This window comes from Rhopilema esculentum, chromosome 13, assembly GCF_057945365.1.
Source record: "Rhopilema esculentum isolate cy_ngs chromosome 13, ASM5794536v1, whole genome shotgun sequence".
NCBI lineage: Eukaryota > Metazoa > Cnidaria > Scyphozoa > Rhizostomeae > Rhizostomatidae > Rhopilema > Rhopilema esculentum.
The window spans coordinates 3,417,429-3,468,421 of record NC_142827.1 but is presented as its reverse complement, the minus strand read 5'-3'; the positions used below and the strand labels follow the sequence as shown (position 1 = coordinate 3,468,421).

The 50,993-nt window shown below is 35.8% G+C and overlaps 1 protein-coding gene and 1 long non-coding RNA gene across 3 annotated transcripts; one reads left to right on the top strand and one right to left on the bottom strand.

Moving 5' to 3' along the window:
• The first annotated feature begins 280 nt into the window (after positions 1-280).
• On the top strand, positions 281-2,614 carry LOC135691756 (uncharacterized). Its single transcript, XM_065209719.2, has one exon. It carries the CDS (start codon positions 1,040-1,042, stop codon positions 1,964-1,966), a length of 927 nt encoding a protein of 308 aa, XP_065065791.2. The 5' UTR covers positions 281-1,039; the 3' UTR covers positions 1,967-2,614.
• Positions 2,615-3,841: 1,227 nt separating this feature from the next.
• LOC135691761 (uncharacterized) lies at positions 3,842-32,370 on the bottom strand. 2 transcript variants are annotated; one of them, XR_016144493.1, is made up of 4 exons: positions 31,921-32,370; positions 24,240-24,322; positions 7,312-7,383; positions 3,842-6,499 (listed from the first exon to the last, which is right to left on the bottom strand). It is a non-coding gene; the product is annotated as an uncharacterized LOC135691761 (long non-coding RNA). The 2 variants fall into 2 exon arrangements; XR_016144492.1 differs by lacking the exons at positions 24,240-24,322; positions 31,921-32,370 and adding an exon at positions 19,654-22,698.
• Positions 32,371-50,993: the final 18,623 nt, after the last annotated feature.

The following is a 50,993-nucleotide window of genomic DNA, read 5'->3' as shown; positions in this document are numbered from 1 at the left end:
GCCAAGAACATTTCAAAGATGAAGATTCAAAGCGAAACCCTCAGCGATGGAAGTTACATCATGGCGCAGTTCCTTCGTTGAAGCTTTATAACAGTGATGCGAGGACCAGCAAAATCTCCCGTAAGGCACCAAAGGATCGCAGCCACTATTATGAAATCCCACAACCGCAGCCTTCTTCTTCCGCTACATCTGAACTTGATGATTGTTCTGATTCCATTCAAGAAGATGTTTCTAATTACCGAAACAGTTCTACGCAAACAAGTTTTTCTTTTGTCCCTTAGGATAAGGTCTGCCTTCACACCAGATGTCTTCTCCTTGTAGCACACCAAGATCTTTTTCAACTGCTCAACGTTCAACTTCTTTAAATCTTCAAGGGAATCGACAGTTTTTCCGCCAGGCAACAAGGTCTTGAATTGTTCCATAATTATTATAGAGTAATACACGTAATACGAATAGCCGGCTAACAAGTTGTTTTGGTGTGTCGGCAAGGAGCTAGCGTTGTGCGGAACAACGTTAGCCTCTTTTCCGAATCATGTCTCGCAATGACAATCGAATGTGAAAGGGGTCTATTGATTTTCAGCAAATAGAGATATATCATGTTGGATCTTGAAGCAAACTGGCCTGATCGGTTGCCACCTGCCAGCGGCCACATCCGGTTTAAGTGCGCTCATGCCAAATCGATTGTCACACAGTATAAATCGAGGAAAGTACGGAGAATCCTTTCAATCAAACTTATTGTCGTACCGATAGTCAGTGTTATGTAAGGTGGGATATCTTTATCGGCAATATTACACAAACTAGAAATTTAATTGAAATGATAAAAAAGAGATTAGAAGTAAAGATATCTCGAACGAAGTAGTAGTATTGTGCAAAAGTGCAAAAGCTTTGTTTAACAACAAAATATACTTTGAGTTGCCTATTGCGGTGTTTTCGTTTTTCGCATCGTAGTCTCGGACGGGTGCAACTAAAAGGTGAAGAAAATCATCAGAACAAGATAGGCACATACTTATCGGAAAGAGGAAGGATATCAAAGACAAGGATGGTAGGAGAAAATGGAACAGCACACCTTTGTCTGTCGCTGGCCCCAAACAACTTGGGGGGACAGAGCGCAATAATTACAGGAGCCATTATTATTTTATTTGCCTTTTTCAATATCCTGTCAAACTCCCTTTTGATTTTTGCATTGTACAAATCGAAGCAGCTACGGACATTTTCAAATAAATTCATTCTCATAATGACAGTGTCGGATTTGTGCTTGGGAGTTTTTACACAGCCTGTTACGGCGGCAATCTGGATATCAAGTAGACAAAGAAACTGCCTTGAGCTCAAATCTGTTGAATTTATGGTGATTTTTTTGGGATATATTTCGGCCTTAATGATACTTTTGATCTCGGTTGATCGGTACCTTCATGTTACAAAACCAGCCCGCTATCGGATGTTGGTGAATGCATTTCGAATGAAATTGTCTGTAGTTCTTTCAGCAGTGCTTGCATTTTGCTTTGCCTTAATCTTTGTAATCAATACCTCTTTCTACCAACACACTTTTCTTACTATTGTTAACAATTTTATGATGCTTTGTTTTGCAATATTAAATACCAAGACCCTTAAAAGCCTGGAAAGGCACGAGAAAAACACAGTCTTACGGTTAAAGCAGGATAAAAGCGGTCAAGAAGCCTCATGCCATCATAAAACAGCTCAGCTAACTGCAATTAAGACAATTCGATGGGTTATGGCAGCATTTTTCATCTTTTATCTTCCATATAACATTGTTTCAATCGTTTGGACTTACTTCAGATTCCAATTGAAAGTCGAACCTGGGATGACATTAAACGCCTTGTACCAATGGACATACTTAATCTTGTTTAGCGGGACTTTCATCAACTCTTGGATCATAATACGGGGTAATACAAAGTGCAGGAGAGTCATTTTATCGATCCTCCAAAATAAAAGCGTTGGTTTTGAATGAAAGGGAGAGTGCGAAAAGATTGGCATTTCCAAAATATCATCAAATCCCCAGTGGAACTGAATCAGACAAGCAGGATATGTGGTATCAAAAAAGGAGACAGAGATGATTTAAAACAATGCATTATTTAAAATATTGTTGATATTATTCGTTGCTTAATGTATATTGAGTAGTTATACCTTCTTGCAACTTACTATCGTTTTGAAAGCATCATCTAGTGTTGTATTGTCTTAATTGGCCTAAGAAGTGTTGAAATTTTGAGAAACTTTGTATGGAATTATTTAAAGATCTCCTACCTCCGTGTGCAACAGAAAAAACTTCAGCACTCGAAGGAAAATACATGGAAAACAATTTAAAAGATGCTATGATTTATTCCACATTATGCAGTGCTAGAACCGTTTTGTGCAGTGATATGATAACAAGTAACAGTGTGCATCGATAAAACTATTTGCACCCGTTATACGGCAAACGTTATGCATTTTCACAAATTTCAAAATTTAATTTCTTAACCAGTTCTCAATAACCGATTAACCAGTAGGTGATGAAATCAAAACTGCTTGCTGATTATATATTCGATTTCGTTTGTTTATAAACCAGCAGAATTTTCTGTCAAATTCTACTAAGCAAGAGTGATTTCCAAATTTTATCTCACCGAAGAAAACAAAGATACTATATTGCAAAACGATCACAGGAAAATAGATATAATAAACAGAACATTCAACAATTAGTTTATTGTTTTTGCTATTTAGTTACGAAGTTACGAATATGTTGATATTTAGAATGAACTTTTAAAAGTTTAATGACTTCTTGTATAACAAGTTGCTCTAGTTGAGACGTTATTTGCAATAACAAGAAAAATGAAATTGCCTTCTAGTACGTTTGTGGGAAAATGGCATCGCTCAAAAAGTAGGCAAAACAAAGGGAGTGGTCGGCAAGTTAGTTATGTCGTGATAAATAAACTCTTAAGAAACGTTGTGTATTAAAACTTCCTAAAGCGGCGTGGCGTGGTTGGCAAGTTAGGTATTGTTGGCAAACAAAGGGCGTGGTCGGCGAATTAGTTATGTCGTGATAAATAAACTCTTAAGAAACGTTGTGTATTAAAACTTTCTAAAGCGGCGTGGCGTGGTTGGCAAGTTAGGTATGGTTGGCAAACAAAGGGCGTGGTTAGCAAGTTAGGTATGTCGTGATAAGACTCCTATGTAACATTGTGTATTGAAACTTCCCAAAGCTTTTATAATCTGGAGTACAGTATTCTGTCAAATAAACAAACACTCTAAAAGGCGGCCACCTCTGACTAGCGGACAAATTTTTTTCCCCCATCGTCTTCTTTTCAAAGTCTCATAAAAAACTTTCTAATAAGTGGACACGTTATTAGCGAACACTCTAATTAACGGACACTCTAATTATTGTTTGCACATAATAGTCAATTTGGCTTTTTTTCCAATTAGCGGACAGTACACAAAATTTAGGCGCCAGCGAACAGAAAAATGAGACTTATGAATATTTTTTCAAATATTTATTATGAACACTTTGACACTTGACAATCTAGTTGGCTTTTTACAGTTTCAAGCCTCATTACAGCCCAGTTTACTAACTTTTCTTGTCCATAAAAGTGTTGTGTTACGCTCAATTTGGATATTTTTCTCTTGTTTTAGTGTCTATGTTCGACCCGGTAGTCACTAAATACCCAGGCTACACCCTGAGGTGGAGCCAGAAATCTTCCGACTGAGGGGTTGAAGCTTACGACAGGGGGGCTAAAATGACTAAAATATGCAATTTTTGTGGGTTATTTTGTCAAATTTGTTCCTAAAATAACCTAAAATTTCCTCCGATTGGGGGAAGGGGATTTATATGTTTTCGACTGAGGGGCTGTGGCCCCGTAGCCATCCCCTAGCACCACCACTGATTAAACTTTTCAAATACAAAACTGGGTCCATTTTCAACTTCGGGACTTGTATCGCAAGAATTTCCAAAAGGCGGATACTTTCAATTAGCGGACACCTGGTTCTGGCCCCGACGGTGTCCCCCAATTGGAGAGAATACTGTACTAAACGTTGATCAACGAAATTGATTGCAACATCAATAAGAAATCTGACAGTTTTCACCAAAATGAAATAATAGCTGCGGTTAGCCTTGTCATGAATTACTTGAAGAGAATACACAGTCTAAAGATATGCTAACTTGAGTTTCATTTATTTACAGTAACGGAGACTTTAATTTTTTGCGAAGAAGGAGTTTTCGATATTTCTAACATCACAGTGTGGAGTTGAAGAATCGCACTGACTTGAATTGAGAAAAATTGAAAACGGTTGCGTGAATGTGCAATACTTAAAAGGAATGCATGGTTGTATGTTGAAACGATTAATTGGCGGTGTCTGCTTATTAAACAGCAAATGTTTTGCCACCAAATCCCGTAAAATGGTTTTTGTTGATTCAAATATGGAAATTTGCTAATTGTCATAAAAATGATAAAATACGGTTTGCAATGTCCAAAGATTTCTAAACAGATTCTTCTTATTGCTGCATGTTGAGTGCAAACAAAGAGAGTTGAATTTAGCCCTTTGGTCTCAACAATATGATATCTTTGTATCAAGAAAAGACACTGTTTGCAAAAAGCTTCTAAAAAACAAGAGAAAGCACAACATTTCACGTGTTGATATAGGACATAAGGAAATGGAAAAAATAATAATCTGGCAATTTTAATTGAAATCGGACAAAATTTGTTTACTCTGGGCAAAGGTAAACGTAAAAAGGACTAATTGGGCAATTGCAGCAAAGAAATTGAAAAATATAGTATTGATTTGTTCAATACGTACAAGGGAAGTGCTTTGACGAACATGGTTGGTGAAAATGGTACTGCGTCCTTATGTATGTCATTAATCACCAACAATCATGGAAATCTAAACAAAACTCTTGTTGGATGCTTTGCGATTCTATTTGCACTTGTGAACATAATTTCGAACGGTCTTTTGATATTCGCACTGTGCAAATCAAAACAGCTTCGAACATTCTCGAACCAACTCGTCTTCGTAATGACCGTATGCGATTTGTGCACTGGAATTTTCGTACTTCCTGCATTGGGAACACATTGGATCATTGAAAAACAGAGAAGTTGCTTTGAGTTAAAATGTATGCAATTTGCAACGATATTTCTTGGATACACATCGTTTTTAATGGTTATTTGCATTTCTGTCGACCGATATTTTCACGTAAAAATAGGAATAAGGTATATTTCTTTCGCGAATGCTTACAAAAAGGCAGTGTTAGCATCAGTTTTTATAATACTTGGTTTTTTCATTGGAATATTACACGCAACATTCCTCTCGTTCTACTTTCTTGTTGTAATGGTAGTTTTAAACGTGCTTTTAACTTCATGGTTGCTTATATTGAATACAAAGACACTCAAAATCGTTGAACTTCATCAGAGAACAACAGTACTACGACTGCAAATTGGTAATCAAACAAAAAGTGGCAGGAATAGTGTCCCGAATGAAAAGCTCAGTGCTGCTAGAACGATTCGTTTGGTAATAGCAGCAATTTTAGCCTGTTATCTTCCACCCAACATGACAACTATTGCTTGGACGTACTTTAAGTTCCAGCTACAATCAGAGCCAGGAGTGACTTTAAACATACTTTATGAATGGCTAACTTTGATTGTTTTCGCTCAGACATTCCTGAACTCGTTTATAATAATACAAGGTAACAGAAAATGTCGGAGAGCAATATTATCAATTTTCAGAACGGACAGAGTTGATCATGAATGAAGGAAGGATTGATATTATCAGTAATGTTTTATGTTTTACATATGATTATTCTTTTCAATTTTCAATAATTTCTTTGAATCGGAATTTTAAAATGGGAAGCTGAATTGAACAGAAAGATAATTGTGTCAATAAACACTGCAAGGATGTGTCAAAAATCGACGAAAAACACCGGAAAGCGCTTCACTCCATCTTGAGCTAATGTTACATGATGGCGATTTGCTGTGCCTAAGGGGTAACCCACTATTGCAAAGAGCGTACGAGATTACTTCAAAAAAAGATTTCCAAGGATTTTCAGACAAAACGATAGGATTTCCAGCTAAGGTGTATGAGAAATTAATTGCATGACCCATGGCTGTGATATGGAAAGACAGAGATCTGTTTTCCTATTTTGGTGGTTTACTTTCTTCTATTGGTTTCCGCAAATTTTTAGTCTTAAAGTAGCTTGTAATTTACGTACATCAGCATGCAGAACGGCATGTCCTCGGCTTCAAGTCTATGGCTAGGCCTTAAGACTCTTCATCCCAGTTTTGCATCCTCCTGTACGCACGTCTCCTCCTGACGACTCAAGCCAATAGATCTCCTGCAAGGATTCTGTTTCGCTCCATTTGGGAATTTCGTCCCACGCAACGCCGCCCCACACAAAAAAGTGCAAAAAGCAGTTATAATTAAAACTGACTAGATATTTTGTTTGAGTGCACCACTTACCAGGTCTCCTGAGACTGGATAACTCCTCTGATACGTTCTGCCTGTGCACCCAAACACTGCTCTCAATCTAAAATTTTGCTGAATACTAAAATTGACGAATTCGGACCAATGTTGATGGCATGTAAGATTTTCATAGCCAGACTCTCAAATGGATCTAATTGCAAGAAAAAAGTTAAAAATGTGGATACTAAATGGGAGAACATATAGATAATTTGATGATCAAAAAATAGAAAAGAAATGGAATAAAAGCCAGGCATAAATAGCCCTATTATCGTACTTTATCAAGCAACCTGTCGATTTCAAAACTTTTCGTTCGTAAACATCACCAACAAATATTATTCAGACAAATATTTTTGATAATGAACATTTGATGTCAATTATGTTATATTTAGAGACACACAATTTTTAGAGACACTAATGGCTAGCATGGATATTATCCTGACCCGCAGTTTAAGGGCAAACTAACAATCGTCAGACTTAATAAAATGGGCAGTTGAAACTCAAACTATTCCGAATGAATGACACATAATTAGCAATTGACGTCAGCTGATTATAAGCTGACATTTTTTAATTATTGTTGCTGCGAACGGGAAATGTCATTTTTAGCAAACGAAAAGGCGTACCTCTCTAGAAAACACCCGGGATAACGTTTTCCTAAACAAACCATCCAAAGACAAATGATACTTTATTATCAGAACAGCAGACACAACTGATGGCAGAAGGCTTTTCACTTAAGAAGCCGTTTGGTTATGTGAATTGGTGATCATTCTTTCGCATTAAGTATGGGCTTGCCAAAGGATTTAAAATATCGATATAATCAAATTAAATGTAGAATCTATTTTGTTATTTGCTTAAGCATTTCGTACTATTGTTACTTACTATGGTGAATATTGACTGGCATTTTCATTGCTTTAAATCTTTTTCTACCTGCAGATTTGTTCTCGTTTCTATCTAAAAGAAATAGACAGTAATAAAATTCAACAAAATGTTCTTATGCATAAAAAGCAGATTATTATAGTTGTACCTTGTAAACGGTGGTTTTTGGAAGACAAACATCCTCCTCTCAAAGCTCTCTTCGAAATGTAGATTTAAATACTTTGTGTTTTTTATGAAGTAGCTCTATTAAAAGGTAGTCCGATCAAACGATTTCAGAATGGTTTTCTACTTGCACGAAATTCTTGTGACAGACTCTCTTTAATAAATTCTTCATTGAACAGGCGCAGACCTGGCACACCTCTGTGAACAGTTATTGCGTCTGCCTTAGTACACAGTTGAATAAAAAATCATTTGGAAAAATCACCCCAACACTGGCAAAATAATATCAAATTTTTGGATGTCATTCCATATCTTGAATTAATTGAAAGTTTGTGATAATGCTGATAGTTATGTCAAACCAAGATTTTATGCCAAATGCCAAATGCCAAATGATATCCTTTTATATCAAGTGTTTTCAATACCAACGCATTTATACTTAACCAAAGAATCCATCACCTCTGGTAAAAAACCTACTTAGTTCATACTTTTAAAACGAGGCTATAAAGTTTAAAAACATTCATGGCTCAGTAGCTGTAAGCTCAACTGGTAATGCAAGAAGCCGAGTATCCGAGTGGCTAAGGCACTTGACCGCCATGCCACAAAATGCCATCACACAATGCCACCACAAAATGCCATCACACAATACCACCACGCAATGCCACCACACAATGCCACCACACAATGCCACCACACAATGCCACCACACAATGCCACCACACGATGCCACCACACAATGCCACCACACAATGCCACCACACAATGCCATCACACAATGCCACCACACAATGCCATCACACAATGCCACCACACAGTGCCACCACACAATGCTACGACACTGCCACCACACAGTGCCGCCGCTCAGGACGATGCGCCCCACAGCGCATTTCCCAACGTTCGATATCGAATACGCGACTAACCTTTTCCTTTTAAGGAAAGAAGCAGGCCTCAAAATGCTAAAGTTCGGGGTAGAAATTTATGAAAACGATTATTGATCAGCATATTCACAAACAAATAGATTATCCTTGTTATTACATTCAAGTAAAAAACATTTATTTCCGATTATTATAGAACAAACAATCAATGAAGAAAATGAGATTAAGAATATTGTTCTCAAAATTTTAGAAGAGTCGTTTGAATTAAAAATTATCTGTAAATGAGCTGAAAAATTCCTTTCATTAATTATCGAAGGAGACCGGTTCCGTTTAGAATGTAATTAAAAGCTGCGATTTTACGAGCTATATCGACGAAAACCAAGCATAAAATTGATTTCCACTGAATGATTTCAAAAAACAGCTTCTTGCTGTATAAAATCATTAAGGGAGAGCACTCAGTTCTTCTCAAAACTTTGCTCTTAATGATATGTTTTTCAGATTGGACATCATTAAGTGAAGCAATGGCAAGTGACAATTTCTGAAGAACTAAAGAATCCGCAAGCAGCTTGATCGATAACTGCCTTACAGGCAACCAGTGGCGAAGCTGGCCTTAAGTCAATGGTCATGCTTTGTATGGGAGAGAAAGGGGATGGGGGTCTGGGGGCATAGCCCCCAGGAAAATTACACACAACCACACCCTATAGATGCTCGGAAAAGGGGGGTAACGCCCTTTTTAGTATATTGAATCAAATAGCTCTTGTTTAGATCGCAATCAATGATGTCAAGGACTTCAACATCTAAATGTTCTTTCCACCCCATTCTCCAATGTTGTGTTTTGGAAATACCTTTGGGACAATGTTTTTGAAAAATTGTGCATTTGAAAAACCCCAACAAACACTACTGATCATACTGGAAAACATTGCAGATGAGAGAATATTATATCTACAAATATTTTTCAAAATCTAAACTTTTGATAAATCAGCTTATTTAAATCAGCAAGGGCTAAGAAATATCCATTCTCTTACTATTGATTATTGACACTTTTGATGATGTTTCTGAATTAAGATGAATTAGGCAAGATAAGCCCTCAGTGATAGGTAGGCCCTCCCTTGTTTATGATACAGGGAATTGTGGGATGCTTGTTTCTTGGTTCAGAATTTTATACTTAGCTTCAATTTTATAAGCTTAATTTTTACATATCTAAAACAAATGTATCAAGGATAGTACTGTTTAGCATATACAAAAAGTTTTGACCCCTGTATTTAAGGTGTAACATGCCATAAACATCAACAAGTTAAGTCCAAGCCCAACATCAAGGGCTTTCCTATAACTTTGGTCTTCCATGTTTAAGAAACCCCATAGTTTTCCTGGCAACCGAAAGCCCTGGGGAAATCAAACTGCATTGAGAAGGTTGGCTGTGTGGAAGCTACATATATAGTGTGATTAAAAATCATTTCTAAATTCTATCCATCAGCAAATTATAGTCAAATATCCAATAACAGGCAAGTTCCAGAGTGCAATTTCATTATCATCATCAAGTCATGGTGTAATATTGAATAACAGGCAAATTACAGGGATACAATACATTTGCATTGCATAGGGTACAATGCAAATTACATACATGTATTAACAAAAGTTATAGAGTAATATTGAATAAACAAGCAAATTTAAGGGTACAATTTCATTTATCAACAAAAGTTATGGTGTAATATTGAATAAACAAGGAAATATAAGAGTACAATTTCATTTATCAAAAAAAGAGTTGGTGTAATATTGAATGCAGGCAAATTTCAGGGTACCATTTCATTTATCAGCAACAAGTTATGGTGTAATATTGAATAACAAGCAAATTGCAAGATGCAATTTGAATTTTATTTTATACACAACAAGTTATGTTGTAATATTGACTAAACAAGAAATTTTTAAGAGCACAATTCTTTCTATTAACAACAGGTCTTGGTGAAACATTGAATAAACAGGCAAGTTTTCAAAGTACAAGTTCGTCCCTCTCAGCAACAAGTAAGGTTGTAATATTGAATAAACCAGATAGAATGGACAGGCAATTTCCATCCATCATGTAAAATTCCATCCATCAGCAACAGGTTATTGTGTGATTTTGACAAAACAGGAAATTTTCAAGAGTACAATTCCATGAGCAAGAGGTTTTGGTGAAATACTGAATACACAGGCAAGTTTCAGGGTACAAGTTCGTCCATCAGCAACAAGTTATGGTATGATCAGCAACGTAGTGGTAGGATTCTTCATCGATAAGGGTCGGCCTTTGGTTTTCAATTACAATTTTGGTTTACAATTACCTTGCTCAGCCACACGCAAGTGATCCCTGTAGCAGTTAATAAACAATATATCTCTCGGAAATAGCTTCGATTGAATTTCCCCACTCCCTTGCAGCAATGTTTCTCAGCTCACAAGTAGACCTTAGATACTTCATGTATGGGAGATTTAGGTCGGTCATGCTGAAAAAAATGAGCATGACTTGGGGTCCAAAATGGGCCAAGATAGCATGCGCAAGATAGAATTCAGCCAATCAAATCAGTGCTAGGTTTATGATTATAATGACGAGGTCATGCTATTCCAAATGAGCATGACTTACCGCAGGGATACCAACTGAAAAGTCATTGAAACTCAGCCGACTCACAGGAGCGGTTGGGCTCTCTGAGGAAAGAAACCCTATGGCAGGTCATGCTCTCCAGAATGAGCATGACTAACCACAAGGGACCAAGGTAGGGAAGGGCAGTGAAATAATAAGAATCAACTGGACGAATGGAGTTTTGAGGGTACTTTTTCAATAAAGAAAAGTTTTAATCATTATAATAAATGTCTTTAGCTCTGAAAATTTTTAGTCATGCTCAGCATGACCAGCATGACCGCTAGCTTCGCCACTGCAGGCAACCTTCGAATACCAACACTAGTAGCAAAATTGACAATATCCTAAAAATATTAAGAACTGCTGCTTATGTTCTGATTTCCCCTCTGAACATCATATCAAACTCGTTGTTAATCTACGGTTTTTATCGATCAAAGCAGCTTCAAAACTTTTCTAACAGACTAATACTAGCAATGGGCGTCTTTGACTTATGCTTAGGAGTCCTGGTGCTGCCTGTCCAAGCTGTACATTGGAAACCAAGAACAACACCGCAAACTTTGGTCATGAAATTAACCGATTTCATGTTCTTAATCTTCAACTATACTTCATTTCAGCTACTTAACTGCATAGCAGTTGATCGTTACATTCGTATCACTAAACAAAGGATTAAAGATCGCATTTAAACGGATCTCGTTTGGTTTTCCTGGTCATATGCTGTGTTTTAATTGCCTCTGGAATAGCAACATCGTACATGCTTTTAGCATCCTTTTGGCAGCACCTTTGTATTATAAGCTGCAATACGTTTATTGTATTCGGATTGACTGTTATTTACACGAGAATGTACAAAAATCTAAAAAACCACCAACTAAACATAGGTATGCGGCTGCAGCAAATCAGCAACAACAACAACAATAGCAACAACAACAGCAACAACAATAACAGAGGAGTGCATGATGGTGATTCCCCTGCAGGACAGCTTTCTGCCGTTAGAACAATACGTTTGGTATTGGTGGCTATATTCTTGTGTAACATGCCTTATAACACCATTTCAGCTGTTTGGGCCTTTTATCAGTTCCAATTGAAGCGAAAACCTGGAGAAATTTTGCAAATACTTGTTACTTCAATACTTTTTTTGGCAATTTGTTCAACTGCCATACACTTTTGCAAGGCGGTGGTGGATAATGCTTAGAAAAAGATTCAAAGCAACTTTAAGAAAATATCCAGAGCTTCGTTAAAATTAGATAACGTTTCAAAATTCGTGACAAAGTATTATGACCAATCATACAGGCATAAACAGTAAAACAGCAAAATTCCATGCCTCTTTGATTTTACACCCAAGCATAAGATATTTCACACTGAAAGGCGTGCTTCAAATTTTAGCCTGCATTTTTTCGGGTTAAATCCGAAAGTTTGAGCGATAAAAGTGGTGTCTTTGAATTTTGCCCTTATAATCCCATGTCAAGTCAATATCCGACATTTATGCTATGGGGTAAACTCGACAGATTTTAAACTGGCTAGCTCTGCATGTATAAAATGCAGGCAATCATGTTCTCTCTTGTGAGACATTCCATAGGAAAAATATTCAATGGTACAAAATTCCAAAATGCTTTTGAAGATGCTAATATTTCTAGATACACTTAGGCTGCTCATCTGACCTGACATTCTCAGAGTAAACGTCAGAATAATGAAAGAATGAGCTAAGCTTGGAGTTCTGTGTGTATGAATTATTTATTCATGTCTAGTTGTTGATCGAATTGGGCTAATCAGGAATGCAACAACATCGCTGTTAAGTTTGTCTTAATCAGTGATGCATGCCTGTGGGAAATGTCAGCAACGCTGTCCAGCAATGTCAGTGGATACTATTTGAAACAATTTTGATACCAGTTCAAATTGAAGCTCAAATTACTTTTACAGTAACATAATTTACGACAGTGCCGTCAATTTTCTGCAAGATTTTTTCTTGGTATATCTCCCTCTTCCGTTACAATCTTCAAACTCAAATATGACGAGAACACTTGTTTTATGAAAGCTGAATTTAAGCCATTGAATGTGGTATGTATTTCAATAAAAATAATGTTGAAGAATTTCATGATGAAAATAATTGATTTACTTATTTTCAGACTTGTTCAGGCATTAGCACTTAGTCATTACAATGGTCTTTCTTGCATATGTTTGAATTTATAGATTTTATTTCTAGCTGCAAATTTTGATCCATCGTTTGCTAGAGAATTGACCTTCTCTTTAGCATCTTTGAAGGTGTTCTTCAGATCCTCGTTTTATTCTAATTGCTGATCATTTTAAAGGGCTCGTTTGACAGTACAGTTGTACTTTTAGCAATTGCAATTTCATTAACTTTTATTTTATTTCTTGTTGATTAAGATTATTTAACTTGAAATGTTATAGTGAGATGTAATTGGGAATAAATTACGTATCCAGTATAGCAACTACTCGCAATAAATCTTTAGTCAATGTTACTGTAAGAAAGCCAGCAAAAATCATCTACATATATATTATCTTAGATGTATAGACAAGAAGTATAATTGCAACTGCACCATTTCAAATGCAGCCTTTCCTTGAAGATCATATAGCATTTATGAACACATTGAATGCAAGAGGCCAAAACTCAAACTTGAGACTTTCTAATTAAAGGCATCTAATAGCTAGTCTTGAAAATAATTGGCTTTGATAACATGAGCATTAAAAATTGTTAGTTTGCTCCCTACTATAGTTTGATGCATGGATATCAAGAAAACGCTTTTGGCCTATCGACTTGCATTTCAAAATTGACACGTTTGAATGTTAATTTAAATGTTGATGACGCAAATGTTAAGACAACATGAAATGCTATTACCAACAAAGACAACTATGTAAAGCAGACGAGTAGTTACAGTTAACTCGTCAAGATTTTAGCATTTAATTTGTTTATGTTGCAATCAAATGGACGTTCAATCAACATCTCTTTTATTATAATCAAAGGAAAGTGCCCTTGTTTTCAGTCTAAATACAGCTTTATTATTATTTAAGCTTCTAGAAAGAGTCACAGATTCGAGGATCATTTGTCTTTTATCCAGGAATGAACCATTGACTACACATTTCTGGAGATGAATACTTGGCCTATGGCTTTTGCAGCGCTCTTTGAAAAATATTAAAACGAGCCAACAGTTGATTTAGCACTGCTTCCAAACGTATTATGCACAGTTTATATTATTCAGTCAGAAATTTAAGCGCTTAAAACCATAAAATTTCTGGCCCTTCGATGCAACCTTTTAGTTAGGAGAGAAAGCGCGATGCTTTTATCTATTGCCAAACATTTCAAAGTAAAAACTATAATGAATAAGGCAGAAATTAAAAAAAGCTAATTAACTTGCTTTGTCGAAGAAGAAAAGCAGAGCTAGTAAAAAGAGGTTTCACAAACCTTTCAACAAATTGACCAAACAGGGATTTTTAAATCTTTATAAAACAGAGCTAACACAGCAAACATTAAATGCAAATTTCAAAACATTTTGGCGACAAACAAACAATAATTTCCGTATTTCTGCTTCTTGTAATTAAGAAAAAGTCGAAAAGTTTAATTGCACGGTTATAAACATTTTTCGCATGATTTTTGAATTGAAATGAATTAGTTAGAGTTGAACAAAACCCAGAGCTGGAGATAAACAAGTCCTGATTTCTTCAAATCTGATCTTTTCAATTCTGATCTATAAAGACATACTGAAGAAAAAGGTAGCTATTAGAAGTATACCAAAAGACAAGTGTTATTTTCACTAAATCTGTTGCGGGAAGTGAAATTTTCTGGCTTCCGACTGTCAAAGAGCGATTCATTTTTCATTATCATTTGAATATTATGAACTTATAAACAATTGCAGAAAGACAATATTATCAGATTGAAGAAACTCGAAAGAGCTTGATCAAAGAGAATTGCAGCATAAACTCAGCACTGGTACAAAAATGCAAAATTGGTACGTAGCTATATTTATCTCTGCTGCTTTTATAATCCTCTCTCTTCTAAACATCACATCAAACTCTTTGCTGATCTATGGACTACATAAATCCAACCAGCTCAAAAATGTTTCTAACAAGCTTATAATGTCAATGAGCATCTCTGATTTATGCATTGGAGCTCTTGTTCTACCTGTCCAGGCATTACGTGTTTTGCCAGAAATTACACTGGATGCATGGATTATGAAAGCAATCTACTTACTGGCACATTGCGTGACTTTAAATTCAGGTCTTTTACTGGTCTGCATAGCTGTTGATCGGTATGTTCATGTCACTAAACCAAGGCTTTATCAATCGGGTTTAGACGGACGTCGACTCGCTGTCCTTGTCATGGGCTGTTTTGTGACTTCCTCTGCTTTTACAATCACGCATATACTTCTAGAGTCCTTCTGGCAGTATGTAGTAATTGCTATTTTGAACATTTCTCTAATGTCCGGACTGACCATTCTATACACAAAAATGTATAGAAAACTCCAACAGCACCAAATCAACTCCCAGACGCGATTGCAACAAATTAAACACAACGGCCTTAACAACAATAACAGAAGAGTGGTTAATGGTGATTCCCAGATATGGCAACTTTCTGCCGTGAGAACCATCCGTTTAGTGTTGGTGGCCATTTTCATTTGCTATTTGCCCTATACTGTCATTGCAACTATTGGCAAATTCTATACGTTCGAATTGAAATCACAACCAGGTGAAATTTTTCGAATTCTCTATGCTACATGTACCTTGTTAATAGAAGGATCAACTGTCATCAATTCTGTGATCATAATTTACGGCAACACAAGATGCAAGCGAGCCATTTTGTTGCTGTTTCGCTGCACAGCAGTGCCCAGTGTTTGAAAGAGAATTTGGGTCAACATCAGTGCTGATGGGAGAGAATCCTAACAATCCATTTAAATATATAATGTAAATGGAGCATATATAGACACGGTTGATAACTTCATGCCTCAAATATCATTTGATTAAGCTGTTCTTACTCTGGAAGAAATGAAAAGTGCGAATCACCGGATGACGTTAGAATATCGTTATTTTGTCACAGCTGTAACGTCACCATACAATAGCATAGTATTATGCCTTAAGTATTCAACCAATAAATATATACACATATACACACATATTAGGCCTTTAGTATATAGAAAAATTTGAAATACATCAATATTGCTAGCCAAAGACATCAAAATTACGCAGTCATGGCTCAAAAGCCATTTGTAGGCATTTCAATTGAAAGAAAAGAATTTAGATCTCAAAAGGTATGTTCTGGGTAGAAATTCGGAATTGTTGAGCCACAGTGCTCAGAACTTCCTCCAATCGATTTCTCAAACAGAGAATCTTGACATCTTCACATAACAGAGGTAGCTCTTGATTCTTTTAAACTTTAAACAAGAATACGGTCTAATAATTTATATTGTTGATGCATTCAATTATGATTTGCGCACAATCAACGACTCAAATGCAAACAAAGAAAAAGAGAAGATCATTTTAGAATATTACGCTGTGCAATGAGGGAAAAGTAATTCGGATTATTGATTACGAGTAAACAAGCTCAAAAAACTTTTAAAGCAATGTTTGAGAAGTTCCAATCCATTTACAAAATAACAAGTAAACAAGTTATATAAAAGAAACCCGAAAATAAAGGTGCGTTCTACTTAATGTCTTCAAGTGACAGTTTTCGCCGTTGACAATGATTGAGGTAGGACGTTAAATCTCTCACGAGACCATAACTTCCAACTAGCAAAGAGACGTTTTCATTTCTGAAGATCTGAAGAAACTGGAAGCAACGAATCGATCGATAGCTGATTTATAGACAACCGTCAATTGCTCACACTGGTAGCGAAATGGAAAACATGTACGTAATAATCTTAAAAACTGCTGGATATGTTCTGATTTCCCTTCTGAACATCATATCAAACTCACTATTAATATACGGTTTACATCGATCAAAGCAGCTCAACAATTTTTCAAACAAGCTGATACTGGCAATGAGTGGCTCTGATTTATGCTTGGGAGTTGTTGTGTTTCCAGTCTTTGCTGTGGACTCAGTACAAAGAATAGAATATCAAGCCTTGAAAACAGTACTTTTCATGGCCAATGTCTTCACCTACACATCAGGTGCGTTACTGATTTGTATAGCAGCAGATCGTTATATGCATATCACTAGGCCAAGGCTATACCGATCGGATGTAAGCGGATCTCGTTTGGCTTTATTGGTCGTGTGCTGTGTTTTATTTGCCGCAGCTATAGCAGCATCGTACATGCTTCTAGCATCTTTTTGGCAGCATCTAGCTGTTGCCATTTGCAATACGATTGCCATTTGCGGGTCTACAATTGCATACTTCGTCATTTATAGAAATCTAAAAAAGCACCAACTTAACGTAGGTATGCGACAGCAGCAAACAAACAACAATAACAATAACAACAGCAACAACAATGGAGTTCGTGATGGTGATTCCCCTACAGGACAGCTTTCTGCTGTAAGAACAATTCGTTTGGTATTGGTGGCTATTCTTGTGTTACGTTCCTCAAAATATCATTTTAACTGTTTGGTTATTTTACCAGTACCAATTAAAAGAAAAACCAGGAGAAATTTTGCAATTGCTGATAACTTTAAGTACTTTTCTGGCATTCTCTGCAAGTGCAATAAATTCTGTGATAATAATATTCGGCAATTTAAGATGTCGCCGAGCAATTACGTCACTGTGTCGTAAAATGGTGGTGGTAAGTGCTTAAAAAAGAATGCAAAACGGCTACTTTATTTTTTTTGGGTTGAAGCAAAATGAAGATGGACCATTCTAGATCAATATGAGAATTATTCGGCTTTTCAACGCAAATCGTTTGTTTGGTTTAAAAAAAAATGCACCATCATCGCAACTAACTTGTACATATGTGTAGATTACATTTATTGATTGTGGATCAAAAATTACTTATCCAGATCATTTCAAGGATTTCAACCAGGACGCTTATCTGAAGCAGCTATGGTTAAGATATATTTGACGAAGAAATTTTCTTTGCTGTTTCTAAAAGAAATATGTATTCGGTCTCAGTGTCCGTTAAAATCAGTGCAGGCAGTTGCAAAAGATTTTTATCAATCATTTATTCATCATAGATTATGTCAGTAAAAGTAAACTGAGTTCAATAATTTCAGATTCTTAAATACTGTTTAGAATACATTTGCAATACATTTGCATGATGTTTTGGTAATGCAGGTTTTAGTGTTTTGTGCACCGAATATCATGTGATAATGTTTTGATTACCAAAATTACTAACCAATTGTTTCTTTTTTATTTCTTCTATTCTTTTTCTTCAATCATCCACAAATTATACTTGAAATTTTTTTCGACATTTTAAACGTTCAGTATTAGAATGTCAATAGTTGATCGCTTTTTACATTGGTTCGCGAGAAATACAAATTTCAGTTTTCGCAAAAATATTCATTTATAATTAAACAAAGTTGTTCTAGGAAACGAAATTGGAAAAAAATTGAAAGATTATTAAGTAACTTCATTATTCAAAGCAAAAATCCAAACAGTTAACTTTTGAAAAAGCTAGAACTTGGATTCCATTTTTTTAACCTCCATTAGCGGGTTGGCATGAAAATGTACATGCAGCAATATGAATGTCCTTCCCTGATCCTTTTGAAGCATTCAAACGAAAAAAAAATCACTTGACAAAACTATCACGAATATTTAAAGGATTAGATACATGCATAAGTCTCACTGTTTGCAGCTGCGGAATAACTCCTCAACAAGTTTCTGCTGGGTAACATACCTGCTGGAATTTTTGTATTTGTTTAAATGAAGTTTTAACTTTTGTATTAAAAAATCTTTTTTTGCAGTCGTTGTTGTTATTTTTGTTGCTGTTGTTGTGGATGATGCATTTATCTTTGTTATGTTCTACGTACATTTTGCTGGTTTTTTCTTTGTTCAAGATTAAAAAAATTGAGAGTCGTCTATACATTATTTTAAATGTTTTCGGAAATATATTCTCTAGATTAAAAGATTGAATACATATGACTCCAAATTTAGAAATAAATGCCATTAAAATTAAGAAATTCTCAAGAAAGAAGCAACTATTTGATTTTTCAAAGCTTTTAGAATCTTGAATACTCAGTGTCATGACTAATTTTGATAACAAGAATAAAAAAATTTGATGAAGAACTTTGACTCAAAAACAAAAACGTTTTCAATTCTCAGTGAAAATATACAAGTGACATCCTCATTTTGTTGTTTAGAAAAATAGAAGAAATATGCATAAGCGTTTGGAATCTTTTATTGCTTTACATGTTCAATGATCAAAAATTATTGGAATCATTTGGTGAATTCCAACTTTTGGCACAATCAGAACATCTACATATTTGTTTCTCATACTCAAGCATATTGCGTAGGCCACGTGGTTTAGCGCAAGCTGTCGGCCAGTCAAGTTTGGAGCCCTTTCATCAGAACTCAGTAGTAACCTACATACATACATACATACATTCATGCAAACAGACTAGTAGATGGATCAAGTTTCACAAGATATGTATCGAAAACTTTCACAAAAACTCAAACCAGTATTGTCGTTAATTGATGGGCCTCGAGAATCAACCTGTAAAATATTTCCTCAACATATGGAGATAGTAACGCCCTTTTGCAATATTACTATGAAAATATGCTTCTCTCTTTGAAGTCGCAAGTCTAAAAGAAAGTTGAAAGTATCAAATAAACTCACCATCAGCTTCAAAAGCCTAATCCAGTTTATTCCGTGGTACTTCACCTATTTCTGTTATTTTTCCATCAAACGAAGAGAAATGTGTACCTTTTCTCAATACGCAAATACACAGCAAAAGTGCAAGCATATCTTTCTTGCATTTAGGCCGTATTATTATCAGGCCAGCATTGCATTGTAATGTTCGCGCCTTTTTGGTGGCAGCTCAAGTCCACGCATTCAGTCCTTTTATAGCCCTCATGGGGATCCGGCATTGCCTCATTTAGGTGTTTTCCAGTACGAGAAAATTTCTTTTTTTGTAATCATACCAGAGAATAAAACAGGCCGCATTGAATTTATGCAATGCTCCAAAAACACTCTTTCCTATTTATGTATTCGCAAATGCCCACGTGCCTCAGATTCATTCCTTTTGTCTTGAATGTATCGTTTCGTATGCCAATTGGTCTTTCAATGAACAAAAGAAGAGTAACTTTTGACTACTGTAAGTTTTGTCGTAGAAAAATATGAAGTATTTTCTTTAAAGCATAAACGTAGGGACAAGATCTTAAATTCAAATACTACTTCCAAAAAAAAACAAAATATAAGCTGCTAACCCCAAAATACCAGCTTTTAGATTGCTTGACAAACAGCTGAATTATTTCTATTTCAAGTTAAGCATTAAAACAGGGGTTACCGTTTCACACGAAGTTGGGTGCTATTAATGGATAAGAACAAGAATAGTAAGAGATAGGAAATGGAAGGAGCAGGCACCAACACGATTCTCCCAAAGCATTCAATTCCATGACACTAGCTAAAAGAAGACATCAGTATAAGCTAAAACCAAACGTAATTTGCACAGTTCTTATTATTCAGTCAAAAATTTAAGCGCTTAAAACCATAAACTTTCTGGCCCTTCGATGCTACAATGCCCGCCAAAAGTGTTGGAACAGTTCAATCATCTTTCCTACTAAACGTCTCCCCTCCCCCCATATACAATGTGGGATTGCGACTGGGAAATGACAACAAATGTATACTAGCGCGCAAATTTTGTAACACATGTTTAGCGACATGTTCATCCTTCTTCACAACATTGTATAAGGGGGGGAGGGGGTTCCGTCTGCTTGAAAAAGGGAAATGAACTGAAAAATATACATTTATTACGAGTACAATCTCGGTGTTTCAACTACTTTTGGCGGGCATTGTACCTCGCAGTTAGTCGTGAAGGAAAGCAAGAAAACGCGATGTTTTGGTCTATTGCTAAGCATTTCCAAGAAAATACTATAACGAATGAGACAAAAATAAACAAAACCTAATTAACTTGTTTTGACATAGAAGTAAGGCTGAGCTAATTAAAAGGTTTCAGGGGCTCTTCAAAATGAATTGGCCAAGCTGAGATTTTCAAATCTTTCTAAAACAGCGGTAGCAGGGTAAACATTAAATGCTGGTTTTAAAAAAATTACAAATTGTTGGTGACAAACAAATTAGAATTTCCGTATTTCTGCTTCTTGTAATTAAAAAAAAGTCGAAAAACTTATTTTCCGCGTGAATTAAAAATTCAAATTAATTAGTTAAACAAACCCAATGCTAGAGATAATCAACCCTGATCTCTTAAAATCTAATCTCTTCAAATCCGATCTTTTCAAATCTGATCTTTAGAGGCATGTTAAGGAAAAAGGAATCTAAAAGACGTTTAATTTAAAAGGAACGTTATTTTCACTCAAAGCGTTGCAGGGCAGTAGAGTTTTCTCATTTCCGACTCTCAGAGAGAGAATTATTGTTCTTAATAATTTTGAAATTGTGAACTTATAGACATATCCAGCAAGATAATTTCATTCGATTAAAGAAACACGAAACAGCTTGATCAAAGAGAATTGCTGCATCAACTCAGCACTGGTACAAAAATGCAAAATTGGTACGTAGCTATATTTTTCTCCGCTGCTTTTATAATCCTCTCTCTTCTAAACATCACATCAAACTCTTTGCTGATCTATGGACTACATAAATCCAACCAGCTCAAAAATGTTTCCAACAAGCTTATAATGTCAATGAGCATCTCTGATTTATGCATTGGAGTTCTTGTTCTACCTGTCCAGGCTTTACATTCGCTGCCAGAAATTACACTGGATGCATGGATTATAAGAACAATTTACTTACTCACACATTTTTTGACCGTAAATTCAGGTCTGTTACTGATGTGTATAGCTGTTGACCGTTATATTCATATCACTAAACCAAGGCTATACCAATCTCATTTAAACGGACGTCGGGTCGTTGTCCTGGTCATGGGCTGCTTCGTGATTTCCTCTGGATTAACAATAACTCTAATACTTCTAGAGTCCTTCTGGCAGTATGTAGCAGTTGCTAGTTTGAACATTTCCCTGATGCTCGGACTGACCATTCTATACACAAAAATGTATAGAAATCTCCAACAGCACCAAATCAACGTCCAGACGCGACTGCAACAAGTTAACAACAACAGCCTAAGCAACAGCAACAGAAGAGTTGTGAATGGTGATTCCCAGACAGGGCAACTTTCTTCTGTGAGAACCATCCGTTTAGTGTTGGTGGCCATTTTCATTTGCTATTTGCCCTATACTGTCATTGCAACTATTGGCAAATTCTATACGTTCGAATTAAAATCACAACCAGGTGAAATTTTTATAATACTCTATTCTACATGTATTTTTCTAGTAGAAGGATCAACTGTCATCAATTCTGTGATAATTATTTACGGCAACACAAGATGCAAGCGAGCCGTTTTGTCGCTATTTCGTGGCGCAGTGGTGCCCCGTGATTGAGAAAGAATTTTTATCAGCATTAGTGCCAATGGAGGAGAACCCTAACCAATCACTTAATTGAACTCTCATCAAAACTGTTTCATATTCTTCAGAACCAAGATGGCTAATTCTTTATTTCCACACTGCACAAATCAAAGAAACTACGAAAAACTTATTCTTATCACGACAGTGACAGATGTAAATGTATCTATTTAAGAACATCTTAAATCAAGCTTAATCTTCGAGTTTTTTTTTTGACAATCACTTTGAAAATAGCTTTCAAGAAAGCAAACATTTGAGTATGCTGAATGAAGCTTTTCGTCTGACACTCTTCAGAGTATAAAACATCCGAACATAGACTGATAACTGTACGCTAGGAAATATATATACCCAGTTGTGGATCGAAATAGGCCAGTCAGAAACACGAGCCCATGACTGTTTAGGTTACCCAATTGGCTTCCCAATAGCGGAATCGCATTTTTTACTAGTTTTTTTTATCTGCAAGACCGAGGAGGCTGCTCTATTTGGGGAAAAGCTTTGTTACTAATGCTGAAAGAGACATGCTGTTTTATTCTATCCCCCAATCTTTGGGTGGTCCGTCCTAGGTAGCCAAAATCACGCTGGCACGTAAACTCATGGATAGCGGAACACTTTTGGACGGATGGAAGTATTAGAAACAGAATAGGAAACAGTCTATATCTACATAAACATGAAAAATCCACTCTTGTGTTAACAGAAGGAGACCGTGTTCCCCTTAGGACTCCATTGGTAACATTTTCAATAGTCAAGCCGCATTGATTGGGCAACCTCAACAGACATGTGGTCGCGTTTCTGGTTGGCCTATTTCGATCCACAACTGGGTCGATATTTTTCCTAGCATAAAGTTCTTGATCTATGTTCTGACGTTTTATACTCTGAAAAGTGTCAGAAGGAAAATTCTTATGATCCTTTGCATCTCAGTTGATTGTTGCAAAATCAAGTTTAGTGTAATTATATAGTGTAAATGTAGCATAAATAAACACGATCGATTATTTCATGCCAAAAATATCATAAAATTAAGCTGGTATTACTCTGGAAGAAATGAATAGTGCAAATCTTTGGACTGACAGTTGTTTTAAAATCTTCCTATTGGACCTATGATCAACTGAATGCGTTTGATAAAGCCATTTGATGGTTATTGGGAGGTCAGTGGAATATTGGGAGTTTGTTACAGCAGTAACATCACCACACAATATCATAGCATAAGGACTACGAGAGTCTTGAAATCAATGAAAATTGGTAGCCAAAGACATCAACATAATGCAGTCATGACTCAAAAACTCTGGAAGCTAATCGTAGGCATTTCAAATGAAAGAGAAGGACGCACATCTAAAAAGGCACATTCTGGGTAGAAATTTAGAGTTGTTGAGCAAGAGGGCTCAGAAATTCCCCCAATTGATTTCTCAGACAACGAATTATTGCATCCTCATGTAATAGAGGTAGCTCTTGCTTCCTTAAAACATTTTTTCTAGCGTAGAGTTTTCGATCAATGTTCTCACGTTTTAAACTCTGAAGAGTGTCAGACGAAAAGCTTTAGTTTACTAAATGTTTGCTTTTTTCAAAGCCATTTACAAGTTTTGTACCACCAAAAGATTGTTTGCATATTTAGACGATACCAGAAAACGAGCAAACAGACTAGTATAGGAATCAAATTCCAAAAGATGCATCAACAATATTCACAGAACCTCAGCATATGAAGATAGAAAAGCCCTTTTTTAACATTTATTATTGAATATGCTTGTCTCATTAAACTCGCAAGTCTCACAAAACTTTGAAAGTATCAAATGAACTCACCATCAGGTGAAAAAAGTGAATCCAGTTAATTCCGTGGTTCTTCATCTCATGTGGATCCGGCATTGCCTCATTTTCGAGTTCTCCTGTACGAGGAAATGTCTTTTAATGTAATCATACAAGAGACTAAAACAGGCCGCATGGAATTTATGCAACGCTCTTTCCTAAACATAAGCCCTTTCCTATCTATGTATTTGTAAATGGCCACGTGCCTCGACTTGATCCCTTTGGTCTTGAACGTGTCATTTTGTTGAATTGGCGATATTTCCTGCCAAATGACGATAGTTTTAGCCGCTTATAGGACATTAGGGATCCCTTGCAGTAATTTACCCATTAGTTCATTGCCGAAGTCCACAGGTTTCTGTGCTGCAACCTTGAACACTGTGGAAGATTGCTGGGGGCAACAGCGCAAAGGTTGTTCTGGGTTACAAACGAGTTAAGTAATATTCTGTCCGTTTCAAGTCAGTCAAATGGCACCATGACAACTGTGAGCCAATCAAATTGATAAATGGTAGTACTAAGTGGTAACAGGTGCTCAAAATAACAACATTTTAAAAAGAGCCATTTTGTAATATATTGTCCAAAAATTGAAAAAAAAGTTGATGAAAATGCTGCTTCATTTTTGTTCTTTATTTTGGACTCCATTACAGCTACTGTTGAAAGAAAGTCAATTTAGCATTCGCTTCGATCTGGAAATAACATGAAAGCACGGCTTCAGTTGATTATATTAAAAGGGCTCAGTGCAACATTGTTTTCTTCTTCTTAAAGGCTCTTGCTCAACTGGCACTCTTAGCGGCAGCTGTCTTGAGAAATCAATTGTTGTTTTTGTATTTTCATGCAGTATGATATTAGGTCGGTTTTAAAAATATGGTCGCAAAGCATGCCGGTTGCGGAAGAGCCTTTGAAGCAGACAAGAGCAAGGGCGGATTAAACCCAAGATTATATCTGGGCACAAAATTCATCTCACAGACGAGTTACCTTCACACAGCCTTCAGTAAGCAGGTCAAAATATAACACAAAACCCGGAACAATAATTATGTCTGCCTTAGAACAGCTGAATGAAGTTTCTACACAAGTTTATTATATCATACTTTACAAAAATTGTAAGAATCATCTCAATTCTGAAAATTACAAATCAATTTAGTGGCTATCATTCCATATTTCGAATTGTTATACAGCTTGATGCTTTTTCGTTACAGGCATCGTAAAGTAATATTGAAGAAAGTTGGCTCCAATGACGTGAATATAGATTAATGTTGCTTACAAATCAAGAAAACATTTTCGGCCTATCGAAGGCTGTTACCAACAAAAACAACTGAAACTGTGAAAAGCAGATGAGTAGTTGAACTTAACTTCTCAAGATTTTAGCGTTCAAGTTGATTCTGTTGGTATTAGATGGACGTAAAATCAACGTGTCTTTTATTGTAAAAAAATGAAAGTGCTCTTGTTGTAAACCTGAATACAGCATTTTTAATATTTAAGTTTCTAGAAAGAGTCTTAACCTTAATTGTGATCATCCCAGATTCGAAGATAAATTGTCTGCTATCCGGGAATGAAGCATTGACTAAACATTTCTGGCAAGGAAAAAACCTTCAAATTTCTGGTCCTTCGATGCTACCTCGCAGTTAGTCATAAAGGAAAGCAAGAAAACGCGATGTTTTGGTCTATTGCTAAGCATTTCCAAGAAAAAAACTATAATGAATGAGACAAAAATAAACAAAACCTAATTAACTTGCTTGGACAAAGAAGTAAAGCTGAGCTAATTAAAAGGTTTCAGGGGCGCTTCAAAATGAATTGACCAAACTGAGATTTTTAAATCTTTCTAAAACAGCGGTAGCAGGGTAAACATTAAATTCTGGTTTTAAATGAATTACAGATTGATGACAAACAAATTAGGATTTCCGAATTTCTGCTTCTTGTAATTAAGAAAAAGTCGAAAAATTTATTGTTCACGGGAATTAAACATTCAAATGAATTAGTTAAACAAACCTGATGCTATATATAAACATCTAATCTCTTCAAATCTGATCTTTCCAAAGCTGATCTCTAGAGGCATGTTGAGGAAAAAGGAATCTAAAAGAAGTTTATCTCATCACGAACGTTATTTTTACTCAAAGCGTTGCAGGGAAGGAGAGTTTTCTCATTTCCGACTGTCAAAGAGAGAATTATTGTTCTTAATAATTTTATAATTGTGAACTTATAGACATATCCAGCAAGACAATTTCATTCGATTAAAGAAACTCGAAACAGCTTGATCAAAGAGAATTGCAGCATCAACTCAGCACTGGTACAAAAATGCAAAATTGGTACGTAGCTATATTTATCTCCGCTGCTTTTATAATCCTCTCTCTTCTAAACATCACATCAAACTCTTTGCTGATCTATGGACTACATAAGTCCAAACAGCTCAAAAATGTTTCCAACAAGCTTATAATGTCAATGAGCATCTCTGATTTATGCATTGGAGTTCTTGTTCTACCAGTCCAGGCTTTACATGCGCTAAATGAGATTACACTGGATGCATGGATTATGAAAGCAATCTACATACTGGCACATTTTGTGACCTTAAATTCAGGTCTGTTATTGATCTGTATAGCTATCGATCGTTATATTCACATCACCAAACCAAGGCTATACCAATCGGATTTAAACGGACGTCGACTCGTTGTTCTAGTCATGGGCTGCTTCGTGATTTCCTCTGTTTTTACAATAACGCATATACTTCTAGATTCCTTCTGGCAGTATGTAGCAATTGCTTTTTTGAACATTTCTCTAATGTCCGGACTGACCATTCTATACACAAAAATGTATAGAAAACTCCAACAGCACCAAATCAATGCACAGACGCGATTGCAACAAATTAACAACAATGGTCTTAGCAACAATAACAGAAGAGTGGTGAATGGTGATTCCCAGGCAGGGCAACTTTCTGCTGTGAGAACCATCCGTTTAGTGTTGGTGGCCATTTTCATTTGCTATTTGCCCTTTACTGCCATTGCACTTGTTGACAAATTTTATGAATTTGAATTAAGAGCTAAACCTGGTGAAACTTTTGGAACTCTCTATGCTACATGTACGTTTCTAATAGAAGGATCAACTGTTGTCAATTCTGTGATCATAATTTACGGCAACACAAGATGCAAGCAAGCCATTTTGTCGCTGTTTCGTAGTACAGTGGTGCCCCGTGATTGAAAAAGAATTTTTATCACCAAACAATAGCATAGTATAATGCCTCAAGTTTTCAAACAATGGAAAGTATTGAAATAAATGAACATTGCTAGCCAAAGACATCAACAGAATGCAGTCATGGTTCAAAAACTTTGGAAGCTAATCGTAGGCATTTCAAATGAAAGAGAAAGATGCAGATCTCAAAAGGCATGTTCCGGGTAGGAATGCAGAATCATTGAGCAACAGAACATACTCCAATCTTGACATCTTCATGTAATAGAGGTAGCTCTTGATTCATTGAAAGAAGAATACAGTCTAATAATTTATCTTGTTTTTGCATTCAATTATAAAATTCTCACTTCCACTGATTCTGGTGCAAACCAAGAAAAAGAGAAGGCCATTTTCAGATTATTGCTCTGTGCAATGAGGGAAAAGTAATTATGTTTATTACAAGTAAATAGGTTCAAGAATCTCTTAATGCAATGTTTGACAATTTGCAATCAATTCTAGAATAATATTATTGAGCTGTGACGGAACAAGTAAACAAGTTATGTGAAAGAAAGCAAAACATCAAAGTGCTTTATATTGAATGCTTTCAAGTGACAGTTTTACGTAGTTATTAAAAATTACATAAGGAACGCGATCATAACGTTGGCTTTTAACGTCCGCTAGACTGATTCAAGGCATTAGATGAAGCAGTAATGGAAAGAGTAATGAGCGGCGGGGAAAGAGCGGGGGGGGGGACATTTCTGTGTGATTTTCTTGCTTTTTTTCTAAAAAAATTCAAAATTCCTTCTAAGCTAAATGATGAAATTGCTGTACTAGCCAAAATCAAAAGCCAGTCATTTTGTAAATTCTACATACTTTTGGTTGACATTACCATATGAAAATGAAATTTTTTTCCGGAGAGTTCTTTGACCATCGCTAACGGCTGGTTGCTCACAAATTGAACTGAATTTGTTGGAAAATTGTTCCAATGCCCTTGTTCCACCATGAATAATCTCTGGAAATTGTTCCACGATGAATAAATTTTTACAAATTAGAAGTTTGGACGTGGGCAAAAAGGGCCTGACCGTCCAGCCAAACCTGACTTCGCCACTGAATGCAAGTTTGGTATTTTGGGCACCGAAAGTCGTGTAATAATATTTTGATTATCGAAATCACTAATCAGCTGTTTCTTTTTTAGTTTTTTATTCTTCTGAATGATCCATAATCTATTTCTGAAAATTCCTTCGGCATTTTCAACGTTCAGTTTTAGAATGACTATAGTTGATCGCTTTTTTACATTGGTTCACGACAAAAACGAATTTCAGTTTTTGCAAGTATACCCACTTATAATTAGACAAAATTGTTTTAAGAAACAAAATAGGAAAAATATGAGATTTAGTTAAATACCTTCATTACTCGAAACGAAAATTCCAAACACTTAACTTTTGAAAAAGCTAGAATTTGGATCCCAGATTTGTTTAAATTCTATTGGCGACTTGGCATGAAAATGTACATGGAGCATTGCAAAAAATCTTTATTTGTAACGCATAGAGGCGCCGTTAGGTTGGAAGTGACCTTTGACTCGATCACGTTCTAATCATTTCATTTTTATGTATTCGCTTGATGCTTGCTTTGCTGCTTATTTGATAATTTTAAACAGTTCTGTTGATATTTGATCCGTGTCTTAATGTTCATTGGTTAATTTTATGTGTATCATAATTTTAGGACACTAAACTGGACATTAGCTTAGGCTATGTTCACATTGCTCCGTATTCATTTTTATCCGTTTTCGTATCGATCCGTTTTAACTGTTCACACTGCTCCGGATACATTTGAAAACGGTATGAAAACGATGAAGCGCTCATATTGATCCGCTCTGGATAAAAAGGAAAACGCCACGAGCTGGTTTACAGCACTTGAACTGCCAATAAACTTTTCAAACAGCTCACTGCCACTTATATTCCTCCGAGTAGTATGCTAACTTCGAGTGAATCAGCCATGTTAAGAAAAGTTGTTCAAATTGGCGCGGTCAAAGTATCTTGCTGTGTTGTTGCTGTTGTTAGCGTTTTCAAATATATCCGTTTTTGGTGTTCACACTGTGTTTTTTCAAAAGTCTCCGTTTTCAAGGTGGAGCAATGTGAACGCAAGGCACAAACGGATACTTTTTTATCCGTTTTCATATGAATACGGAGCAGTGTGAACGGGGTCTTAATCCGTCCTGTATCTAGCGTGTCAGCTTTAAGGTGGTGTCAGTCTTGAGGGGCCAGCCGCTACGAGAGCAACTTTGATGGTGAAAGAGATTTGACGTTTTCGTCGAAGTAGACGTCCAGAAACACTTGCCGTGCACAAGATTTAGACTTACGTCCAAGGTCCTTCAAGCATCTGCTCTAAAGCTCGCAAAGATAATCACAAGGCCATGAGTTATGTTACTTGTTATAATTTAGTGATTTAGTGATTTAATCTCTTGATGTTACTGGTTTTTACCGAAAAACTCGCAATTCTTTAATCTTTTTCTCTAGATTAAGCAAAAAGGTTAAACTTTGCCTGTCGATAGCGATTTTGCTGTCACTGTTTGAAAAAAAAGAGATTTGACAATATATTCAAAAACAGAAAGCGGACTCAATTTTTTAAGTAAACATACCAACTAATGAACTTTCCTGTTGCTGCATTCAAACAAAATACCTTCAATTTCTGATTATTATATAGAAAATTGGAAAAATGAAGAAAGTGACTGTCAGTTTATTGCTCAAGAAAATTAGAGAAGACTTAATTGAAATTGGAATTGTCAGTAAATATGCTGAAAAGATCCTTTGATTAATTATCGAAGGAGCCCGGCAATATTCGGTGCAAATAGAAGCAATGATTTCACAAAAAAACAGGAACGAAAAACAAACATCAAGGTAATTTCTTTGTAATGCTCTCGAGCGACAGTTTTATCCGGATGATAATCACAGAGAGTGGACGCTCAATTCTTCTCGAGGCATTGACCATTGAGAAAAGTTTCTAAGATTTGATAACTTTGGCTTTTACCAGAGCAAGTGACCACAAGCAGTGACCAAAAGAATTGAAGAAACTAGAAGCAATTTGATCGTTATTTTTTACCGTCAAATGCTCACACTGGTAAGAAAATGGATGAAATATACAGCAAAACAATGTATTGTATTGCATGAATAGATCTCGTTTAGTTGTCCTGATCATGTGCTCTGTTGCAATTGCTTCTGGACTAGCGACAGCGAATATGCTGATAGCATCCTTCTGGCTGTTTCTAGCTATTGCTATTTGCAACACTTTTGCTGTATCTGGGTCAATTGTTCTATACACGATAATTTATAAAAAGTTGAGAAAATACCAAATCAACACAACCATGCGACTACAGCAAACCAATAATAATCACAATAACAACAGCAACAACGGAGGAGTGCGTTATGGTGATTCCCCCACAGGACAGCTTTCTGCTGTAAGAACAATTCGTTGGGTATTAGTGGCGTTTTTCTTGTGTTACGGGCCCCACAACATGATTTCAACCGTTTGGTCATTTGATAAGTTCCAATTAAAACTTCAACAAAGAGAAATTTTGCAAATGCTGTTTACATCAAGTACTTTGCTGGCATTCTCTGCAAGCGGAATAAATTCCGTTATAATAATATTCGGCAATTCAAGATGCCGACTAGCAATTACGTCAATGTTTCGTAAAATGGTGGTAGCAACTGAATAAAGGAAGATGCCAAACAGCTTTTTGTTGAAAAGTCGATTCACATTTTTGATCAAGCTAAAATAATCTTAAACATTCTAAATCAGTATTAGATTTGTTTTATCCATTCGCCGCCACACTGCGTGAAATATTGTTGAGATACACGTCTTTTGTCTGAATTTAACAAAAACCAGTGGTTTTGAACCCGAAAGAATTGCCCTGGAGGCCGAGTGTTTTACCTCACTTTATTTTAGCAAATTTTCTTCGCTAAGTTTAAGTTAGAAAAAATTCAAATTTGCTTACTTTTGGTAAGGTCTGTTAATTAAACTTAGTTAAAATTGATGGCATTAGCTAAATTAAGAGAAAGTTTGCTCGAGATAAGAATAAATAATACTATTAACATTGAATTTTTGCTGAAGTGCTTCCATTTTTTAGATTGATGGATAGGCCTTTAAGGTTGGTAACTTGCCTGGCTGCTTGCCTGGTTAATGCAGTTCTAATGATTGGATCAACTGTCATCAATTCTGTGATAAAAGTTTACGGCAACAAAAGAAAAAATCCTTGGCCCAAAAAGCCAGTGAACGAAGCGTTTATTGAATCAATGAGTTAATTCCCACTTGTTTCTTGTCAGGACATAACCAAATTATATAACATGTCTCACGAGCGACTCGTAGACCAAAAAGCCTGGAGGTTCATCCCTGAAACATCACCAAAACATATCAGAAAGTATCACGAATTCCCAATTGTTGTTATGGCGTATGTTTGTGTGTAGCCAACAGACACAATCCAAAGTCGCAAATTTACTAAAGAATAAAAATATCAAAAGAATGCACTCACCATCAAGTAAAGCAAAGATCGATTACAGTTCACTCCGTGTTCTTTAATTTTTTTGGTTATTTTGTCGACCAAGCAAGAAGAAAAATGTATCTTTAACAACATGCGAAACAAAACAGTGTTAGAACATCTTTCCTTCGACTAGGCTCTGGCACTATCATGCCAGCATCGTATTCTCATGTACGGTCCTTTTCACGTCCGTACAATCCATCTTTAGTTTTGGGAATTAAGCATGCTCCAATATTCCCTTGTGAGAATTGAGCATGCCCAAATAATCTTGTGGGAATTAAGCATTGCCCAAATATTCAATGACCAAGGAGCATATTTCAGATTGAGGGAACTAAAACGCTTTCTTCGAGAGGGTAAACATTTTAAAAACAAGAGTCGGTTGATTTTGTGTATTGTTTTAAGTGCATTTTAGATACAGCCCCCACCCAGTGAGAGGTTCTTTTAATTACATTGTTTCGATGATAGAACAAAGAAAACACACTCTTTACATTTTCATATCTTGAATTATAATTGAACGAGGTTACAAATATAACTGACTAGGGAATTAGAGAACTGCGGATTATAAAGTGTCTGTCACGTGATTACAACGAGTCATGTGACATGGGGAGCGTCCTACAACACCAAGACCCTCCATCGCCAAACCTAAACCTCCCCGCCTCGGCGGTCTCTGCCAATATTGGAATTTTTTCTTAAAAGGGAATTCAGTCTTTTTAGGAGTGCAAAAGAATATAACAAGAAAAAATTCAAGACTTCACTCTCTCCCAACTATTCACCAACAATCTCGTCGTACGCCTTTGCCGAAGGCAGAGTTCTAATGAAGAGTATGCATAAACAAGATCCTTGGTCCCACTTATGATATTTTACAATAAAAAGGAATGTAGTTTCATTAAAATAAGTCAGGTTGTTAAGAGATACCCATTTCACTATCCAAGAACCGAGTACCTTTTCTTCACCAGATAGATAATAGAGGCTCTTTCCATTCCCTTTCAGGGTTTGTATCGTTGTAAAGCCTGCTACGTTTCAAAGAGATGTAGATAATGTATCATAAACGCTATCTTATGGCAATGGCTTGTGGTATCTTGATTATACAGAGAAAACTAATCATTTCTCCAGTGGCATTTATTAGCATCGTGGGCAGTTTAACACTGTTAATTCTAGATTTGTCTCCGGAGATAAAAGTAGAAATTCTCACCTTCTAAAGCTTTTATTTTTAAAAAAGCAAAAATTTTATTGCCTAAAACGTATTGGCTAAAAGGATTTGCGTCTGACGCTCCTTAGAGCATAAAAGGTCAGAATAAGGGTTCGAAAGAACACGACGGAAACATATACCCAGTTGTGGATCAAAATAGGCCAATCCAAAAACGCAAGTACAAGACCGGTAAAGTTGTCCAATCAGTGCCACGTGCCCAAAGAAAAATTACCACTGGAGTCCAAGATAGAAACCAAACTCCACAAAGAGAACAGCCTCCTCGATCTTGTAGGAACATTGTTAAAACAAGTGATTCTGCCATTGGTCAACATCTTTTAGATAAAACAGATTGTGCAAATCTCTATAATCACGACATGTTTCAGATAATTGGCAGAGCCCGGTCGTCTTTCCATCTAGCAGTATTGGAATCGATCTTCATACAGCCGAAAAGGCCGCTTGCGTTTTTCTGATTGGCATTTCGACCCATTTTTTCCATTGTGTTCTTTCGGATCCTTATTCTGACCTTTTTTGCTCTGCGGAGTGTCAGACAAAAATCTTTTAGCCAAAATGTTACAAAATGTTTGCTTTTAACTAAACCATTTTAAAGCTCTAAAGCGCCAGAAAACTGCTCAAAACTCTTATTCTTGGACAGATAGTATCAAAATACACAAAACACACAGTTTAATCCAAAACTACATCTTTTCGAGAAGCAACATCATCGATTCAATCCCATTTAAAAGCATCTCTTCTTTTTCGCAATCATCAGCAAAGAGTATTTAAATGTAGTTAATGTAGTTTTTCATTCATGATCAACTCTGTCCTTTCTGAAGATGGACGACAATGTTCGACGAATCTTCTTATTTCCTTGAAATATTATCAAAGAATTGAGAAATGTCACGCTCAACATGATTGGCTTTGTCCACTCATATAGAACCGTTAATGTGAATCCTGGCTTGATATGTAGGTTGAACTTAAAATAAGTCCAAGCAATAGTTGCGATGTTGACTGGAAGATAACAGGCTAAGACCGCTGCTAATACCAAGCGAATCGTCCTAACAGCACGGAGTTTCTCATTTGGGACAATTTGCATGCCATTAGCAATTTGGCTCCCATTTTGCAGTCGTAATACAGTTGTTCTTTGGTGACGTTCTAGGATTCTAAGAGTTCTTGTGTTCAAAATGATAAGGCATAAAACCTGAAGTAAGTTGAAAATAACCATCGCAACCACTAGATAGAATGAAGTTAAACTTATGGAGAGCATTGCCATTACAAATCCGACTCCTAAAAATGCTGGTACTATGAGGGAAAATCGGAAACGGTTCATCCAGGCTTGGTATCTGACTTGCTTTGTCACGTGGAAGTATCGATCGACTGAGATGCAAACGATCATCAATATCGACATATATGCAAAAAACATCATCAGAAATTCCATAATCTGGACTTCAAGACAACTTCGTTGCTTTCCAGCGATCTAAAATATTCCTAATCCTGGCATTACAAAGATTCCGGTGCACAGATCGGATATTGTCATTATAAGAAGAAATTTGTTTGAATGTGTCTGATCTGCTTTGATTTGTACATTGCGAAAATTAACAGAGCATTTGATGCTATGTTTATAAATGCAAAGAGAACCGTGATGAATCCAACGAGAGTTGTGCTCATATTTCCATCACTGTTAGCGAATATCGTCAGGCACAGAGTCATTTCACTGTTTTCACTAGGCATCTCACTCTTCAGTTTTTATATGGAATTCTCCAACCGTTTGCTCTACCGTCTCTTATGCCGAGAATGCCTTGTCTTGCAGAATCTCACTGTTTAATTTTATCTTATATAACAATACATTTCATAGGTCAAAGATTAATTACTTAGGCCTTTTTTAATGAATCTTTAGAGTCATGGAAACTTTTAGTTTATTGTTTTTCTATTTAGTTACGAAGTGACGAAGTTTCGAATATGTTGATATTTAGAATGAACTTTTAAAAGTTTAATGACCTCTTGTATAACAAGTTGCTCTAGTTGAAACATTATTTTCAATATCAAGAAACATGAAATTTCCTTCTAGTACCTTTGTGGGACAATGGCGTCGCTCATATAGTGGACAAAACAAAGGGCGTGGTAGGCAATTTAGTTATGTCGTGATAAATAAACTCTTAAAAAACGTTGTTTATTGAAACTTCCCAAAGCGTTCATAATCTGGAGTAGTCAACGTTGATCTTTGTTTCTTATAAAGTCAACGAAATTGACTGTAACATCAATCAGTAATAGCTCTTTTAGCCTTTTCATATATTACTTGAAGAGAATAAGAAGTCTAAAGATGCTTTAAGTTGAGTTTCATTTATTAACAGGAACAGAGACTTTAACCTATGTTTTGTGAAGATAGAGTTTTTAATATTTCTAACATCACAGTCTGGAGTTGAACAATCGCACTGACTTGAATTGAGTAGAAAAATAAATTGAAAAGGAGTGCGTGGATGTATGTTCAAACTATTAATTGGCGGTGTCTGCTTTTTAAACGGCAAGTGTTGTGTTACCAAATCCTGAAAAAAGGTTTTTATTAAATCAAATGGGGATATTTGGTAATTTTCAAAAAAAAGATAAAATACGGTTTGCAATTTCCAAAGATTTCTAAACAGATTCTTCTTATTGCTCCATGTTGAGAGTAAACAAAGATAATTTTATTTGGCCTTTTGGTCTAAACAACATGATATCTTTGTATTAAGAAAGAACACTGTTTGCAAAGGCTTCTAGAAAGGTAGCAAAATACACAACATTTCACGTGTTGATATAGGACATCTGGAAATGGAAAAATATTAATCTGGCAATTTTAATTGAAATCGGACAGAGTGTGTTTACCTTGTGCATAGGTAAACGTATAAGAGACTGAATGGCCAAAAGAAATGAAATAATATAACATTGGTTTGTTCAATACGTACAACGAAAGTGCTTTGACAAACATGGTTGGTGAAAATGGTACTGTCGTGGAGATCTTAGCAGAACTCTAGTTGGTTGCTTTATGATTCTATTCGCAGTTGTCGACATAATGTCAAACGGTCTTTTGATATTCGCACTGTGCAACATTCTCGAACCAACCCGTCTTCCTATTGACCGTATGCGACTTGTGCACGGGAATTTTACGACATTTTTAATAAATGTGTTGCGGTGAAGTAAAATTTTTTTGGCTACTGACTATCAAAGAGAGAATCATTGTTCTTAATAATTTAGAATTGTGAACTTACAGACATATCGAGCAATACATTTTCATTCGATTAAACAAATTCGAAAGAGCTTGATCAAAGAGAATTGCAGCATAAACTCAGCACTGGTACAAAAATGCAAAATTGGTACGTAGCTATATTTATCTCCGCTGCTTTTATAATCCTCTCTCTTTTGAACATCACATCAAACTCTTTGCTGATCTATGGACTACATAAATCCAACCAGCTCAAAAATGTTTCCAACAAGCTTATAATGTCAATGAGCATCTCTGATTTATGCATTGGAGTTCTTGTTCTACCAGTCCAGGCTTTACATGCGCTGAATGAGATTACACTGGATGCATGGATTATGAAAGCAATCTACATACTGGCACATTTTGTGATCTTAAATTCAGGTCTGTTATTGATCTGTATAGCTGTCGATCGTTATATTCACATCACCAAACCAAGGCTATACCAATCAGATTTAAACGGACGTCGACTCGTTGTTCTAGTCATGGGCTGTTTTGTGATTTCCTCTGTTTTTACAATAACGCATATACTTCTAGAGTCCTTCTGGCAGTATGTAGCAATTGCTTTTTTGAACATTTCTCTAATGTCCGGACTGACCATTCTATACACAAAAATGCATAGACAACTGCAAAAACACCAAATCAACGCCCAGACGCGATTGCAACAAATTAAACACAACAGCCTTAACAACAATAACAGAAGAGTGGTTGATGGTGATTCCCAGACATGGCAACTTTCTGCCGTGAGAACCATCCGTTTAGTGTTGGTGGCCATTTTCATTTGCTATTTGCCCTATACTGTCATTGCAACTATTGGCAAATTCTATACGTTCGAATTGAAATCACAACCAGGTGAAACTTTTCGAATTCTCTATGCTACATGTACCTTGTTAATAGAAGGATCAACTGTCATCAATTCTCTGATCATAATTTACGGCAACACAAGATGCAAGCGAGCCATTTTGTTGCTGTTTCGCTGCACAGCAGTGCCCCCTGTTTGAAAGAGAATTTGGGTCAACATCAGTGCTGATGGGAGAGAATCCTAACAATCCATTTAAATATATTATGTAAATGAAGCATATATAGACACGGTTGATAACTTCATGCCTCAAATATCATTTGATTAAGCTGTTCTTACTCTGGAAGAAATGAAAAGTGCAAATCACCGGGCTGATTGTTTTTATGAAAACTTCCTTTTGGGCACATAATCAACTGAATGTGTTTGATAAAGCCATCTGATAGTTCCTGGGATGACGTTGAAATATCGTAAGTTTGTACCAGCTGTGACGTCAGCATACAATAGCATAGTATTATGCCTCAAGTATTCAACCAATAAGTATATACATACATACACACATATTAGGCCTTTAGTATATAGAAAAATTTGAAATACATCAACATTGACAGCCAAAGACATCAAAATTACGCAGTCATGGCTCAAAAGCCATTTGTAGGCATTTCAATTGAAAGAAAAGAATTTAGATCTCAAAAGGTATGTTCTGGGTAGAAATTCGGAATTGTTGAGCCACAGTGCTCAGAACTTCCTCCAATCGATTTCTCAAACAGAGAATCTTGACATCTTCACATAACAGAGGTAGCTCTTGATTCCATTAAAAAAGAATACGGTCTAATAAATTATCCTGTTGATGCATTTAATTATGATTTGCTCACCATCAACGACTCAAATGCAAACAAAGAAAAAGAGAAGATCATTTTAGAATATTACGCTGTGCAATGAGGGAAAAGTAACTCGGATTATTGATTACGAGTAAACAAGCTCAAAAAACTTTTAAAGCAATGTTTGAGAAGTTGCAATCCATTTACAAAATAACAAGTAAACAAGTTATATAAAAGAAACCCGAAAATCAAGGTGCGTTCTACTTAATGTCTTCAAGTGACAGTTTTCGCCGTTGACAATGATTGATGTAGGACGTTAAATCTCTCACTAGACCATAACTTCCAACGAGCAAAGAGACGTTTTCATTTCTGAAGATCTGAAGAAACTGGAAGCAACGAATTGATCGATAGCTGATTTATAGACAACCGTCAATTGCTCACACTGGTAGCGAAATGGAAAACATGTACGTAATAATCTTAAAAACTGCTGGATATGTTCTGATTTCCCTTCTGAACATCATATCAAACTCACTATTAATATACGGTTTACATCGATCAAAGCAGCTCAAAAATTTTTCAAACAAGCTGATACTGGCAATGAGTGGCTCTGATTTATGCTTGGGAGTTGTTGTGTTTCCAGTCTTTGCTGTGGACTCAGTACAAAGAATAGAATATCAAGCCTTGAAAACAGTACTTTTCATGGCTATTGTCTTCACCTACACATCAGGTGCGTTAGTGATTTGTATAGCAGCAGATCGTTATATGCATATCACTAGGCCAAGGCTATACCGATCGGATGTAAGCGGATCTCGTTTGGCTTTATTGGTCGTGTGCTGTGTTTTATTTGCAGCAGCTATAGCAGCATCGTACATGCTTCTAGCATCCTTTTGGCAGCATCTAGCTGTTTCCATTTGCAATGCGATTGCCATTTGCGGGTCTACAATTGCATACTTCGTCATTTATAGAAATCTAAAAAAGCACCAACTAAACGTAGGTATGCGACAGCAGCAAGCAAACAACAATAACAATAACAACAGCAACAACAATGGAGTTCGTGATGGTGATTCCCCTACAGGACAGCTTTCTGCTGTAAGAACAATTCGTTTGGTACTGGTGGCTATTTTCTTGCGTTACGTTCCTCAAAATATCATTTTAACTGTTTGGTTATTTTACCAGTACCAATTAAAAGAAAAACCAGGAGAAATTTTGCAATTGCTGATAACTTTAAGTACTTTTCTGGCATTCTCTGCAAGTGCAATAAATTCTGTGATAATAATATTCGGCAATTTAAGATGTCGGCGAGCAATTACGTCACTGTGTCGTAAAATGGTGGTGGTAAGTGCGTAAAAAAGAATGAGAAATGGCTACTTTATTTTTTTTGTATTGTATTCGTATAGGAAGATATTTGCATTCTAGATCAATATGAGAATTGCTCGGCCTTTCAGCGCAAATCGTTTGTTTGGTTTAAAAAAAATGCACCATCATTGCGACTAACTTGTACATATGTATAGATTGTATTAATTGATTGTGAATCAGAAAATTACTTATCCAGATCATTTCAAAGATTTCAACTAGGACGCTTATCTGAAGCAGCTATTGTTAAGATATATTTGACGAAGAAATGATTTTGCTGTCTCTAATATGAATTCGGTCTCAGTGTCCGTTGCAATCAGTTTAGGCAGTTGTAAAAGATTTTTATCAAACATTTATTCATTATAGATTTAGTCAGTAAAAAGAAAAATGAGTTCAATAATTTCAGATTCTCAAAAACTATTTAGAATACATTTGCAATTCATTTTAATGATGTTTTGGTAATGCAAGTTTTAGTATTTTGTGCACCGAATATCATGTGATAATGTTTTGATTACCAAAATTACTAATTAGTTCTTTCTTTTTTATTTCTTCTATTCTTCTCAATCATTCACAAATTATACTTGAAATTTTTCTCGACATTTTAAACGTTCAGTATTAGAATGTCAATAGTTGATCGCTTTTTTACATTGGTTCACGACAAATACAAATTTCAGATTTGCAAATATATCCAATTATAATTAGCAACCAGTTCTTTCAGTAAACTATTATAAGACAAAGGTGTTTTAGGAAACGAAATTGGAAAAATATGAGAAAAAGTTAAGTACCTTCATTACTCAAAGCAAAAAATTCCAAACATTTAACTTTTGAAAAAGCTAGAACTCGGATCTCATTTTTTTTAAACTCTATAAGCGGGTTGGCATGAAAATGTACATGCAGCAATATGAATGTGCTTCCCTGATCCTTTTAAAGCATTCAAACGAAAAAAAATCACTTGACAAAACTATCACGAATATTTGAAAGATTAGATACATGCATAAGTCTCACTGTTTGCAGCTGCGGAATAACTCCTCAACAAGTCTCTGCTGGGTAACATACCTGCTGGAATTTTTGTATTTGTTTAAATGAAGATTTAATTTTTGTATTAAAAAATCTTTTTTGCTGTCGTTGTTGTAATTGTTGTTGCTGTTGTTGTGGATGATGCATTCATCTTTGTTATGTTCTACGTACATTTTGCTGGTTTTTTCTTTGTTTAAGATTAAAAAAATTGAGAGTCTGACTTGAACAGTCATCTATACATTATTTTAAATGTTTGCGGATAAATTTATTTTTTAGATTACAAGATTGAATACATATGACTCCAAATTTAGAAATAAATGTCAAGAAAGAAGCAAATATTTGATTTTTCAAAGCTTTTAGAATCTTGAATACTCAGTGTCAATCCCTAATTTTTATTATAAAAATAAAAAACAATTATGAATAACTTTGAATTGAAAACAAAAACGGTTTTAATTCTTGTTGAAAATATAAAAGTGACATCCTCAATAAATTGGTTACAAAGTAAGAGAAAAAGGTAAAATCATTTGGCATCTTTCATTGCTTTTTATTTTCAATGATCATAATTTATTTGAATCATTGGATGAATTCCAACTTGTTGCACAATCAGAACATCAAAATATTTGTTTCTTATACTCAAGCATAGTGCATACGACACGTGGTTTAGCACAAGCTGTCGGCCAGCCAAGATTGCACTTTTCACATTTAGATGAGAAATGGCTTTGAAAAAAGCAAACATTTAGTAAACTAAAGCTTTTCGTCTGACACTCTTCTGACGTCTGACGTCTGAGTTTAAAACGTCAGAACATAGATCCAAAACTCTACGCTAGGAAAAATATATACCCTATAAAGATTGAAGGATAGAATAAAACAACATGTTCCGTCTAATATTAGAAACAAAACCCACCCGCAAAGAGAACAGCCACCTCGGTCTTGCAAATCTAAAATTACAACTAAAACCTGCGATTCTGCTATCGGGCAGCATTTACTAGAAAACCCAGATTGTGCAAAAAACTACAATTGCGACATGTTTCGGATTATTGGTAAAGCCCGATCGTCGTTCCACCTAGCAGTTTTGGGATCTATCTACATAAGCACCAAAGAAACCGCTACTGTGTAGACAAAAGGAGTTCGTTTTCACCTTAGGACTCCATTGGTAACATTCTCAATAGGCAAGCGGCACTGATTGGTCAACCAATACAGTCATGTGCTCGTGTTTTCTGATTGGCCTATTTCGATCCACAAGTGGGTATATATTTTTTTAGCGTAGAGTTTTCGATCTATGTTCTCACGTTTTAAACTCTGAAGAGTGTCAGACGAAAAGCTTCAGTTTACTAAATGTTTGCTTTTTTCAAAGCCATTTACAAGTTTTTTACCACCAAAAGATTGTTTGCATATTTAGATGATACCAGAAAACGAGCAAACAGACTAGTATATGAATCAAATTCCAAAAAATGCATCAACAATATTCACAGAACCTCAGCATATGAAGATAGAAAGGCCCTTTTTTAACATTTATTATTGAATATGTTTGTCTCATTAAACTTGCAAGTCTCACAAAACTTTGAAAATATCAAATGAACTCACCATCAGGTGAAAAAAGTGAATCCAGTTAATTCCGTGGTTCTTTATCTCATGTGGATCCGGCATTGCCTCATTTTCGAGTTCTCCTGTACGAGGAAATGTCTTTTAATGTAATCATACAAGAGACTAAAACAGGCCGCATGGAATTTATGCAACGCTCTTTCCTAAACATAAGCCCTTTCCTATCTATGTATTTGTAAATGGCCACGTGCCTCGACTTGATCCCTTTGGTCTTGAACGTGTCATTTTGTACGCCAATAGGACTTTTTCTAAACTTAGAGTAAGTTTGTATACTGTAAGTTTTGTCGTAAAACAAATATGAAGTGTTTTTTTTCCAGTCTTCTTCGGCAGCATAAACGTAAGGACAAGATCTTAAATTAAAATACTACTTCAAAAGATAATATAATATAAGCAGCTAACCCAAAACGACCAGCCAGCAAGTTGTTGGAAAAAAACTCTAACAAACAGCTAAATCATTTTCATTTCACGTCGAGCATTAAAGGTGGGTTACCCTATCACACGAAGTTGGGTGTTAGCAATGGATGAGAACAAGGATAGAGTTTGCAAATCCACGATCCATCCTCGGCATTCAATGCCATGACACTAGAGAAAGAAGAACTCCTTTAAAAATGATGTTGTTTTGTAAGAAAGATTTCAATGCAGTCGTCAATTTTGCTTAAAAGCTAATATTTTATTCGCATATTCCTACCAATTATCACAAAAGCATCAGTATTAGCTAAAACCTTAATAAAATATAAAAATATAAAAAATGTTTAAATGTGCTTACACTGATCCAACGTTAACCGCCAAATGAGTGTCCAGCAGCTAGCAATTCTAAAAGTTAGGCTTTTTTCTCATTTAAAAAGTTTTCTTAGGCAATGTTATGTCAGTATCAAATTTTGAAGTTATCGTTGCCCAATTTGAATTTTGAAAGCGTGGAATTTTTTATCGATAAAAGTTCCTTGTTTCTTGTTGTATCAAAGAGATCTTCAAACGAATCTTTTCAGATAAGAATTTCCAGTCCAGGTCTCCTCATGGAAAGGTGAAAATTTGTACGAGGCTCCATTTAATGTCGTAAGTTTACTAGGTACTAAACCATTTGTTAGGTATTTTTACTTTATGTGCCCAAGTCCAAAAATGCTTTAGTAACACAGAGTTAAGTTTTGTCATATGCATATATGTTTATATAAATTAATATGTATGACTGTTTTTTTTATAATTAACTAGAATGTTTTGGTGAGGATTTAAAATTAGCTAAGAAATTTGGTGAGTATTAAACTTGTTACTTTGTCCATTCGTCTTTGTTTCAAAAAATATATTTTTATGTTCCTTAGCTTATCTAGAATCGATGGCCATTTTGTTGAATTGGCGATATTTCCTGCCAAAGGACGATAGTTTTATCCGCTCATAGGACATTAGGGATCCCTTGCAGTAATTTACCCATTAGTTCATTGCCGAAGTCCACAGGTTTCTGGGCTGCAACCTTGAACACTGTGGAAGATTGCTGGGGGCAACAGCGCAAAGGTTGTTCTGGGTTACAAACGAGTTAGGTAATATTCTAGCCGTTTCAAGTCAGTCAAATAGCACCATGACAACCGTGAGCCAATCAAATTGATAAATGGTAGTACTAAGAGGTAACAGGTGCTCAAAACAACATCATTTTAAAAAGAGCCATTTTGTAATATAGTTTCCAAAATGTGAAAAAAATCGTTGATGAAAAGGCTGCTTCATTTTTGTTCTTTATTTGGGACTCCATTACAGCTACTGTTGAAAGAAAGTCAATTTAGCATTCGCTTCGATCTGGAAATAACATGAAAGCACGGCTTCAGTTGATTATATTAAAAGGGCTCAGTGCAACATTGTTTTTTTCTTCTTAAAGGCTCTTGCTCAACTGGCACTCTTAGCGGCAGCTGTCTTTAGAAATCGATTGTTGTTTTTGTATTTTCATGCAGTATGATATTAGGCCGGTTTTAAAAATATTGTCGCAAAGCATGCTGGTTGCGGAAGAGCCTTTAAAGCAGACAAGAGCAAGGGCGGATTAAACCCAAGATTATATCTGGGCACAAAATTCATCTCACAGACGAGTTACCTTCACACAGCCTTCAGTAAGCAGGTCAAAATATAACACAAAACCCGGAACAATAATTATGTCTGCCTTAGAACAGCTAAATGAAGTTTCTACACAAGTTTATTAAATCATACTTTACAAAAATTGTAAGAATCATCTCAATTCTGAAAATTACAAATCAATTTAGTGGCTATCATTCCATATTTCGAATTGTTATACAGTTGATGCTTTTTCGTTACAGGCATCGTAAAGTAACATTGAAGAAAGTTGGCTCCTATGACATGAATATAGATTAATGTTGCTTACAAATCAAGAAAACATTTTCGGCCTATCGAAGGCTGTTACCAACAAAAACAACTGAGACTGTGAAAAGCAGATGAGTAGTTGAACTTAACTTCTCAAGATTTTAGCGTTCGAGTTGATTCTGTTGGTATTAGATGTGTAAAAAAATGAAAGTGCTCTTGTTGTAAACCTGAATACTGCATTTTTAATATTTAAGTTTCTAGAAAGAGTCTTAGCCTTAATTGTGATCATCTCAGATTCAAAGATAATTTGTCTGCTATCCGGGAATGAAGCATTGACAACACATTTCCGGCAAGGAGAAAAACCTTCAAATTTCTGGCCCTTCGATGCTACCTTGCGGTTAGTCTTAAAGGAAAGCAAGAAAACGCGATGTTTTGGTCTATTGCTAAGCATTTCCAAGAAAAAAACTATAACGAATGGGACAAAAATAAACAAAACCTAATTAACTTGCTTGGACAAAGAAGTAGAGCTTAGCTAATTAAAAGGTTTCAGGGGCGCTTCAAAATGAATTGACCAAACTGAGATTTTTAAATCTTTCTAAAACAGCGGTAGCAGGGTAAACATTAAATGCTGGTTTTGAATGAATTACAAATTGATGACAAACAAATTAGGATTTCCGTATTTCTGCTTCTTGTAATTAAGAAAAAGTCGAAAAATTTATTGTTCACGGGAATTAAACATTCAAATGAATTAGTTAAACAAACCTGATGCTATATATAAACATCTAATCTCTTGAAATCTGATCTTTTCAAAGCTGATCTCTAGAGGCATGTTGAGGAAAAAGGAATCTAAAAGAAGTTTATCTCATCACGAACGTTATTTTTACTCAAAGCGTTGCAGGGAAGGAGAGTTTTCTCATTTCCGACTGTCAAAGAGAGAATTATTGTTCTTAATAATTTTAAAATTGTGAACTTATAGACATATCCAGCAAGACAATTTCATTCGATTAAAGAAACTCGAAACAGCTTGATCAAAGAGAATTGCAGCATCAACTCAGCACTGGTACAAAAATGCAAAATTGGTACGTAGCTATATTTATCTCTGCTGCTTTTATAATCCTCTCTCTTCTAAACATCACATCAAACTCTTTGCTGATCTATGGACTACATAAAACCAACCAGCTCAAAAATGTTTCCAACAAACTAATAATGTCAATGAGCATCTCTGATTTATGCATTGGAGTTCTTGTTCTACCTGTCCAGGCTTTACATGCGCTGCCAGCAGAAATCACACTGGATGCATGGATTATGAAAGCAATCTACATACTGGCACATTTTGTGACCTTAAATTCAGGTCTGTTATTGATCTGTATAGCTGTCGATCGTTATATTCACATCACTAAACCAAGGCTATACCAATCGGATTTAAACGGACGTCGACTCGTTTTTCTAGTCATGGGCTGCTTCGTGATTTCCTCTGTTTTTACAATAACGCATATACTTCTAGATTCCTTCTGGCAGTATTTAGCAATTGCTTTTTTGAACATTTCTCTAATGTCCGGACTGACCATTCTGTACACAAAAATGTATAGAAAACTCCAACAGCACCAAATCAACGCACAGACAAGATTGCAACAAATTAACAACAACGGTCTTAGCAACAATAACAGAAGAGTGGTGAATGGTGATTCCCAGACAGGGCAACTTTCTGCTGTGAGAACCATCCGTTTAGTGTTGGTGGCCATTTTCATTTGCTATTTGCCCTTTACTGCCATTGGACTTGTTGACAAACTTTATGAATTTGAATTAAGAGCTAAACCTGGTGAAACTTTTCGAATTCTCTATGCTACATGTACCTTTCTAATAGAAGGATCAACTGTTGTCAATTCTGTGATCATTATTTACGGCAACACAAGATGCAAGCAAGCCATTTTGTCACTGTTTCGGAGCACAGTGGTGCCCCATGATTAAAAAAGAATTTGTATCTCCAAACATTAGCATAGTATAATGCCTCAAGTTTTCAAACAATGGAAAGTATTGAAATAAATGAAAATTGGTAGCCAAAGACATCAACAGAATGCAGTCATGGTTCAAAAACTTTGGAAGCTAATCGTAGGCATTTCAGATGAAAGAGAAAGATGCAGATCTCAAAAGGCATGTTCCGGGTAGGAATGCAGAAGCATTGAGCAACAGAACTTCCTCCAATTGATTTTTCAAACAGAGAATCTTGACATCTTTATGTAATAGAGGTAGCTCTTGATTCATTGAAAGAAGAATACAGTCTAATAATTTATCTTGTTTTTGCATTCAATTATAAAATTCTCACTTCCACTGATTCTGGTGCAAACAAAGAAAAAGAGAAGGCCATTTTCAGATTATTGCTCTGTGCAATGAGAAAAAATTAATATGTTTATTAGTTACAAGTAAATAGGTTCAAGAAACTCTTAATGCAATGTTTGACGACTTCCAATCCATTCTAGAAATAATAATTGAGTTGTGACGCAACAAGTAAACAAGTTATGTGAAAGAAAGCAAAACATCAAAGTGCTTTCTATTGAATGCTATCAAGTCACAGTTTTACGTAGTTATTAACAATTTCATATCTTACATATCTAAAGAAGAGACGAAACTGGAAGAGGCTCCAAAAGCAGTGTCAAATGTAGTCAAATGCTTTAATTGGTATCAAAATGCAAAACTCTTACGAAGCTATATCTTTATCCGCTGCTTATTTTCTGATTTCCATTCTGAATGTCATATCAAATTCACTGTTAATATACGGTTTACATCGATCAAAGCAGCTCAACAATTTTCAAACCAGCTGATACTGGCAATGAGTGGCTCTGATTCATGCTTGGGAGTTATTGTGTTGCCAGCCTTTGCTGTGGACTCGATACAAAGAATAGAATCTCAAGCCTTGAAAGCAGCACAATTCATGGCCAATGTCTCCACCTGCACATCAGGTGCGTTACTGATTTGTATAGCAGCAGATCGTTATATGCATATCACTAAACCAAGGCTATACCGATCGGATGTAAGCGGATCTCGTTTGGCTTTATTGGTCGTGTGCTGTGTTTTATTTGCCGCAGCTATAGCAGCATCGTACATGCTTCTAGCATCCTTTTGGCAGCATCTAGCTGTTGCCATTTGCAATACAATCGCTATTAGCGAGTCTACAATAGTATACTTTGTTTATGTAAAGAAGTCTAAAAAAGCACCAACAAAACGTAGGTATGCGACAGCAGCAACTCAACATCAATAACAACAGCAACAACACTGGACTGTGTCATGGTGATTTCCCTGCTGGGCAGCTTTCTGCTGTAAGGACAATTCGTTTGGTATTTGTGGCAATTTTCTTGTGCTATGTTCCTCCAATATTATTTTAACTGATTGGTCATTTTACTAGCTCCAGTTAAAATACAAACCAGGATAAATTTACAAGTGCTGATAACTTTAAGTACTTTCCTGGCATTCACTGCAAGTTCCATAAATTCTGTGATTATAATATTCGGCAATTTAAGATGTCGGCGAGCAATTACGTCATTGTTCCGTAACGTGTTACGTTGGAAGTGACCTTAGACTCGATCACGATTTAATCATTTCATTTTCATGTATTCGCTTGATGCTTGCTTTGCTGCTTGTTTGGTAATTTTTAACAGTTCTGTTGATCTTTGATCCTTGTCATAATGTTCATTGGTTAATTTTAAGTGTATCATCATTTTAGGACACTAGTTGGACATTAGCTTAATCCGATTTTACCGTCCTGCATCTAGCGTGTCAGCTTTAGGGTGGTGTCAGTCTTGAGGGGCCAGCCGCTACGAGAGCAACTTTGATGGTGAAAGAGATTTGACGTTTTCGTCGAAGTAGAAGTCCAGAAACACTTGCCGTGCACAAGATTTAGACTTACGTCCAAGATCCTTCAAGCATCTGCTCTAAAGCTCGCAAAGATAATCACAAGGCCATGAGTTATGTTACTTGTTACAATTTAGTGATTTAGTGTTTTAATCTCTTCATGTTACTGGTTTTTACTTTTTCTCTAGATTAAGCAAAAAGGTTAACATTTTGCTGTCGATAGCGATTTTGCTGTCACTGTTTGAAAAAAAGGAATTTGACAATATATTCAAAAAAAAAAAAAACAAAAAAATTTTTTAAGTAAACATACCAACTAATGAACTTTCCTGTTGCTGCATTCAAATAAAAAACCTTTAATTTCTGATCATTATAGAGTAATTGGAAAAACGAAGAAAATGATTGTCAGTTTATTTATCCATAAAATTAGAGAAGACTTAATTGAAATTGGAATAGCCAGTAAATATGCTGAAAAGATCCTTTGATTAATTATCGAAAGAGCCGGGCAATATTCGGTGTAAATAGAAGCTTTGATTTTACAAAAAAACAGGAACGAAAAAAAAAACATCAAGGTAATTTCTTTTAAATGCTCTCGAGCGACAGTTTTATCCGGGTGATAATCACAGAGAGTGGACGTTCAATTCTTCTCCAGGCATTAACCATTGAGGAGTGTTTCTAAGAGTTGATAACATTGGCTTTAACCAGAGCAAGTGACAACTAGCCGTGACCAAAAGAATTGAAGAAACTAGAAGCAGATTGATCGATATTTTTTACCGTCAAATGCTCACACTGGTAAGAAAATGGATGAAATGTACAGCAAAACAATTTTCTCCGTTGCTTTTGCTCTAATTTCTCTCTTTATTATCACATCAAACTCTCTGTTAATCTATGGTTTACACAAGTCAAAACAGCTTAACAATGTCTCTAATAGATTGATACTGGCGATGAGCGTCTCTGATTTATGCCTTGGAGTATTTGTACTGCCTGTCTTTGCTTTTAATATGGTACAAAAAATAGAATCTCAAGCTTGGATGTTAACAGCAGCAATTTTCATGAGCAACGTTTTTGTCTATACTTCGTTTCAAATAATGATTTGCATAGCAATTGATCGATATGTTCATATCACTAAGCCAAGTCTATACCAATCTTGCATGAATGGATCTCGTTTAGTTGTCCTGATCATGTCCTGTGTTGCAATTGCCTCTGGACTAGCAACAGCGTATATGCTGATAGCATCCTTCTGGCTGTTTCTAGCTATTGCTATTTGCAACACTTTTGCTGTATCTGGGTCAATTGTTCTATACACGATAATTTATAAAAAGTTGAGAAAACACCAAATCAACACAACCGTGCGACAACAGCAAACCAATAATAATCACAATAACAACAGCAACAACGGAGGAGTGCTTAATGGTGATTCCCCCACAGGACAGCTTTCTGCTGTAAGAACAATTCGTTGGGTATTGGTGGCGTTTTTCTTGTGTTACGGGCCCCACAACATCATTTCAACCGTTTGGTCATTTGATGAGTTCCAATTACAACTTCAACAAAGAGAAATTTTGCAAATGCTGTTTACATCAAGTACTTTGCTGGCATTCTCTGCAAGCGGAATAAATTCCGTTATAATAATATTCGGCAATTCAAGATGCCGACTAGCAATTACGTCAATGGTTCGTAAAATGGTGGTGGCAGCTGCATAAAGGAAGATGCCAAACAGCTTTTTGTTGAAAAGTCGATTCACATTTTTGATCAAGCTAAAATAATCTTAAACATTCTAGATCAGTATTAGATTTGTTTTATCCATTCGCCGCAACACTGCGTGAAATATTGTTGAGAATTTTGTTGAGAACCCGAAAGAATTGCACTAGAGGCCGAGTGTTTTGCGTCACTTTATTTTAGCGAGTTTTCTTCGCTAAGTTAAAGTTAGAAAAAAATACAAGTTTGCTTACTTTTGGGCTGGTCTATTAAGTTTACTTCGTTAAAATTGATGGCATTAAAAGAAAGTTTTCTCCAGATAAGAAAAAAGAATACTATTAACATTAAGTTTTTGCTGAAGTGCTTCCACTGTCAGATTGATAGATAGGCCTTAGAGTTTTTAAAAGACTTAGTTAATTTTCAGACTTAAAGAATTAATATCTATGTTTGTTTAATATTCAACTTTTTTCGATTAGTGTGATTTTCAGAAAGACAAGAATTGAAAAAGATTTCAGGCAGAAATTTCCTAAACAAACAAAGTGATATTCGTCACAGAAGAGACGCTTTCACACTGTCTATGACTGGTGACTTGCCTGGCTGTTTTCCTTGTTAGTGTTACTTCTGTTTCCCGAAATGGATGGTAACTTTTTTGAATTCACGATATTCCTTGCGAGAGGGCGACATTATAAGACACAGAGACATTTTTAGGGGACCGAGTTACTGCAGTTTTCTGTGCACCTAACTAAAGACTTTGGAGGATTGCTAAAAATGGTGGAAGCAACAGTGGGACTGAGTGAAAGAGTTGCTGAGAAGAAGAAACCGATCGAGAAATAGAGAGCACGATGGAGATAGAAGAATCGAAATCATTTTCGCACTTAAAGCTTTTTACCTAAGATTAAAACGCTTTTAACATCTGTTATATATTTTTTCTGCGAAATAAAACAGGAATTAGCAACATCTTTTATCAACATTTCTTTAATATTATAAATTCTTGACTTTTAGTTTGACATAAGCTTGAATCCTCCTTTCAGCCTTTGCCTATGAATACATTTGAATTGTTGAAATGGCTCTGACAAAGGCTTAAAAACGAAACAGAATTTACGAAAACTACCTTGTTTACGGTTAAATCTCCAGTGCTGGCTTCGGAGATTCCTCGCTCATTTCATTTGGCCGTTGGGCTCAGTGGAATGAGCGTGGGTTTTTGAAGCAGCAAACTGAAGTTGGATTCCAACC

Excerpts from the sequence above, each read along its gene's own strand:
- LOC135691756 (XM_065209719.2), top strand. The coding sequence starts at position 1,040 with ATGGTAGGAGAAAATGGAACAGCACACCTTTGTCTGTCGCTGGCCCCA.